Source organism: Chrysemys picta, chromosome 14 (assembly GCF_011386835.1).
Source record: "Chrysemys picta bellii isolate R12L10 chromosome 14, ASM1138683v2, whole genome shotgun sequence".
NCBI lineage: Eukaryota > Metazoa > Chordata > Testudines > Emydidae > Chrysemys > Chrysemys picta.
Window position 1 is genome coordinate 19,452,481 of NC_088804.1, and position 60,948 is coordinate 19,513,428.

General features: G+C 42.8%; 1 protein-coding gene across 1 annotated transcript; it reads left to right on the forward strand.

Annotated features, from left to right (window-relative positions):
* Positions 1-24,425: 24,425 nt before the first annotated feature.
* Positions 24,426-58,324, forward strand: N4BP1 (NEDD4 binding protein 1). The gene is made up of 7 exons (XM_005289826.5): positions 24,426-24,791; positions 34,321-36,116; positions 48,937-49,067; positions 50,187-50,283; positions 52,497-52,604; positions 54,329-54,436; positions 57,679-58,324. Exons 1-7 carry the CDS (start codon positions 24,546-24,548, stop codon positions 58,022-58,024), a joined length of 2,832 nt encoding a protein of 943 aa, XP_005289883.1. The 5' UTR covers positions 24,426-24,545; the 3' UTR covers positions 58,025-58,324.
* Positions 58,325-60,948: the final 2,624 nt, after the last annotated feature.

Sequence of the window (60,948 nt, forward strand, 5' to 3'; positions counted from 1 at the left end):
CATGAACCGGCAAGCCAATCTTACAGATGTAAACGTCCACCCACGTGGATCAATTTGGAAGATTTTGGCCTTAATGGGCTAAATTCTGCCCATTTGACTCCTTTGAGATTATCTGAGGATAAGCATTCAGCTAGATCCTCAGGTAGTGTAAATGAATGTGGCGCCACTGAAGTCAAAGGTGCGACGCTGATTTAAACAAGCTGACGGTCTAGCCCAGGGGTGTCAAACTCAATTGCACAGGGGGCCAAAACTCAAAACTCGCGGGCCGAACAGTATAACCATTTATTTAACAGACTAAATATTTATGTTTTTTAACCATTAATATGAACCAAAATACAGGATATCATTCCAAAATAAATACATTTCAACTTAAAATATTTTGCTCTTCATAAAAAAATATCCTGTCAATACAATACATTCAAAATCTGTACATGCTGGAATATTAAAAAATCTGAAAATATAAATAAAAAATTGAATTTAAAGCAAAAGTATAATCATAACAAATCATAACATTCCATTTTCTTGTCCTATTTAGTCAGAGCCTGATACTTGGAGTCTTTTCTTTGCAACAAGTTCGTTTATGTTTGGGGTTAGGTTCTGTGTTGTGAAGATTCTCAGGATCGATTGCAGGTGTTCATCAGTGAGGCGACTCCTGTGTGACGTTTTGTTAATTTTCATCACAGAGAACAGCTGCTCGCACAGATATGTGCTGCCAAACATGGACAGGATTCGAGCCGCATGTTGGCGGAGCTGCGGCATCGCTTCAGGAATGAAGCGAGTGAACTGTGCTGGCCCCGCAGTGTCGTACTTTGCCTTCAGTGTCCCGTTACATTGCAGTTCTATCAGCTCCATCTGCATTTCTACAGGTGCGGTTTCCACATCGACTGCAAATGGGTTGCGAAGCAGCTCGAAGTTACTTTTCTGTGCCTCAAAGTCACTGAAGCGCCGTGCGAACTCAGTGCGCAGCGCGCTGAGTTTTTCAGCAAAGGTGGCATTTGGGAAAACTGTGGCACTTTCTTGGTTCCGTATTACTTGGCAACAGGGAAAGTGAGACAAGTTGCATTGGTGCATTTGTGTCTCCCATAAGCGCAGCTTCACTTGAAATGCCTTCACTGCATCATGCATATCGGTTATTATGTGCTCCCGTCCCTGGAGTTGAAGGTTTAAAGCGCTAAGATGCGACGTTATGTCAGCCAGGAACGCCAACTCACATTTCCACTTTTCATCCCGCAGAACTGTGCAGTCTTTCCCCTTACTGTCCATGAACTGGCAGATTTCCTCTCGCAGCTCAAAGTGTCTTTTGAGAACTTTTCCCCGACTTAGCCACCGGACCTCCGTATGATATGGCATATCGCCAAACTCGCTATCTATTTCCCGCAGAAAAGACTGGAATTGGCGGTGATTTAAACCATGGGCTCTGATAAAGTTGACGGTTTGTGTTACAGTGTTCATCACATGATCCATTTTTAGGACTTTAGCACTCAGCGATTCCTGGTGTATGATGCAGTGATACACTGTCAACTCACCGGCACAGTTCTCCTCCCGCATCTTTGAGCGCATCCTTCCCACCAGTCCATTTTTTTCACCACACATAGCAGGTGCGCCATCTGTTGTAAGTCCAACGAGTTTTTCCCACGGCAGTTTCATGTCGGTTACACTTTGAAATACATTTCCAAAGATGTCTTCTCCTTTCGTTGTCCCGTGCATCGATTTAATGTCCAGTATTTCCTCTGTTACGCACAAATTGGAATCCACACCACGGATAAATATCGCCAGCTGTGCAGTGTCAGTCGCGTCAGTAGTTTCATCCACGGCAAGGGAGTATGCAACAAAATCTTTTGCTCTTTCAATCAACTGTGTTTTCAAATCAGTCGCCATCTCACAAACCCGATTAGCAACAGTGTTTCTGCTGAGGCTTACATTTGCAAACGCTCGCGTTTTATCTGGACAAAGGACGTCGCACACTTTCATCATACAATTCTTTACGAATTCCCCCTCGGTAAACGGCCGTCCTGATTTGGCGATCTCTTCGACCACAATGAAACTTGCTTTCACAGCAGCTTCACTTTGTGATTTTGCTTTGGTGAAAAACGTCTGCTGGGATGTCAAATTCTTCTTCAACTCCTCTACCTTTTGTAGCTTCTGTCCTGCGCTCAGGTTTTTGAATTTGTTCTCATGTTTCGTCTCGTAGTGCCGTCTTAGGTTATACTCCTTCATTACAGCGATATTACTCCCGCAAAGGAGACACACTGGTTTACCTGCAATTTCAGTAAACATATACTCATTCTCCCACCGGCTTTGAAAGCCTCGGTTTTCAGAATCAATTTTTATCTTGGCCATTGTTGGGGTCTAGCTTTGATTTGATATTAGCGTTGTATACATCAACAGACCGCGAACTTGAACCGCAGCTTGCCGTTGGCGGCAATTGCACTGCATCATGGGATTTGTAGTGTGTGTTATTGGGGCGTCATATCACAGGGCCATTAAAAACAGATATATAAAACGATTTCGCGGGCCGGATATAATTGTATGGCGGGCCGGATGTGGCCCGCGGGCCTTGAGTTTGACACATGTGGTCTAGCCTAATATCAGTAATACAAAAAGGTAAGCTCTATTTTTTTAAATCGCAGCATAAATTGATTTGTTAAAAACCATCATAACAGTAGGCACTGGATGAATAAATAATTCTGATTATTCACATGTTCATGTCATTCCTCAATAACATTTAACTGTGTTCAAATATTAACAGATAGATATAGTTGTAGAAATCATTTCTGATTTCCTGGCATTTGTACATTCATAATGATCCAACTGTGCTAATATTTTAGGATGCTCCGTTATTTTCTATTTAATAGATTGTAAATAACCACTAGGAAATTAATATTCATTAGTATGAGAGAGAGATTAAATAACAATTGGAAGTGGAAATGTCATCTCTTTAGAAAACCAGTATAAAATAAATTACCTCCAAGTTATCTCTTTCTTGAATCTGGTCAGGAGATTCTTCAGTGCCAACACACACTCCTCAATGTGGATTGTCTTTCTAGTATTCTTATTGGAAGAGACTGAAATGGGATCATAGCATCCTTGGGATTTTTTTCTTCTGTTTTTACTTTTGTGAAAACAAGCATACATAGCAAAGCACTCTAGTTCTATAAATATGCTTCTCTAAATGTTAAAGGGTTAGAGCAATTTTCAAAGGTCTCTGCCTAGAAAGAGCCCTCATCTGATATTTAATTGCATGGCTTTTGCTTCAAGGCATGCAGGAAAATATAGTATAGTCAGTGTAAATGCCTCTTTGGTTTCTATGTAAAAACACAGAGCTTAATTCACTTCTCATTTATACCAGTTTTACACCAGTGTAGCTTGGACCAGATCCTCAGCTGGTATAAATTAGCAAAACTCAACTGAAGTCAGTGGAAATATGCTGATTTACACCAGTTGAGGATCTAGCCTATTGACTTCAGTAGGGTCCTCTTGATCAAGACCTCTGTCTGCTACTTTGATTGAAAGCCTGTGAGCCTGATTCTCCACTGCCTTGGTCCTTGTGTTATCATGTATACCTATGCAAAGTGGGTGTAAACCACTACTAAATCAGAATGGAAGCATTTTGTACTTACTTTGTGCAGTTGTAAATGACTATACAAGGTGAAATGCAGGGGATTGTCTGTTGTTAAAATAAAGAAAGTACACGTAGCACGAAAGAACAAAGGGGATATTAGAACATAGCATACTCATCAGATAGAAACTGTCTTCATTAATTTAAAAAAATTCTACCTGTTTCTGAACTAAAGAATATAAATGGAATGGTATCACTCTCCTTTAGAAGCTAAAATAAAATGCAAATTTAGGGCCAAATCCCACAAAATCTTTCTCCTGAAAGTAATCAGTATTCATGCCTACAGTCCCACTGGCAGCAATGACATTGCTCACAAGAATACAATACTGCATGATTGCATAATTATTTCTTTTATACTTTTTATGTTAATAGATTATCTAAAAACTTGAAATGATTACAACAGAACTATTTATCTGGCCCTTTAGAGAGTGCTTACTGCTTGTTCACATCAATGTTCATACACGATCCCAAAACATGCAGTCAAATTCTGCAACCCTTTATTCATGCAGAATAATATTTATTTACTCATGTCAGCAGTCCGATTGAATCCAGTGAGACTACTCATACAAGTAAATAATACTCAATGAGACTAAATCTCCACTCCCTTGAACCTAGTGTAGTAATTTGCTCCTGGGCAAAGTGGAAGCAAACTGCTACAGTTCTGATTTGGCAGTGTTTACACCTATTTTGCGCTCATTTTGTACAAGTGTTAATAACAGCACAAGATGTAAAGTGGCAGAAAATCTGGGCCAATGTCAGAATTACAGAATCTTGCCCTTTATTCTGTCCTTGTCAATCATGCCTTTGATTAAGGTCTTGTCGATCTTTCATTGTGTAAAATCTGGTCAGAGACTTTTCTGAATCAGCAGTTGTTTTCTATAGAATTAGAATTTCCACCTTTTAATCTACCTTAAAGATGCCTGTTCTTTTCTCACAGCTAACTACCATCTTCTGTGGTCGAGTGCTTGGAATTTGAGAAAGGAAGGAGTGAGACCCCTCTTTAAACTTTATATCTGCATATTGATATATCATTTGCATAAATTTCCAGTTGCCTCCTTAAATAATTCTAGTTCCAGCATAATAAACATGGAAGACAGATAATCATTCCTTGCTATGGTCCAACCAATGAAATATCTGATGAAGACAGGGACAGAATTTTACAATCAGCTCAGATCTCTTCTTTCAACTATCTCGAATCCCATCATCACTCTCTTCAGCAACTTTAATGCTACTGTTGATCATTTGAGTGGAGCATGGAAAAACATCATTCATAGAATCATAGAATATGAGGGTTGGAAGGGACCTCAGGAGGTCATCTAGTCCAACCCCCTGCTCAAAGCAGGACCAATTCCCAACTAAATCATCCCAGCCAGGGCTTTGTCAAGCCTGACCTTAAAAACCTCTAAGGAAGGAGATTCCACCACCTCCCTAGGTAACCTATTCCAGTGCTTCACCACCCTCCTAGTGAAAAAGTTTTTCCTAATATCCTAAACCTCCCCCACTGCAACTTGAGACCACTACTCCTTGTTCTGTCATCTGGTACCACTGAACACAGTCTAGACCCATCCTCTTTGGAACACCCTTTCAGGTAGTTGAAAGCAGCTATCAAATCCTCCCTCATTCTTCTCTTCTGCAGACTAAACAATCCCAGTTCCCTCAGCCTCTCCTCATAAGTCATTGGGTCTGTTAACCCAGATATTTTAAATGTCAATGGCAAACACCTTTTACAGTCGGGTGTTTCGTGTAAGCTTGTCATTACAAACATGTGGTTTTATAGGAAGCAAATTCACTAATTTATTTGGTTGAGTAATGATGGCTGAACAAAGAAGATGATTGATTACATTATAATCTCTTGTCGTTGGAAATCATCCATCAGCAACTGCAGAACTTATTGGTCCACTGAGCTTGGTAACACTGAACACAAATTAGTCTCTGCAAATTTCCGTCTTTGCTTGTGATTTTTAATCTAAGTAATAATTGGGTTAACAAAATTTGAACTATCTATGCTACAAATCGATAGCATTTGAAACTGCTATGCCAGGGGTCGGCAACATTTGGCACGCGGCTCGCCAGGGTAAGCACCCTGGCGGGCTGGGCCAGTTTATTTACCTGCTGACGCGGCATGTTCGGCCGATCGCGGTCCCCACTGGCCGCGGTTCGCCGTCCCGGGCCAGTGGGGGCCGCGATCGGCCGAACCTGCAGCGTCAGCAGGTAAATAAACTGGCCCGGCCCGCTAGGGTGCTTACCCTGGCGAGCCACGTGCCAAACGTTGCCGACCCCTGTGCTATGCAGTTGAAATCTAGAACAGGTTTGAGACCTTGCCAGAATATACTGAATCCACCTGGACAAACTTCAGATCCCAAATAACCAATGATGCTATGACCATCATTGGTCCTAAACAAAGAACCAAGAAACCCTGGATCTCCATCAGGGCCGGCTCCAGCATTTCTGCCGCCCCAAGCAAAAAAAAAAAAAAAAAAAAAGCAATTCGGGGGGGGGGGAAGCCGCAATCGGCGGCGGCAGTTCGGCGGCAGGTCCTTCGCTCCTAGAGGGAGTGAGGGACCTGCCGCCCCCGAATTGCCACACATGCCGCCCCTCTCCCTTGGCCGCCCCAAGCACCTGCTTGTTAAGCTGGTGCCTGGAGCCAGCCCTGATCTCCGTTAATACCCTACCCATCATTGGACAGCATCACATGACTTGTTTGAGAGGTGATATGGTCAGGTATCATAAACTAAATGGCACTCATTATAAAGCGATACACATTGACCGCAAGGCTTTTATGGAAGCTAAAGCCATCACACTTGAGGAAACTTCTTCCAGAAACATCACCACCTCCCTGTATAAACACTTGAATGACCTCACTGATAAGAAATCATTCACTTGGTGTGTTCTACTCCAGTTCTGATCAGCTAACCAATACAGAAATGGAGTGAACATTTCAGCCAGTTGCTTATCACACCTCCAGTTTCTTTGGACCCTGGCATTAAGGCCACTGCCAAGTTCACCTATTCTGCACAAAATAATCCTGACACATTTACAGATAAAATTCACAGAGATGTAAAGAAGCTTAATGGAAATAAGGCAGCAGGAATCTGTGGAATTCCTGAGAACTGTTAAAAAGTGCTGGACCAGCCTGTACCAGGCTTTCCATGGCACCGGGCCCAGAGTCAGAAGCGGCCCCAGCCAGCCTGATCCCCCAGCCGGCTGAGCTGGCCAGGAAAGCTTCCCGCCCCCCTGCTCCACCCCCGCCCCGCCTCTTCCTCAAAGCCCCCACCTCTGCTCTGCTGTGCCCCACCTCTCCCCACCCTTGCTCCGCCTCTGCCCTGCCCCCACTCCACCCCTTCCCCTGAGCAATGTCCCGGGGGACTGCAGCAGGGGTCGGGCGCGCCCTGCACTCACCAGGTTGCGGGAAGTGGAGCGACCCAGTCCCAGCCCGCTCCGCTCCGCTGGCTCCCAGCTGCACCGCCAGTGAGTGCTGGGGGGCAGTTCCCCCTGCCCCGCATCCCAAGGCTGGGAGCCAGGGGAGCAGAGTGGAGCAGGCTGGGGCCGGGTCGCTCCACTTCCCACCACCCCGTGAATGCAGAGTTGGGCCTGCCCTGCAATCACCGGGCAGCAGGAAGTGGAGAGACCCGACCCCAGCCCGCTCCACCGGCTTGTGCTGGGGGGCGGTTTCCCCCCTGGTCCCCAAGCCTGGGGAGAAGATGGAGCAGTGGGGAAGGGGCATGGGATGGGGAAGAGAAGAGGATGGGGGAAGTAGGAGGCAGGGGGAAGAAAGGTGGTGGGATGGGGAAGAGAAGGGGATAGGGGAAGCAGGGGCAGGGGGAAGAGGCAGTGGGGAAGGAAGGGGGTGGGATAGGGAGGAGATGGAGCAGTGGGGAAGGGGCATGGGAAGGGGAAGAGAAGGGGATAGAGGATGCGGGGACCCACCATGCGGATCCCCTTGGCAGCAGCTGGGGCTCCCGTTAAGCAGGCCCATCAAACCCTCACCCTGACAAGCCCCACCTCCCCTGCATCTGTACCACCCTAATGAGCCCCCCCAGACACCCTCCCCACTGAGCCCCAACCACCTACATCTGGACCCCCACCCAAATGAGCCCCACCTCCCCTGCACCCAGACACGCCCCCTCCCCACTGAGCTCCAACCGCTTTCACTTGGTCCCCCCAGCAGACTCCCATTGCCCCTGCACCTGGCACCTCCCTGTGCATCCAGATCCCCCACTGAGCTGCCTGCACCCAGACTGCCCCACACAGAACCCTCTTACCCCCATCTGGATACCCCCACACCAAGTCCCTCTGCAATTGGATCCTGCTGCCAGGCTGAGCCTCCCTGCCCACATCTGGTGTGCCTGGCGCAAAAGGGGCAGGGCCCTAGGGTGTTTCTGTGGCAGGCATGGCCCTTGTGCTGTGTCAGGGTCAGGTTCAGCCTCACTGCCAAGTCCCTGTCCCAGGGGGCAGGGAAGGCTGCAGGGTATTCTCCCACCTCCATGCAGCAGTGGCCTGTGCTCCCTCCTGCCATGGTGGAGCTGCCACATTTATTTATTGTAACAAGAAAAAAAATGCAGAATTTTAAAATATTATGCACAGAATTTGATGCAGAATTCCCTTAGGAATGTGGGGCGCTGTACAGCTGTGATGGTGAGACTGTGAAGGGGATGCTGGACCGAAGAGGATCTGTGGGTGGGGAACCTGAGCAGGGGGTATGATGTGCAGGGTGCTGTGCAGTTGTGGTGGGAGGTCAGTGCGAGGGGTCTCTGGGCAGGGGGTGCTGGGCATAGTGGGTCCGGGGGCATAGGGATCTGTGGGGGAGGTCTCTAGGTGAGGGGGTGCTGGGCATAAGGGCAGAGCACTGGGCAGGGGGGCACTGTGGAAGGGGCACACTGGCAGCTCAGGGCTGGGTGTGCCAGTGTGCGTCTAGCAGTTGTGGGTTTGTATACGGTGCCCTTGTGCTGGGCTGAGTGGGCCACTTCCACTGCGCTGAGCCTCATTGCCCCCAACCGGCCCCTTGCTCTGCAGACTGCCCCCCATCACATGCCCTATTTCCCCAATGGGGGCCCACAAATATGTTTGGCGCAGGGCCCACAAAAAGTTAATCCAGCCCTGGAGCTATTGTTTTGTGACTGCAGATGCTGTTCTATATCATGTGGAAAACAGAGTTGGTTCTGTCTGACTGGAAAAAAGGCACTATTTTACTGCTTTGGAAACATAAGACAGCAAACAAGACTGTTGGAATTATTGCAGCATTGCTCTTCTAGCCATCCAGGGAAAGTTTTTGCTTTTTGTCTTGCTGACCTGAGCTGCTGCTATCTTAAGGAGCAAGAGAAGACCACAACAAATTGGCTTCATTCTCAGCCATTCCATGATAGAGCAAATCTTCACAGCATGCCAGCTTATTAAGAATGCACAAGAATTCAAGTGCCCTGCTCATATTGCATTTACGGATAACATGGCCACATTTGACTCTGTTGACAAGGAATCACTTTGGCTGATCATGAAACGCACAGGCCTCTCTTGAAAGCTCTGTAGAATTTTCCATCTCCCACATGATGCCTCCTCTAGGGTTACCATATTTTAATTTAAAAAAAAGGAGGACACTCCACGGGGCCCCGGCCCCACCCCAACTCCACCCCTTCCCCGCCCCCGCCCCCACCCCCACCCCTTCCCCAAAGTCCCCGCCCCAACTCTGCCCCCTCCCCTGAACACTCCTCCCCCCTGCTCCTCCCCCTCCCCTGCTTCCCGCGAATCAAATGTTCGCGGGAAGCCTGAAACAGGGAGGCAGCAGGTAAGCTGGGGCTGGGGCGCGGTGCGGCCCAGTCCAGCCGCCCCGGCCGAGCGGCTCCCTCTGGCGGCCGGCCGGCCCAGGCCAAGAGGCTCTGGCCCCGGCGTCTCCTGCTCGGCTTGGTTCGGGCCCTGGGGCGCCGGCCCTGGTTCCGGCCGAGCGGCTCTGGCCCACCCTGGCCCTGGCGGCCCCAACCCCCGCGGCTCCGGCCGGGACCCAAGCCCCATGACTCCTCCCTCCCTATTTTCCCGGACATATCCGGCTTTTGGGGATTTCCTCCCGGACGGGGATTTGAGGCCCAAAAAGCCAGACATGTCCAGGAAAATCTGGACATATGGTAACCCTAGCCTCCTCAAACTGAGTTCTTGTAAACAGGAAAAGAACCACCTTCTTCTAAAGTGAGAGGCATTTGACAAGGATATCTTGCTACCCCAGAATTTGTCAGTGCTGCCATAGACTATATACTTGACAGACACTAAGGCCTAGTCTACGCTTAAAGTTAGGCTGACATAGCTACAGCACTCAGAGTGTGAAAAATTCACATCCCTGAGCACCATAGTTAAGCTGACCTCATTCCTGGTGTAGCTGTGTCTAAATCAACAGAAGAATTCTTCTATTGACCTAGCTACTGCTGCTCAGGTGGTGGATTAACTACATTGATGAAAAAACCCTTCCAACACTGTAGCAAGCATCTACACTATGGCATAACAGAGGCATAGCTGCAGCACTGTAGCTCTGCTGTTGTCATGCCCATAGTGTAGACCTGGCCTAAGCCAGCAGTTCTCAAGCTTTAGCAACCCAATTTGCAGACCCCCAAACTCCCGCTCATCCCCAGGCCCTGCCCCCCTCTCCCCATTCCCTCAAGGCCCACCCCCACACCACCTCTGCCCCTCCTCTTTCTGCCACCTCCCTCGAGCGCGCACCGGCCCCGCTCCTCCTCCTCTTTCCAAGCGCCTCCTGCACGCCTCTGAACAGCTGTTCCCCGGGGTGAAGGAGGCACTGGGAGGGATGGGGAGGAGTTGATCAGCGGGGTCCGCGGACCCCCTGGAGCACCCGCCTGGACCCCCGGGGTTCTGCGGATCCCAGTTGGAGAAACGCTGGCCTAAGCAAATGAATTTTAGGCATATGCCTTGGTGATAAGAATCTCAACAATGTCGATTTTGCTGATAATATAGGACTAGTCGGTGAATCAATGGATGAGCTTGTTGCAGCACTTAAAGTCCTGGAAAGCGAAGTGGCAAATGGTGGCCTGAAAGTTAATTGGGGTAAAACCAAAATTCTTCTAGTCAGTGATTCTGAACACCCTGAGGGCTCTAGCATGTTAGTCGGCAAACACACAGGGTGGTTTCTCTTGCCTTAGCTCTGTCGTTGATAGCATAGGCAGCGTCAAGAATGAACTTGAAGCCTGCACTGCAAAAGGGTTGTCAGTCATGGAGCACCTCATTGAGAATATCTTTCACAAACCTAACACCATGATAAGTAGCGAGACAAAACCTAGGATATAAAATGTTTTGTCAATATTGTGATCTAGAGGACTGACACATGGCCCCTCACTGTTGAGTTTGAAAAGCAATTGGACACCATACAGATAAATCATCTCCAACCAATCAAAACCATCAAATGGTATGAATTCAAGTCAAATGAAGAGATCCATTTTCTAACTAAAAATATCCCACTCTCTCAATCAGATGCCCAATGCTCTCTAAGGTGGTATGGTCTTCTGCTCGGAATGCCTATCAACTTTGCTGCAAGAATGATCTTTGACTTTGACTCAATGAAAGCAGGATGCAAAAGACCTGCTGTGATAATGGGCCAACAAATTTACCCTAATTATGGGCTCAACTGTAAAAAGTGAGTGAAAGTTTATAAAAGGTCACAATAACCTTTAATAGCAAAAGTTGCTGGCAAAAGGTTACAAAAGGGAGGCAGAAAAACTGAACAAAAAGGTCTACTATAATTCAAGAATTGTATTACAATCAAGCTTAGTAAACAAGAACAGTGAGAGACTAAAAAAATCAATAAATTAAAATTGGTATGTCAGATATTACACCTAATCGGTGGATAGAATAATGAGGAGATGGGCTATTCTCTTGCCAGCCTGGATTTGAGCCAACAGGTTAGTGAAAGGGAGGGCCCAGAGCTAGAGGGAAGAGGGCATTCATCTGATCTGAGCTTGGCACTTTAGGGAACCAAGAAAGTAGATTTAAAAACAAAAATCCACTAGCCGGACCGCTTCCCCCCGCTTCCAGGCCAAGCCAGGGGAAGAAGTAAAGGGGAGCCAAAATCAAGCTAGCTCCATCTTTGATTCTGTAGTAATAGGGTTCCCAACCCTCCAGGAGTGGCCTGGAGTCTCCCGGAATTGGCATCCATCTCCCGGTGACTATTGAAAGCAATCCAGGAGATTTTAATAGGATATTTTAAGAAAATAACATTATGATGTCATGTTGGGAGGGGGGAAATCTCCTGGAATAGCTTCAGTCAGAGTTGGCAATCCTCTTTTGGGGCTTCTTCCCTGGAGGCGCAGTGCCCTCCACTCCATTGGGGCACTTGGCCCTTTCTCATCCCACCCCACTAGGGTGACCAGACGTCCCGATTTTATCGGGACCGTCCCGATATTTCCTTGTTTGTCCCGCGTCCCGACCGACGTGCGGTCGGGACAACCGGACAAACAAGGAAATGCCCCGAGCCTCGAGCCCGGAAGTGCTCGCGCCCCCCCCCCCTGCCCCGACTCCGCCCCCTCCTCCCCCGATTGGCTCCCTCCCCGAATCCCCGCCTCTTCCCCGGGCTCACCATTCCCCCTCCCTCCGCAAGCGCTGGAGGGAGGCCCGGGAGACGCAGGGGAAGCGCGGGGCCGGGGTGAGTAAGAGTCCGGCCTGGCCCCGAGCAGGCAGGACTCAGTTGGGTGGTTGGGAGAGGAGGGGGGCGACCCGCGGGGCCAGGCGACGGGGGAGGAAGCGGCCATGGCGCTCGGCGGCTCTGGCGCCCCCGAACCCCCCGAGCCGGGGCCTGCAGCAGCGCGTACGCTGGGCCCAGCCCCTGGCTAGGCACGTCTGGGCTGCCCAGCTGGTGCTATCGCGCGGCGGCCCCGGGGCGGAGGCATCGGCCGCCCAGCCCCGTTCGTTCCCCTGCGGGACGGGGGGGCTGGGGCCTGCTGCCCCCACTCCGGGGCCGCCGCGGGATAGCACCAGCTGGGCAGCAGCCCAGACGCGCCTGGCCAGGGGCTGGGCGCAGCGTGCGCGCTGCTGGGTCCCCGCAGCAGGCCCCGGCTCGGGGGGTTCGGGGGCGCCAGAGCCGCAGCCGCCAAGCGCCATGGCCGCTTCCTCCCCCGCGGCAGTGGGAGCTGCAGCAGCGGCTGCTCCCGAGTCCCGCTGCCCGGGGGGGAGAACAGCCGCCGCCTGGCCCCGCGGGCCGCCCCCCTCCTCTCCCTACCACCCAACTGAGTCCTGCCTGCTCGGGACCAGGCCGGACTCTTACTCACCCCGGCCCCGCGCTTCCCCTGAGTCTCCCGGGCCTCCCTCCAGCACTTGCGGAGGAAGGTGGTTTTTTTTTTTTTTTTTGGCCCCGCCCCCCACCACGCCCCCCCCCACGTCACACACACACACACACACACCCCGCGTCCCGATATTTGTCTTTGGTGATCTGGTCACCCTACACCCCACCTTCCATCCGTGCGGCTATCCTCGCTGACTAACCTGCCTCCTGCACCCTGTCCACTTCATTAGCCAGATTTCCCTGCATCACAGGGCGTGCTACCTACTACATAGCAGCGAGAAAGATCACATTTGGCTAAAAACAAGCCCTGGCTAATGTGCTGCTCTCTCCAAAATGTGCCTGGCTTTAGCAAAATATTTACCGTAATTAGCCCCCACAAATTTCTTTTCCTCACTAGCAGTTTATAGTGATCTCAGCTCAAGAAGCCCTGGAAGGAGATTCCTTCCAAAGACATGCTCAATTGAGACGTAATGATATTGACTTGGTGTCCAGCAGAACGTAGTAAGAAGAACATAGAATGGATTTTATTAACACTATTGAGCTGCTTGTGAATGATTTTGTGACTATACTCACATGGTCGTGTGTGTGTGTGTGTGTGTGTATATATATATATGTGAAAATAAAAAATATAAAATTCTCTGTTGAATTCTCTGGAAACTTTGTTTAGTGAATTTTTGACTCCGTTTGAGTGGTTAAACAGCTGCATCTAACGACTTTTCAAGGTTTGCCCAGTGCCTTTCTGCTATGTGGAGTTGGCAACATTTTGGTGTTCTTAAAGAAAGAGACTTTGGGAGAAAAAATTGCTACTGGAGCAAGCTTCACTAACATGGCTGCTACCTCCATTGTTTCCTAGGACTCTGGGTCTTTGTCATCCTGATCCTGAGAAATGTCTTGACCAGACTGGGCCAGAGGGAGGGATGCAGATGACACTGTCACCTCTGAGTCCTGAATACCACCTGACATGTGAAACTTTGTCCCTCTCTAGCCCTATGTATCCTTTTACTTCTCCAACTTATTTCTTCTCTTTCCTAGCCTTCTCCTTTTTCTTTCTAATACGTCTGGCTTAGCCAGACAAGACTGCATTTTTTGAAACACTGCTGTAAGCCTGTGACCAGAAAGAGGCAGCTAAAAGCAGTGTCCTTAACAGCCCGATGCTGAGAAAAAGGGCAGACTCACGCTGTTGCCAATCCTTTAGTATCTAATATCTAAAGGTTTATTTATAAGAGAAAAGAAAAAGGAGAGCATTACCATGGTCAAAGAAATCATATACATACAATCATTGCAAAGTTCTTGGATCAGGTTTGTAGCAGTGATGTTACAGACTGCTAGCAACTTCCAAAATATTGGAAGGTTCTCAGTCCATTGATTGGAATGCTCCGTTTAGTGTAAATCCATAGTCCAGAGATCAGAGCCAGTGCTGTAACAAGGGCGAGGCAAGTGCCTCACTTGCCTCGGGCACACAAAGCCGGGGGACGCAGAATGTGGTGGAAAGAAAAAAAAAGCTGCTGGCAGGCACAGAGATATATTTATAACCGGAGTGATCTCCCCCCGGGCCCCACCTGCTGCCCCCCCCCCCGTGCCTTCCCCCAAGTGTCCCGCGCCCCGACTTACTCCCCCCTTCCCAGCCCCGAGCAGAGTAGCTCCATGCTGCCTCCCTGCCGCAGGGTCCTAGTGCCCCCCATCTCGACTGCCAGGGCAGACTGACTCTGAGCCTGCCCTTCCCCCTCAGACCCTTTCATTTTCCAATGGGACCCTCCAGCAGCCCAGGGGGCCCCCTGCCCACAGTCACCGCTCCTGCCCCATGCTGGGCAAGGAGGCAGCCCCATCCCTCACTCCCACTGAACCGACAGTCAGGGGCAACAACAGGGGAGGAGGCGCACACAGCACCTCCCGGCACCCACCACAGGGGAGGTGAGGGTGATTCCTGGACCTGAGAGGGGCCCTAGGAGCACATGCAGTGACAGTGGTGGGGGTGAGTGTGCTGCTGGGGGGGCAGGAAAGGGCTGGGGGAGTCTTCTCTGGCCCCTGTCCTGGAGCAGCCTGCCTGCACCCCAAACTCATCCCCAGCCCTGCCCCACCCCAGAGCCCACACCCCCAGTCAGAGCTTTGACCCCCCCCCACTGCACCTTCAACCCTCTGCCCGAGCCCCTCCAGGACCCCAAACACCTTATCCCCAGTCCCAGTCAGAGCCCTCATCCCCCCACACCCTGACCCTCTGCCCGAGCTCCTCCAGCACCCCAAACACCTCATCCCCAGTCCCAGCCAGAGCCCTCACCCACCACACCCCAACCCTCTGCCCCAGCCCTGAGCCCCTCCCACACCCCAAACCTCCCATTCCCAGACAGAGCCCTTACCCCCCACACTCTTAGTCGCGCCCTGTGCCCCTCCCACATTCCAAACCCCTCATCTGCAGCCACAACCCACTGCCCTCACCCCTGCACCCCATCCCTCTGCACCCCTCCGATCCCCAAACTCCCTCCCAGAGCCTGCACCCCAATTCCCTGCCCCAACCTAGGGCCTGCACCCCAGACCTCCTCCCTCACCCAAACTCCCTCCCAGAGCCTTGGGCAGGTGGGGGGCGGAGTTTGGGCGGGGGCGGGTTCTGGGCACCACCAAAATTTCTACAAACCTGCCACCCCTGATCCTGCCCTGCAAACCTGAACTCCCAGCATTCTCAGGACACATGCTGATCCCTAGTGACCACTGCTGATATCCAGCACCTCCCTCCTCCCTTAACCTGAGAGTCCCTCTCTGGATTGGAACTGGACTGGAACCAAAGACCATCTTGGAAGCAACATTACCAGCCCAAGAAGTAAAAAATCATGAGTTGACCCCCCAAAATCTTCATTCATTCTTCGGCGGCAATTCAGCGGCAGGCCCTTCCCTCCGAGAGGGACTGAGGGACCCACCGCCGAAAAGCCGGCCCTGGGGGAGGGCACAATTTTAAATTCTTGCCTCGGGCGCAAAAATACCTAGTTACAGTTCTGATCAGAGCAGGAAGGAGGCAAAATGGAGATGCTTCCAGGGTCCTTTATACCTTCTCCCATGGAGGGAATGCTCTTAGTCTTAGTTTGTGGAAACTTTCAGGCACAAGATGGAGTCCAGGGTCACATGAGCAAATCATATGCCTTTACATGCTTTGATGATTCACAGGAGCAGCCATTACCCAGATTCTGGCAATGGTATCCACAGGAAGGCTCACTGAGCGGGATGAATTTCTTCTATAGCCCATTATGAGATTTAATTGCCTTCAATGGACCATCAAGCTTGAATAGTCCATTCACAATGGCTGGCTAGACTGGATATAAACTACTCTAAAGGTGTTGCCCAGGAATACCGCACAGAGGTAGGATACCAGTATATAGTCAATATTTATAACTTCAGATACAAAAATTATATATGCATATAAACAGGATAATCATACTCAGCCAATCATAATTTTTTCCATTGACACCTTACATGACATACTTTGTAAAAGATTTGTTGCAATTGTCTAACAGTGGCAATATTAATGATATAAATGGTCATGTTTCATTCCTACAGCAATCACAGCTAGTACAAGTTTCCAGATCTCGAGGTGGCTGATAAGACTGTGTGCTGGGCCAGTATTTTTCAGCAGTAAGGCTGCAAGTGAGAGTTAATACCAGAGACAGAAGCTGCATTTTCTTTCTTTGCTCTTCTTTGGTGTGTGTGTGTGTTTGCCTTGTTTTGCCTCTTGGAAGTGGGATCAGACTTTAACAACAGCTACGACAGTTTCAGCCCATCTCTACTAACTTCTTCTCTTTTCCCCAAAAGGACAATTATTACCATTTTTAATACCATCTAAGATACTGTCAAACAGCAGGGTTTTCCTTCCAAAAGGAAAATTAAGGAAGTAAAATGTTGTTAAAATGAAGGCCTTATTTACTACTTTACATTTCAAATGCTTTAAATGTTTTTCCTTCTTTTCATCATCTTTAATAAATGGTTAAAAATTAATACAGTGTTTGCTACAGTACAAAGCAGGCTAAAGTTTCTTTATATCAAACCACAGATCTTGTTGAACCCTGTTTAATGTTAAACCATGACTGGTTTATGTTAACACTTTTAACCCATATATTCCGTCTAAATTAATACAACACACCTGACCCCCTCCAAAGACCTAAAACATGATCGCTAGATGGTGTTAACATGCACTTATCCCTCAGAAGGATCCTACTCCATAACGCACCAGTTTTGGCTCAGGACAGAACATCATGGAGCTAGCTACATTACGTGTTTGGTGGCCTCTATGCTGTCCAAGTAACAGCGTGAGAACTAACCAACCAATCTTTTAACTGGTTAAAAACTGAGATGAATCAACATCCCAGCACCTCCTATTCAACCACATTTTTTATTTGGAGCTATGTCTTTCTCCCTAGCTACTGTCATGAAGGTAGGGGTCAGTCAGCCCTCCTTCCCCTCCTGGACACTATATATAATTCTTATGAATTAAATAAGTTGTATCAACACAATACTTCCCCATAATGATGATGTGGTCCAGCTGAATTGCATACAATTCTGATCAAAGGTAAGTAGATGAAAAAGCAGTGTCAAGCTCATCTTTGGATTCCTCTGATCCTGGAGTTGCTGCATGTTGGGCCGGTCCATAGACCCTAACTGCTTCTCATGGCCCCAAAGTGCCAAAATCACAGCCAGAGATCAGTGTAGCATATAGGCTTCCAGAACAAAGTCCCCTGTCTTCCAAGCATGCCCCCTACACCAGCTTGCCTATACTGGAATGATCCTCCTAGGGCAGGATACTGCAGACCTAAGGTCAGATTCCATCAACAATACACCACTAAGTAACTAACTACAGCCCAGTTATTGGGCCAGATACTTGGATACTTTCCGAACAGGAATTAATTCCTGACCTCAGCCTATTTGAGAAAAAAATCCCATTTGAGCTGTAAAAGTGGAAAAACAAGCGTTTACTATTCTAAGTCTAGATTTGAATAAGCTATAAGCACAATAATATTTCAAAGTTTTGAACTTCCCACATTACAACTTCAGCAAGAATATTTCCTTCGCTGACAGTTTCTGAAACTGCAACAAAGTGTATTCCTTTTAAACTCATGTATAGTGTAGTAATTAAGTTCATAACATTTGTGTGTAACATTTCAGCTAAATTTGGGGCAGCTACTCCTAAAAGACAAGAGATTTGTATTACAGTGACAACCCAAGAACATCACTTGTCATTCTTGCAAGTAATTTAATAGTGTTTAATTCTCTCGTAATGAAGATTATATTCCTCCATTATCATTTATTTGTCAACCATTCAAATGAAGCCAGAATATTTTAAAACACCACAGTGCATAGACCAAATAGTGTTGAAAACTTTAAATGACTCATAATCATACAGCTAAATATTTACATTAAAAAACTCTCTTCTGGAATACTTCCCAGTCTCACTAATAGTCTTTGCCAGCACACCTGCAGCTTTTTGTAACTAATTAAGGAACTCCAGCAAACACATTCAAAAATGCCTCAAAAACAGATGCAGACTCCATTAATTAAAAAAGCTAACACCAGCTTCAGCAATCGCTGAGTCTGTAATTGGAAAATGTGCTTCTTTTACTCCCTTTCTGAAAATTCAGTGATTTAAAAAAAAAAAAAAAAAAAAAAAAATCTGCTTGGGGGGGGCGGAGAGAGGTAATAAATCAACTGCTTTTGAAACGGAAGGGACAAACTCAGCTTAGTCAAAAGAACTGTCCTAATTACCGGTACTAAACCTACACTTCATGTTGAATTATTTATATAAACTTGTGCTCTTGGAATCAAAGAAGTAACATCACTGTTTAGAGCAGAGCATATTATACACTAGGGTCACTACAGTCTAGCTCTAGCAATAAGCTCCATGCAGGCAACATCTCCTTGCCTACGAACCAACCATCCCCACATGAGCATACAGGTCAGCAGTGAGCTCAGTGTGGACATGATTGGAAACTTGAACAATGCAGGCTTCTTCACGCAGCTCTGTGAATCCACCTCAGTCTTTTTTTAAATCTATTTTTGCTTTTAGCTTTTTTTATTTCTATAATCAATTAATACAAGTCCTCAGAACCTCCCAAGGAGGACTTGACAGAGCCATTGGAAGTGTGTGTGTCTCTGTCATGGTAGGGGTCTACTACAGACCACCTAACCAGGAAGAAGAGGTGGATGAGGCTTTTTTGAAACAACTAACAAAATCATCCAAAGCACAGGACTTGGTAGTGATGGAGGACTTCAACTACCCAGACATCTGCTGGGAAAATAATACAGCAGGGCATAGGTTATCCAACAAATTCTTGGAATGTATTGGAGACAATTTTTTATTTCAGAAGGTGGAGAAAGCTACTATGGGAGTGGCTGTTCTAGATTTGATTTTGACAAATAGGGAGGAACTGGCTGAGAATTTGAAAGTGGAAGGTAGCTTGGGTGAAAGTGATTAGGAAATGATAGAGTACATGATTCTAAAGAATGGTAGGAGGAAGAACAGCAAAATAAAGACAATGGATTTCAAGAAGGCAGACTTTAGCAAGCTTAAGGAGTTGGTAGGTAAGATGCCATGGGAAGCAAGTCTAAGGGGAAAAACAATTGAAGACATTTGGCAGTTTTTCAGAGAGACATAACTAAGGGCACAAGAGCAAACTTTCCCACTGCGTAGGAAAGATAGGAAGTATGGCAAGAGACCACCTTGGCTTAACCAGGAGATCTTCAATGATCTAAAAATCAAAAGAGTCCTACAAAAAGTGGAAACTAGGTCAAATTACAAAGGATGAATATAAACAAATAACAAACGTATGTAGGGACAAAATTAGAAAGGCCAAGGCACAAAACGAGATCAGACTAGCTAGAGACAAAGGGTAGCAAGAAAACATTCTACAAATACATCAGAAGCAAGAGGAAGACCAAGGACAGGGAAGGCCTGTTACTCAATGGGGGGGGAAGGAGCTGGGGGGCGTGGCAGAGAATAACAACAGAAAATCCAGAAATGGCAGAGTTTCTTAATGACTTCTTTGTTTCGGTTTTCACCAAGAAGGTTGGTGGCGATTGGACATCTAATATAGTGAATGTCAGTGAAAATGAGGTAAGATCAGAGGCTAAAATAGTGAAAGAACAAGTCAAAAATTACTTAGACAAGTTAGATGTCTTCAAGTCACCAGGGCCTAATGAAATGCATCCTAGAATACTCAAGGAGCTGACTGAGGAGATAGCTGAGCCATTAGCGATTATCTTTGAAAAGTCATGGAAGACGGGAGTAATTCCAGAAGACTGGAAAAGAGCACATATAGTGCCAATCTATAAAAAGGGAAATAAGGACAACCTGGGGAATTACAGATCAATCAGCTTAACTTCTGTACCCAGAAAGATAATGGAGCAAATAATTAAGCAATCAATTTGCAAACATCTAGAAGATAATAAGTAACAGTCAGCATGGATTTGTCAAGAACAAATTGTGTCAAACCAACCTGGTAGCTTTTTTTGACAGGGTAACAAGCCTTGTGGATGGGGGGAAGCGGTAGACATGGAATATCTTGACTTTAGTAAAGCTTTTGATACTGACTCACATGACCTCATAAACAAACTAGGGAAATACAACCTAGATGGAGCTATTACAAGGTGGGTGCAAAACTGGTTGGAAAACCATTCCCAGAAAGTAATCATTAGTGGTTACAGTCATGCTGGAAGGACATAGAAAGTGGGGTTCCACAGGGATCAGTTCAGGGTCCGGTTCTGTTCAATATCTTTATCAATGATTTAGATAATGGCATAGAGAGTACACTTATAAAGTCTGTGGACGATCCCAAGCTGGGAGAGATTACAAGTGCTTTGGAGGATAGGATTAAAATTCAAAATGATCTGGACAAACTGGAGAAATGGTCTGAAGTAAATAGGATGAAATTCAAGAAGGACAAATGCAAAATACTCCATTTAGGCAGGAACAATCAGTTGCACACATACAAAATGGGAAATGACTGCCTAGGAAGAACAATGAGGAGTCTTTGTGGCACCTTAGAGACTAACAAATTTATTTGGGCATAAACTTTTGTGGGTTAAAACCCACTTCATCAGATGCATGGAGTGAAAAATACAGTAAGCAGTATATATACAGCACATGAAAAGATGGGAGTTGCCTTACCAAGTGGGAGGGTCAGTGCTAACGAGGCCAATTCAATTAAGGTGAACGTCAGCCTATTCTCAACAGTTGACAAAAAGGGGTGAGTATCAGCAGAGGGACAATTACTTTTTGTAGTGAGTACTGCGAAAGGGATCTGCAGATCATAGTGGACCATAAGCTAAATATGAATCAACAGTGTAACGCTGTTGCAAAAAAAAAGCGAACATCATTCTGGGATGTATTAGCAGGAGTGTTGTAAGCAAGAAATGAGAAGTAATTCTTCGGCTCTACTCCACGCTGATTAGGCCTCAACTGGAGTATTGTGTCCAGTTCTGGGTGTCACATTTCAGGAAAGATGTGGACAAATTGGAAAATCCAGAGAAGAGCAACAAAAACGATTAAAAGTCTAGAAAGCATGACCTATGAGGGAAGACTGAAAAAAACAGATTTGTTTAGTCTGGAAAAGAGAAGGCTGAGAGGGGACATGATAACAGTTATCAAATACATAAAAGGTTGTTACAAGGAGGAGGAAGAAAAATTGTTCTTCTTAACCTCTGTGGATAGGAGAAGAAACAATGGGCTTAAATTGCAGCAAGGGTGGTTTAGGTTGAACATTAGGAAAAACTTCCTAACTGTCTGGGTGGTTAAGCACTGGAATAAATTGCCTACGGAGGTTGTGCAATCTCCATCATTGCAGATTTTTAAGAGCAGGTTAGACAAACACCTGTCCAGAATGGTGAAGATAATACTTAGTCCTGCCACAAGTGCAGGGGGCTGGACTAGATGACCTCTCGAAGTCCCTTCCAGTCCTATGATTCTGTCATTCTCCAAATTACAAGGGAGATTAGTTGTGAGCTATAATTTCAAGTGAATGCAAAATAAAGCTCTGCTGTAACCTACAGGTTTTGTCTAGCTTTGAGTCACAGCCATGTGAAAAAAAGTTCCTCTAGGTTCCATCTAAAGTCATAAATCAACCCAGATTTGCCTCACACTTGACGCATGTTTGCAAACCTCAGCAGACCTTTTGACAAATCTAGCTTTCATTTCAATTTGTGATGGCCCCTAAAACTAAATCTCTGCTCCTTCAGACACTTACGGTATGTCTACATTGCAAAGACAAAACCTGTGACACCAAGTCTCAGAGACCAGGTCAGCTGACTTGGGCTCAGGCTGTGGAGCTAAAAATAGCAATGTAGATGTTCAGGCTTGGGCAGGAGCCTGATCTGACAGACCCTCCACGCTTGCTGGGTTTCAGAGCCCAAGCCCAAAGGTCTACACTGCTATCTTTAGCCCTACAGTCCAAGCCCTGCAAGCCCAAGTCTATTTGACCCTCGCTCTGATACTCAGCGCCATGGGTTTTTCTTTACGGTGTAACCATACCCTTACGCGTCTGTGTAAAATTAAGCATATGCATAACTGTTCGCAGGATCACAGCCTAAGCCTCTAATTTCATATGCTATTTTAGACTAGAAATTAAAAACAAAAAAAAACCAAATGAAACTTCTGCTTGTCCTGAGCATTATAATCTCACGTGCTACTTAATTTTAATGAGCAGGGCCATGTTCTCTGAAAACTTTATTACAAGCTTGCATTGGCTTCAGTAAGAAGGCTTAGATCATTGTATGCTACAAACCACATTTAATATAATAATATTTACTATTTTAATGTATTGTCCATTCAACCCTTGGATCAAGACTTACAAATGAAAAGCATTGAGAAACACAATATGACAAAACATACCACAAAGAAATAAATTAATAAAGTCTCAAGAAGGGGCCACTTTGTTTATGAAACACTTACGCCTTTCAGAGTAGCAGCCGTGTTAGTCTGTATCCGCAAAAAGAACAGGAGTACATGTGGCACCTTAGAGACTAACTAATTTATTAGAGCATAAGCTTTCGTGGACTACAGCCCACTTCTTCGGATGCATATAGAGTGAAACATATATTGAGGAGTATATATATATACACACATCTCCTCAATATATGTTTCACTCTATATGCATCCGAAGAAGTGGGCTGTAGTCCACGAAAGCTTATGCTCTAATAAATTTGTTAGTCTCTAAGGTGCCACAAGTACTCCTGTTCTACTTACGCTTTTGGTTGTGCTGAATCATCTACAAAATGTACAGCAGACTGCACAGCTAGATCTCAAAACATTTGCTTTTGGATTTGTAATGATGTTCTTTATCTCATCTGCTTGTAAATTTGTATCCATAATATAAAACTTCCTACTTTCCATTCGGGATTACCAGAGCTTGCACTAGCTGCATTTCAACAACAGATGGCACCAATCATCACAAGAAATCAGCCAGAGATGTACTAGGTATAGTCTAGGTTTGTTTGTTACAAAAAGTAGCATCATGATGGAAAAACAAAATGCAACTATGCAAGCTAAAGGAAAGGAGAATCCCCTTGGAAATAGTCTGTGTTCAGGAGACTAGAATTTCATATTTAGCACGGTCTGTTTGTGGTAGGAATTACCTCATTTATCTGCTCAAAGTCTGACAAAAAAGGCGCTCTGGTTTCACACTCTTTTTTATTTTTTTGCCAAGCCATAGGCTGTTGGCTCAAGCTTTGGAGCTTACAGAGAGCTCTTCCGAAGAAGCAGCTTCTCTCTCTCACCAACAGAACTTGGTCCAATAAAAAAATATTACCTCACCCATCATGTCTCAAAAAATCATGAGAATTGGTTTACAAATCACAAGCAGTTCTCTGAAACAAGGGGCAGGAACTTACTTTTCTCTTAAATGAAAGCTGAGATTCTGAGGTAATAACATGATTCCAGGAACTGAGACTTTGAGAGAAGGGGGAGGAAGAAACCCACCGAATATGGTGAGTCTCAGAATATACGAGGGGAATTGAAGCCACTGGTTACTTTTCCAGAAAAGGCTCCCCTGCGCTCACAAACAAACAATGCTGCTTAATCGCTCTCCTTCATAAGGCAATTTCCATGCCCCTCTCACCGGCCCGAGCCAGCGTCGAACTATTTGCAGCGCAAGTGCAAGGCAAGGCGGCTGTAGACGGGTTTGTCATCTGCTCCAGGAAGGATTTCCCCCCAAGTCACTCTGAGCAGATGCTGAAGGGAAGGGAAGTGCAGGACAGGGTTGAGCTCCTATTGAAATGAGCAAGGGAATTTTTGAGGCCGTTCCTGGTGACGTTTCTGTCTCGCGTTTCGCGTTCCTCTGAAGGGCCGGGGAAGGGCGTTACCCCCAGTATACATGGCTCATATCGATACAGCGTAGGGCAGGGCGCTTGTTTTGCCCTCAGTAAAGATGGCAGCTAGACGTCTTGCCCATAACAAAGATGGTCGCCACGCGTCTTTTTCTCGGAGGGGCAGCGGGTGGCCCGTCCTAATAACATGGATGGCGGTTGTTTGATGGGGCGGAGTCAGGGCACCCTGCGCCGAACTTGTGTCGCAGACGGATGACGTACCTGTCCCGCCGTGATGAGGGCAGCAGGGGTTTCCCCGCTGGTGTTGTTGTCCCTGGGGTCCGGAACTATGGGAGGCGATAGCGCAGGGCTCCCTGGCCGGCTCTGATGGCGGCGGCCGGAGCGGCCGACGGCCCCGTGCCGGTGCTGGACGAGTTCACGGCTCCGGCGGAGAAGAGCCGCTTCCTGGAGAAGAGTCGAGGCCGCATTCAGAGCCTGTTCGGGGTGCGACTCGCCGTGCTGGAGGCGCCGGGAGACTGGTGCCCCTCGGGACGGACCCCTGGCTCGGGCCCGGCCACTGACCGGATCTGGCTGCGGCTCTCCGGGGACAAGGAGACTGTGCGCAGCGCCAAGGTAACAAGGGGCGGGTCGGGTCGGTTCTTCAGGTACATCGGCCCCTTGGATGCTCCCAGCCGGGGTCCCGCCCCCCGGGAACTCTCCTCACCTGTCCTGTCCCGTCCCGCCCACAGCTTCCTCCTTCTTAATCCCCCCCCCCCCCCGGCTCCTGACAGGGCCCCGTGCCGTGCTGGACCCAGGGTAAGAACAAGTCTGGCTCACAGCCACGCTCTGGCTGGCGGGAGAGGGGCCCTGTACAGCGCTGAGCACGTTATCAGCGCCTAACAAATAACGATGATGCTTATGCGGAGTCCCTGCTGGCCACACGGGGCGGGGGGGGCACACTTGGCACTTCTCACAGACCAGGGCCGGTTTTGTTTTACACGTGGTTGCTGAGCTTGGTTATTTTTGAAGTGGGCCTGGAAGGAAGGTGGTGTCTGATTGTAATGTGGGCTGTATGCAGGGAGTGGGAACATGCGGTTCAGATATTGGGGTCTATTCCAATAGTTGAGAACCTCTGTCAGTCTTATGGAGGATAAAACTGATTCTTGATCTATGGCCTGATCTACATTTGAAATGTGGGTCAATATAGCTATGTCTCTCAGGGGTGTGAAAAAATCCATGCCCTGAACTCTGTAGTTATGCTGACCTAACCCCCAGTGTAGATGCAGCTAGGTTGAATGCTTCTGTCCACCTGGTTACCATTGCTCAGGCAGGTAGTGATCCTAAAGCCACAAAAAATCCCTTCATCACTGTAAGCTGGATCTAAACTATGGGTAAGGCCCTCCATTTTCAGTTTTTATTAAGTTTCCTGGGAATTTAAAAAATGGGTGTAATTCAGTACAAAAAATTAAGTTTTCTGGGTGAAATATTCAGGGATAGGAAGATAGAAAAAAGCAACCGAGTAAGAGTATTAAAAGTAAAAGGAGTTTAATGCTGTCACTTAATTAACTTTATGTTAATAGTACATACACATATGTGCAGGCATGTGTTGCCTTACTTTAACAGACAGCCTCATGTTGCATCTAGACTAATTTATTAACATAAACACATCTACCCAATGCAATGAATTGGATTTTCTTAACATAATCAGTATTTTCATGTACTTCTGTTCGTCCAAAATTCAGATGAAAATCAGTTAATAATTTAGTAAAATAGCTTTTGTAAAACCTGGGAATTTTTCAGTAGAAACTAAAAATGAGGTTAACTATGGAGTTATGCTGGCATATAGCTATGGTGCCATAGCTATGCTACTATAGTCCCAATAGTATAGACGTGGCCTTAGTGTATGTTTGGATTGGTGTAACATAAACAGCTATGGATCAGCCCTACCCTACCTCAGATAGCTTTAGATTGAGTATTTGTGTGTGAAGGGAGGAGGCGGAAGAGAGAGAAATAAAATACATCCGTATAAAAAGAACTCCAAGTCAGGCACTGACTTGTCCTAACAAGTTGGTGTTCAGATTGCCAGTGTATTGTTTTTTGTGCCATTGTTTATAAACATGAGAAATAAGGAACCAAACATTATAAGGTTCTGTCAACACTAAAGTGTAGCCCTGCTGTCACACAATTGTGAAAAATGGCTGTGTCCTAAGCATTTTATATCAGTTTCTTCTAGACTGTGCAGGCAGGAAAAACAAAACAAGAACCATATTCTAATCATGTTAAGAAATGTTTTAGTCAGCATGGTTTTTACCATGCACGCAACTTGATTTCTCCTTGAGAGCTATCTTACAGTCAGGCTGCAACCATAATAATTTGGTTTCTTTTTGAGGGCTGTATGGATGGTAAAAAGTATGTTAACTAAAACATATTTTCTTAATGTGATTAGAATATAGTTCTTGTTTTGTTTTTCCTGCCTGCACAGTCTAGAAAAAACTGTTAAGAAGTGGTTGTGCCCCAGCCATGTTATACAATTTTTAAACATGTCTATTTTCATCACATTTTTGTAGCCTAAGGCTCTGTTTATCATTGCATTGAATGGTTTTAACACGGTTCTTCCTCGAAGAATGCTAACAGTTTGACATTGCTAATACCTCTTCAGCATCAGAGCAGACAGAGCCTACATGATTTCATCAGCTTAGTTCTTGGAATAGGTGCCAATTTATCCAATTAAAAAGCAAAAAAAATGAGTTATACTAAGCCAGGAAAAGGCTAGCTAGTCTTTCCTGTTCTTACATTGTCTGATATTTTGGAGTGTTGGGTGTGACAGTAACTGATGTGAAACAATGTCCTAAGAGTGGTTTTGTAATCAAATTTCTTTGGCTAACTTTTTGGAGGTCCAACTACAATGTTGCAATTGGCATTACTCCAATAGTTAATGACATGTGGCAACTGTAGCCCATTTGAGGCATGTGGGGAGAATGGCAGATTGAGCATCATAATTTGTTTAGGAACCAGTCTGCAAAAAGTAATTCCTGTTGTGTCTCTCCTCCTTGTATTAGTAGAGATTCTTAGCACCTATTCCTAGGCCTAATTCAATAATAATTTTATCTTTACATTTTAGTTGTTAAGGTTTGATTCTTTAGCTGTGGAACTGCAGAATAATTTATTTCAATTAAATCTATGAATGATTTCTAGATTGAAAAAGCCACCAACTCTCAGAAGCTTAAAGTTTTTACTATTATTTATATAACAGAAACCCTAACAGGGTCAGCATCTCATTGTCCCATGTGCTGTACAAACACACACAAAGAAGTTTCCCCTCTCCAAAGAGCTTCCATTACAACTGAATAAGTATTTCTTTTCCTAACAGCAAGGTTTGTGGAAAGTAGCAGAAAACTTTAAAATGTGTTTTTAGAAAAATTGAGTTTTCTTTGAACATTGTGGATGAGCTAGTCATTCTGTAAACACTGCTTTCAAGAAAAAGATAATTTGTTGTGCTTGTAAATGTGCTAGTCATAGCACTAGAAATTGAACTGCTCTAGTTATTTACAGAATAAGTAAAACACATGCAGGGGAAAAGCCAATGGTCCTACTAATGTGCCTTCACTTGAGCATGATAATTATCCCCTACTTCATACCTCTAAAGCAGTGAAACTCAAATCTCTGTGGTTCAGGAACCAAATTAGCCATCAACATTACCCAAAAGAGTTGCAGTAGTGTGAATTCTTCCTTTAATTTACTATAGTACTATATATTCATATTTAAACAGTATGAAGGGGAAATATTTAGTTTATATTATTCTCACAGCAAAATGATTGACCATGTATTATGATTTTATCAACTACAATTGGTTAATAACATGGTAAAAGCATCCTGATTAGTTAATAACTTAGGTTAATAATTAAATCACACAGTGTTTTAATATGTGCTGCAAAGAGCCATTTGTGACTCTCAAACCTCAGTCTGAGTATCACTGCTGCAAATAAATCCTTGGCTTCTCTATGGAGACTACCAAAAAAAGTGCCAGTTGTGGCTGTAGATGTTATTTGGGGGTCCCCTTTTAATTCTTACTTTAATGGAGGCAACAAATTGTCAACATTTTAACCACAAAGTTGCCTAGGCCCCTTCTAGGCAGGGTTAGATGACACAATGGTTAAAACTCTGTCATTTGGTGGACACTGGTAGTACTGTAGTATTTTCTTGGAAAAACTTGAGACGTTGAGATACAGCCACAGAGCTGATGGTATTGATTTTCAATTATTATTAGCTGTAACCATTGAAAATTAATTTGTACCTCCTAGTTCATGGAGTCCATGAAAAGAATCTGCCATTTATATTTAAAAGAGAGAGCGTTCTAGTTTGTTTTGGAAGAATTTGACCAGCTCTTTATAGGTGGAAGTGTCCAGTGTTAAGAACTGTATTCATGACTAATTGATATGTTGCTGAGATTTATAGGTATAGCAACAGAAATACTTTTGTTAAGGGAAGCTGAGCTGCAATGGAAACCCATTAAGCGTTTTGCTCAATTCTGAGTAACCGATATTACAAAACATGATAGAGGAAGGATTCTTTTCAACCCAAATGTTGAATTTACCCATTGATCATGAACCTTATGAGTAGACTATACATAGATACAGTGCATACAAAGTGAGTATGCATAGAGTAATGCTGGGTTTTAGCTCTGATACACTGCCTGACTACTAGGTAATGTATGTGTGAATTTGTCTGCTCATTTTAGGTTCATGGTAAAACTAATCAGGGAATAAAATGTTAAGAGTTCCACTATGATAGCCTTCTGCAACAACTTGAAAAGTTACTTCTGCATTGGATAGAGCAAAAATGTAGAATAAAACAGTGGGTTTACAATTTCAAGTGTTTAATAATCACAGATGGCTAGTATAATCAGAAATGACTGACATTTTGCATATTTACAGTATCCGTTAAATAACTAACCTGAAAATTGTTATTTATTTGATCAGATGACTTAAAAAATTGAAATGGATAATAGAACCTAGCCCAGGTAGGTGACAACAAAAATACTATTTGATGGCCCGTGGGGAATCAATTAGTGTTTATAATCGACACAGATGTTGGCAGTCTCAGTGAGAAGCTAAGCATCTGAATGAGCCTTGTAGATCCCTCCAGGTCAAGATTTGAAAGGATATTGGCTGGGCTGTGTGTGTAACTGTACATTGCCATTGCCTTATAAAAACAAAACTTCAGACTCCAGGTCTGTCAATCACAAGCAGTAAAGTCACTTCAGAAAGCATTTTCACTACTATATATGACTTTTAAGAAACTTTCCAGATACTGAATGTCTCTCTTTCACTACCATTTTATTGCTATTTTTATGGGGGAGGGGACTTTTTGTGTGTGTGTGTGTGTGTGTGTGTGTGTGTGTGTGTCAGAAAAACTACTTGCCTCCTTCAGCTTATGTTACAGCAGCAGTTTGTACTACTGTGTAGTCTTGCAACATCCAATCCTTAAGACTGTTGATGAGAATCAAAGATGGCACAAAGCAGTGTCCATCACATAATATTTATTTTCAGTTCCATTCAAAAGACAGTTTTTTCCGAAGTGGAGATAGAGAACAAAATTGGTTGGATGTTTGCTCTTTTTATTTGTTTTTTGTTTTGTTGTAAGAGTGTTGCAAACCAATAAATCACAAGTGGCCTTTAAAATCACCAATGCTGCTGCAGACAGCATTGCCAATATATTTTGTTCCAGTTACATGATCTAGCTTTGAAGCTGGAGGTCGTTGATTTGAATCTTGGTGGAATACCATTAATCATGTTAATGTGTAGAGTTAATACATGATGTTTTGGAGCCTGTAGATATGCTGACTTCAGTAGTTTAGAAACTGGCTTCTTGGCATGATAGAAAGTTAACTGTAGAAACAGGAGTTTCCTTGGTGGCTTTTACGTGTTTAGAACAAGGTTGTCTAAATTCTTGTCTGTGATATTGTCTGCGATCCAAATACATGCTCGACTTTCCAAGTTACGCAAGAATTTTCAAATAGATGCAGCAGTTAAGGAGGAGGAGATGCCAAAAATCATTTATCTCCAGCTATAGATGCAACTGTGGTGTTTACTATGACTATCTGGATACTAAACTAATTTTGTATATGAGCACTTCCACTTTTATTTTGAAAGCTGCAATCAGCTGAAAATGAAAATTAGACCTGCTTTTCTGAAGATGCCAATGGACATTTCACCTCCTATGGCTCTCTACTAAGCACTATTTTACAGGTTATAATCCATAACCGCAGCTCTAATGATGGATGTTTAAGAAAATGGCTTGAACACCAAGTCTCTAAAAACTGATTCCCACACTATGAGCTATGAAACGTTTCTTAGTGGTCTTCAATATTAGATATTTTGAAAAATCAGGCAATTGTACTTTGGGAGGTTAAAAGAGGTGGTCTGTGAAAAATGGAAGGGTAAGACTTTTCTTATTAAATGGTCTCGAACCACTGCTGTGAAATAAGATAAATGTCTATCTTTAGTACTAATTATTAGCATAAAATATAGTTCAAGACTAGGTAGGGAGCCACAAAGGCCAAGATCAGTATAGTAGAGGCCTGGGTTGTGTACTGGCTGAAAAAAGGAAAGATAATTATGTACTAGAAAGAAATGCATGTCTGCTACATAGAAATTATATTTAAACACCTCCGTGGAAGATAGAGAATTAATAAGACATGTCACCACTTTGATTCATACCCTATTGTCTGACGAGAAAAGAAAAGAGAAACCCCAAAATTTACTGTATTGCTTCATTCTTTTAAACCGACATTGCAAAACACCCAGCTACATTGGCAAGGTTAATGCAAGGTACTCTTTATAGCTAAATAAATAAATAAAAGATAGTTTTGTCAGTCCATTGTGAGACTTGCTTTATTGCCATTGTAAGATTTAAAACTAACTTTAATGGATGTCATTTGCAGTGGTGTTGTAGCCATGTTGGTCCCAGGATATTAAAGACAGAAGGTGGGTGAGGTAATATCTTTTATTGGACCAACTTCTGTTGGTGAAAGAGACAAGCTTTTGAGAGCTCTGCGTAGCTCTTCTCTCCCCCATTGCCTCTTTAATGGATGCCATTCATTTTTCTGAAACAGAATTATATAAAAAAAAACTGTGAAAAGACCATTAAAGTTTTGTGTTCAGCACTCTGTGCTTCGATCCCTCTGCCTTGTCCCCTCTTACCCATTCTACCATCCTATGCCTGACTTTTGCCCTGCCTTTCCCTGTCCCCATCTCCCTCCCTCAGCTTCTGCCTGTGTCCCCTTATCTTAACTGTTTCCCTTTTCCTCTCCCATGGTCTTCATCCTGATACCTGCTCCTGTCTCTTTTTCCTCCATCGCTCCATCCCACCCCCATTCTTTGTATTCAAGTCAAGCTGCTCTCCTCCTTCACCTTGCTGTCTGAGTGAGAGCATTGAGAGACAGCGTTGTTGCTCTTGGTTCCATTGCCTGCCACAGCAATGGCCCCTGGCAGAGGGGAGGAGTATTTACAGGGAAAATCCTGCTCTGCCCCTGCAGCCCTGGAATGGAGCATTCAGTTGCTGTGTAGGACTAGCACAAATCTTTTCAGGTCTTTATATTGGAACTGAGGATGAAGCCTGCTCAGTGCACATGGACTTCAGAGAACTTAGCTGTCAGTTCTAACAAGTTTCTACTGAGCATGTACAAACCGGGTTTTGGTTTGTTTGTTTTTTTGTGTTTATAGCTTGGCCAGATTTGGGTGAATTTTCATGAAAATTCCATCCCTGATATCAGAACAATCATCTCTCCAAATTTCAAGTCCTTACTCCAAAACATGGAGGCACTAGATCATCTCAGTGAAATAATTACAGGATTTTTTTTTTAAATAGCCAAAACATAATTTTCCCTAACCTCATTCTCAGAGATGGCTGAACCATGTTAGCTGAAACTTTCCCCCCCAAAAAAATGCATCTAGACACAGACAGCCGGCATGAAAAACTTCAGCCCAAACGATTAGTTTAGCAAAGTTATAAGCAACTGAAAACAAAGCTTTGGAAAGTGTTTGCCTGTCTATAGGTGCTACTAGCTGTGCCACCTGTATTGTGATGACAACAGAAATGTGTCTATAAAGGAACAAACATACTTGGAATAACTTTTCTTGTTTTCCTTGTTTAGATATAGAAATGATTAGATTGTGGAGTTCTGTCATTCAGTCACTCTTCCATTTCCTACCAGAATCTGTCCTTTTAGAATCTTATTCTTTAAAACTGAATTATAAAAAGTATGGATGATTTTTTGTGTATGTGTGGCTTTCTTTAAGTATAACTACCTGTTCTAAATACGTGACTTACTAATGGAGTTGCAGTTTAAAATAATGTAATGGATATTTTATTCAGGTAATGGAAGAATCTATAATTGTTGGCATCTGGATACCATGGGGTGGGGGGTGTTTGGTTGGTTTCTTAACGGAAATAACTACCTATATTAGGATTGGTACTGAAACTAGCTTTATGTTAAAAATGTTTTTGTAGCTTGATGTATGCATTCTGAAGTTTAAATACTGATCTTGAGTGAATAATTAAACAGTGCTAGCATAAAATATAACTGTAAAGAATTGATATTACTAATTATACCTATTGCAATATTTTTAAATCATTTGTTAATTTTCTTTATTTTTGGTGTTGGAATACTGTAATCTTTTTTAAACAGAGATAAATTTGTGGGCTAAACCTCACCCCTCCGGTAAAAACATGCATCATTTCAGCATCAATTTTCTGCAGAATATCTTTGTAGTTGACACTGGGACATTCATTATATCAGACCACCTTGCAGGACTGCATGTCACAGATGAACTTGATTTATTATTCATAACTATAGGGAAATTGCCATAAGAATATCCCTTGAAAATAGTCTTGTGCAAGCCGTTTTTTTGTTCCAGCATGTTATTTATGAACCAGAATTACCTTATGACATTGTTGAGTCAACTTCAGAAGAGCATGTCTCTTCTCTGACTAATATTGGTAAAATGCATCCTTATACTGTCTTTTTTTTTTTTTTTAAGAGAATCAATCAACAACCATGTCAACTTCAGCTATAAAAAACATAAGAAATAAATGTTTGTTTCAAATGAGTTAGCTGATAGCATAGCCAAGCATAATAAATCAAAACTGTTTCTATTCTTACAAATCTGATTTTTTTTTTAAATCAGACTGTGTATGCATTCAGCAATCTGTATCCCAAAAGAAAATAAGACCTAATTACATATTGTATGAATATTGGGAATAACTATTTTAACTTGGCATAGATTTCAGGGTTTTGAGGCAGGTCTAGAAACCTTGATAGCTGCACTTTCTATGCATGTAAATGCTTCTATGCAAAGCTTATCACTTTGACAAACCTTAGACCAGTGATCCCCAAACTTTTAAGGGTTGTGCACCTCCTTACCCCTGTCCATGCCCCTTTCCCCCCCTCCCCCACCGTCGGGGCTGGGAGCCGGCTAGAGCTCCAGGGGGTCAGACAGGGTAAGGGGGCCAAGGCCGCAGCTGGGGGTGGGTCTGGGTCCAGGAGTGGGGCTGAGGATGGAGCCGCGGCCAGGGGCCAAGGCTGGGGGTGGGAGCAGAGCTGTAGCCAGGCTGTGATGGGAGTCTGCAGCTGGGCCCGCAGCCAGGTGTAGCTCCGCTCCCACCCCCAGCCTCAGCCCTGAGCCGAGAATGGAGCCAAGGTTGAGGATAGGGCCAGGAGCTGGGGCCACAGCTGCGTATGGGGCCGGAGCAGAGCTGGGGGCTTTGTGGCGCTCCCTCCCCGCCCCCCCCCCATCGTGACCCACCCCATCGGGGCTGGCCTGGGCCCCTCCGTGTCTTCCCCTCCCTCCCTCCCCCCCGAAACGTTCCACTTGGGGGCACACGCCACAGTTTGAGAACCTCTGCCTTAGACTGTAGTCTCCTGGGAAACCCATAACAGACATTTGAAATGCAATGTTTACACTTACCTTGGATATCTTCCTCTAGTTAATAACGTCATACATCATAATAAACTGGCTTTACTGTCTATTATAGTGGCTTATCATTGGCCTAAACAAAAAATATTGAAATTGTATAGACACTTTTGATTTGTAAAAAGTTGTTCACTATGTTCTCTCTCTCTCTCTCTCTCTCCCTCCCTCCCCCCCGTCCCCCTTTATAGGAGTATATTAAGGGACTCTGTGAACCTGAACTAGAAGAAAAGGAATGTTATCCAAAGGATATGCACTGCATTTTTGTTGGAGCACAGAGCCTGTTTCTTAACTGTCTTATTCAGGATACCTGTGCTGATATAACAGTGCAGGAAATAGGATTACTTAGTATTAAGGGTGGTGCGGAGGCTGTTGTGATGGCTAGAAGTCATATTCAGCAGTTTGTGATGCTCTTTGAAAACAATGAAGGCTTATTAAGTGACAAGGAATCGAACATAAAAAAGCAATTTAAACAATTTGTGGAAGCACATGCAGATAAATATACAATGGACTTGTTGATCTTGCCTAGCTCTCTTAAAAGAGAACTTCTGAATCTTACACAAAGTGATTGCTGTGAAGCAGATGGCAATATTATAGATCTTACTACAGATTCTGAAAGTACACCAGAGTTTTCACAAAACAAAACCCCCAAATTAACTGTAATGAGTGGAGATGGAAGAACAATTGGAGAGGAAGCAAGAAAAAAAGCTGGAACCCCTGTAACAGAGCTTACAAAACAAATGGACACTGTGTTTTCCAATGCACCAGGAAAGTGTTTTGTTCCTATTAATGGTGTGACTCCACTTGAGGCATCTGTTTCCAAAGAGAGACAGTCATGTAAAAGGAGGTGTTCTGATGCTGAGGAAAGGCTTCCTAAGAAACAGTTTTCATTAGAAAGTGATCAGGAGGGCAGGCCTACACCATGCAGTAAAGATCCAGATAGGGATGCAGTTATTGATCTGGTTTCTGATAGCTGCAATGAGTCGGATGATCCACGCTTCTCTATTACAGACTGTGATGACATTAGTGAGGAAATGGAATACAAGATTCTTGTAAACTTTTTCAGGACCATGGGATATTCCCAAAAAATTGTAGAGAAAGTTATTAGTGAACTGGGACAATCAATGGAACCATTAATGCTCCTGGAAGCAATAGAAAAGGAAAGTACAAAGTTTCAGAAGGAAAAGGAACAGTCACCGCAGATATCTAGAACTGTAAGTGTGCATTCAGGTGGTAATGCAGATCTTTCACAGACTCTGAAAGATAGAGGTTCTATCAGTAAAAATCAACTTAAACCCAGTCATACTTTAAAGGAGACAAAAAATGTAAAACAAAAAAGAGCGAATTCACCACGTGCACAGCTCCGGGCAGAAGACAAAATGCATGTGACAGACTATAAAAATAAATCTGCTCTTCCTTCCACTAAAAATTCAACAGAGCATTGTAAACAAGTACATTTGAATTCTTCTGATCAGAGTCCCAATTCCAGGACAAATGATATAGAAACTGATGGTCTCATACCGTCTTTTAACACTGCACAAGAATTAAAGAAATATGGAGCACTAAAAGATGTTGACTTTGTAGCAAGAGGGAGCTCAGACCGAGAGCATGCATCAGTTCAGACTGAAACTGTAGTTCAGCAAAAATCTGCAGGGCCCTCGAATACGCAGAATAATCAACCTGTTCATGTGCAGAGACCAGGACATTGCAATCCTTCCCAGTTTAGACTCCTCCACCAACCCTCTTTTGATATCCCAAAACCCATTGAACGTCCTCTTCCAACTTCTGTGTTTCCATCCCAACTGCATGCTCCAAATCTAGAGAGGAAGACAGTGGGACCGTACAGTCATCATACAGATGCCTCAGTTACTGGGGTTCAAAGGTTTATGGATTCTCTTAAAAAGCCGTATAATCTGGAGTTGAAAAATGAACCTGGGAGAGCATATTTAAAACACATCATTATAGATGGAAGCAACGTTGCAATTTCGTAAGTATTGCTAGTTTGTGCTACTTCTCTTTATTAAGTGTCAATGAATTTCAAAGTGAAACTGGGAGGAGCGAGCACACCTGGGTATAAAAGCCTGTCTTGTCAAAAATTCTTGTTAACTGGCCTCCATGTGACCAGCTATTTATTTACTACTCCAACAGAGTTCCCCAGCAATCTTGTAGTAATGGGCTAATTTGGTAAGGTGTATAGTGCTGAATTCTGTCCATTGCAAGCTAGATGAGCAACATGAACCTCATTTAATTGCCTAGTTAAACTGTAGAAAAAAATCACAGTTTAATACCTGTATTCTCCAGTTTCTATTATAAACATGTATGGTGTTACTGTTTAATGGTTGCCATGTTCCACTTAAGTGCTTTAGAAATTCTTCTAGATACATACCTCAGAGATGATGCTCAAATACTGTGCTGATGTGCGTGGTATAAGAATAGCAGTCCCATTTCTGTCATATGTGAAGCAATTCCCAGAGAAGAGTGTGTATGTTTGGGTGGGGGAGGACTTTGACCTCATGCTAAATAGAGCTACTGTCTATTTATTAAAGCTTAAAGTTTTTAGTATTTGATAAAATAGGTGTGAGTTTAACTATAATTTTTAATATTTGTAAGTCAATTGAAAAATTTAGTACATACTAATAGTTGTCCTAATTCTAAGTTTATATATTTTAAATGTTATTCTGTGGTACCCTTAAAGATTTGACTTCCACTAAGGGGGATTGTGTATTTTGTTTGACGCCTACTGGATGCTGTGTGAAAGACTAACAAACAGAGGAAACAGTGCAAAGGACAGTATACAAAGTAAACTTACCGAAAATAGACTTCTACCTTTCAGTTATACTAATTTTAGGTGCTCGCAGTTTTTACCTATACTTGTTAAGAGTGAGACTGGGGGCTGGTCTACACTAAAGCTGTAAGTCAACCTAAGTTGCGCTACTTCAGTTATGTAAGTTACATAACTTAGGTCGACTTACAGTAGTGCCTGTGCCACAATGTGTTGACGGGAGATGCTCTCCCACTAACTTACCTTCTGCCTCTCAGGGAGGTGGAGTACAGACATTGACAGGAGAGCGCTGTTCCATTGACTTAGCTTGTCTTCACCAGACTCACTAAATTGACACTACTGCATCGATTGCAGCAGTGCTGTAAGTATAGACGAGTCCTGAGATGGGACTTCTAAATTGCCCTCTCCTTTAGTTGATCTCATGCACCTCAAACTATGGAGTTTGCAAGCAAATGAGTAGTAGAGTGATTACTTGCTTGAGAATTCTTCACAAAAATGGAATGTGAAAGTGTGATAATCTAGGAACATTTCATTTCTTTTTTGGGGAAGTGCTGTTTTCCAGGAATAGACTAATTGAGCTTCCTGTTGCTCCACTGACTAATGCTAAGATAAGAAGTAACCCTGTCGTACTTTGAGTTCCTCTGCAATGAGAACAAAGAAACTGTCTAATATGAAAATAAGTGTCTCATCTGAAAACTCACCAGCAAAAAGTAAAAATTGATTACTTACAGCAAAAATAAAATCGAACCAAAACAAACAAACAAAAACCCTCTATGGATTAATTTACTCCTGATTGGCTAGGAAGGGAATAAGCTAGACTTCATGTCCTCCTTTAAAACAGACCCTTTATTTTAAATATATTGCTTTAAAAGCAGGAAATACTAACTGAAGTGATATGAAGGACCTAATTATAGACATAAAACTTCCAAGTGGTGATTGAGGTCAGTGTTTGAATGGGTCACTTCAGAGAGTAGGCCAGAGTGCTGCCTGTAAGGGTAATTCAAGAAAGTATCCTATGCTGCAGGAAATGCTCTCAACTGGATGAGATATACAGCAGGTCTTATTCACTTGTAGCCATTAGATCCAAGATGCTGTTAAATAGAATTATTTTAAATCTGTGTCCTAAACAAACAAACTTTAGTTTAATATTTCTCAGAATATGTAAATTTTCCCTGCAATATCAATTTACAGCATTCTTTATTTCCTGCCCTAAACATTTAGTGTTTCTTTGTGCTGTTAAAAAGCTGGAATGTAGTTTCCCATCGGTATCTGTAAATATGTATGTATTTGTATATACATACATGCATATGTGAATTATTTATTTTTTTTAAAAAGTCTGCAAACTTTTGGCTAGATGAGGATAGAAAAATGGACTCTTAACTACTACACCTTGTACATCTAGAAGCAGCCATGGATTTAGCCACCCAACCCACAACTTACAGTTCACTAAATTGTGAATCTTGTTAACAAACAGTGGACAAATTTCCTTAGTTGTTAGGGAGAACATAACTTCCACAAATTCCTCCAGCTCCTTACCCAACCTGACATCCCCACTCTCCAAGCCCCAGTTTCATTTTGACACTAGAAGAGCCTGATAGATATTAACATCTGGATCCAGTGAAAAGGATGAAGGACTTGAAAAGAGGCTTGCTCAGTCATAGAAAATGTGAGAGTGCAGAGGATGTCATGAATGCTTGTATACAACAGAATAATATTTAGCACAAAACTATCTTTGTTTTACCAAAGTACTTATGACTTAATATATATTCTATGGAACTCTTAACTGTGGATTATTTTGTAGTGCATCGTGCTTCTGGTTTTGAAATCTCCTCTCATTTTACTTTTATAATGGCTTATAAAAAGTCAAAATTTTCTGCTATTCAGATGCAGATCATGGTTGTTTGTGAAGTCTCTTCTACTGTTAAGCTGCACAATTAGTCCTAGGTATCCCCACTTCCAGTCATATCTTCAGAGTGTACTTACCTACTGTAAAGGTAGCTTTTCCCTTATTTTGCTGGGAATAGGAGATTTGAACTTTATTTCATTCCTTCAAGACTTTAAGAAAGATACCTTTCTTGCATTGGATATTTTAGTGACAGCTTGGCCTGGATCCTTCACATCCCTTTTGAGCTGGACGTTTTTGTTTTGTTGCATGCGAATAAACATTCAGGTGCTAAAGTTCCATTACTCAGGAAGAAATTTATGTCATAGCTGTTAGAGCCACGAAAGAAATTCAAAATTGAAGAAAAAAAATTCTGCATCTCTAGATGTTGAGTTGAAATTTCATGATGTTAAATCAGTTAGGGCTTTCAGCAGAAATTTGATCTCAACAGGTGCTGGTCTCATCAGATGTTCCCTGGACTCCTACAGATCATCCTTAAAGCCTGAAAGCTTCTCAGAAGAGAGATTAAAAGAAAGCAATTTGTCTTAAAACAGCAGCACCTGTTAGTACGGTAGTTAAGGGTATGTGTCAGATTCCTAATGAAGTATGTTACTTTAGGAGTTCATATTGTAGCTCTTAACTGTATTTCAATTTAGACTGAAATCTAGAATACAAAACATTAATAGTGACTAATTCTTTAGCCCTCAGTAGAATTAAAATAGGTTACTAACATAAATGTCATGGACTGATTTGTTTGGTGTCTGAGAGATGTTACTTTGTGGGGTGCAATGTTTTCTAGTTAGAACATCCTATTAATCTATTGTCAGTATTTTAAAAATAGTTTAAAAATGGTCTAGTGATCAGTGGTTTGAGAATTGACCTGCTAAACCCAGGGTTGTGAGTTCAATCCTTGAGGGGGGCCTTTTAGGGAACTGGGGTAAAAATCTGTCTGGGGATTGGTCCTGCTTTGAGCAAGGGGCTGGACTAGATGACCTCCTGAGGTCCCTTCCAACCCTGATATTCTATGATTCTATGATAAAGAACAGTAAAATATAGCTACATTCCCAAAAGTGTAGATTCTTTCAAGGTTGCTCAGATATCACAGTACTAAGTGCATTACAAAAACTCTCTGATCTTTTCCTTCACCCTTGTATTCCATCTACTTTGTGACCGGTTTCTGTTTTTCTTTTTCCCCTAGTGTTAGCCTGATGACTTCTGTTTCAGGCCACTTATATTGGCTGATAGTTGAGTAGACCTGGGAGTGTTTCCAGAACTGGCTGCTGTCCTCATATCTCATCTCTTGGAACCTTACCCATGGCCAGAGGTTCAGTGCTTTCTGGCATATCTCTACGGGTATTCTTAAGGTTTCTTATTGTACCTTATCTCAAAAGGTGTTTGTAGCCTCCAGCACCATAATGTCTGAGCACCTACTTCACTGACGGGCTTTAAATTCACAGGTGCCAAATATTAATGCTGAAAGTAGTTGCACACTCTTGCAGTTAGAGAACAAATCTTACTTTCACTGGCCAAATACAACTAATCCATTTTAAAGAGCAAAGATCTAATAATGCTCTCGTGGACCTCTTTGTAATCGGTCCAGAAAGATTTTTTTTTAAAAGGGGGGGAAGGAGTCAGAAAAGCAAGTTTTGAGTAAATGAATCAATCTGAGGAAATTGGCCTCTTTTTGCTTGTGGCATATCATGAATGGTCAATGAAGTGAGTTAACCATTTGTTCCAAGATAAATAATTTACCCAGTCTATTGTTAGATAATGTAGGAAGCTTTCAAATACAGTGTGTTACCTTCCTTAAAGTATGATGGTTATTAACTAAAGGAGATAATTTGGTAGCTATTATTCTAACTTCAGTTTAAGGACCCATAGGTATATCCTCTGAAGAATTTATTTGGATACCAGTCTTGAAAATGCCAGCATTATAAGGGTTAACTGAAGTACTTGATTAATACTTCCTGTCACTTGACTGTTGCAGTCCTGGTAGCTCTTACGGGGAAATTCTTTATGACCCACAACTGTATGACATTACTTGAATAAAAGTACAGTGTTTTCATTACTGTAAATAGTTCATTTGTGAAGCTATTTCCTCATTGTTCAGATTTTGTTCTTTAGAAAATAGTCATGCAAACTGCAAGTCACAATTATGAGTCATAATTTATCTTAACCTTTTTAGACCGATTTCCCAAACTTATATTAATGGAAAATAAATGCAAATTGCTGGGGTTATGTACAAAGTAACAAATCCACCACATCCTCTTTAATATTTACTTTTTACAAAAGGAGCATTTTTCTGGAGAAAGAGAATGGGGTTTTATGTAATGGAATAGTATGAGCTCAAAATTCTGTCAGAAGATATAATGTGCATTGTTCTTCCTAGCACTTATGAAGGTATTGGATGCTTCAAAAAATAAATGTCTGGATGTATCATGCTCGGTGTAAAAACTCTGAAATGACCACTCAATTAACAGATAGTGAATTAAAAAGAAAATACCTTAAAGCATTCTTAAGCCATTGCCTAAAGTTTCACTTCCATACAGGCTTGTTTTTGTTACATTGTTAGCTCAAGCTATAACGTGAGTTTTGCCTCTAACCCAACTCCCATCCACACAAACAGCTCTCTAGCTTGAGCTGAGTGGTCCTTTAAGCTCAAGCTGGCTGGTCGAGGGAGTGGTACAGGTTGAAGCCTGTGTGCTTTCTGATACTCAAGTTTAGGCTATGTCTACACTAGAGAGCTTACAATGGCGCAGCTGCACCGTTGTAAGATCTCTCATCTAGCCGCTGTATGCCGATGGGAGAGAGCTCTCCCGTCGACATAGCTATTGCCGCTCGTTGGGGGTGGTTTAATTATGTCGGCAGGAGAAGCTCTTCCACTGACATAGTGCTGTGCACACTACCACTTATGCCAGCAAAACTGTCACTCGGGTGTATTTTTTTCACCCCCTTGAGTGACCGAAGTTTTGCCGATATAAGTAGTAGTGTAGACATGGCCTTAGTAATGTTGTGGGGATGCAGCAGCTGGAGTTACAACTTATCAGCTATTAATCAGATCACTCTATGCTGCTTATCTGATCGCTCTGGGCAGCTTTTGTTTTTGTTTTGAGTGTTTCGTAGTATGGTTGCCCTCACTAGAGCTAGACTAGCTCAAGTAGAGTAACAAGATAACTTGCAGTGAAGACAAAACCCTACAGAAGATCTACACTGTATCTGGGAGCAAGCCTCCTAACCACGGTGGACAGACTTGTGGTGGGGCTTGTGCTAAAAATAGCTATGTAGACATTCTGGCTCAGGCTCTCAAGCCTAAATCAAAGCAACACAGCTCTTTTTAGCACCCACTAGTCTGAGCCTCACCACTACAAGTCTGTGGATCCAGGGTGGGAGGCTTGCTCCCAGATGCAGTGTAGACTAGCAGTTCTCCAACTTTGGATTGGGATCGCATTGTAATGGGGTTGCCAGGGCTGGCATTAGACTTGCTGGCACCGAGGGCCAAAGCTCATGCCCCACTGCCAGGGGCCAAAGCTCAAGGGCTTCAGCCCTGGGTGACAGGGCTTGGGTTTTGGCTTTGGCCCCCCTGCCCAGGGTGATGGGGCTCGGGCGGGCTTAGGCTTCGCTCTCCCCTGCTGGGGTCATGTAGTCATTTTTGTTGTCAGAAGTGCAGTGCAGTGAAGTTTGAGAACCCCTGTAAACATACCCTGAAGTGCTTTCCCTAAACCTATTCATAATGACACCTGCCTCCTTGTTCAGTCAGCTGAAAACTTTGATTACAAAACATGAGGGTGACGAAAGTTAGCTTGAAGTAACAGAACCATCAAGAAGTTTAAATGCTTTACTGAATAATCACCTGATCTTTTGTCAAGGTTGTGCCCTTGATTTGTTTATTGCAGCCTTGTTGTGTATAGGAAAGGCCTGAGGTTTTTTGGTTTTGTTTAAATCCACAGCTTTCTATGTACTTCAAAGTGGGGGTTTTGAAACTGTCATCTGCACCTCCACCAAATCACGCCTCCTCTGTGTCATTTTGGCTTCTACCCTGAGCTGCACCCACACCCCTCCCACACATGCAACACACCTCTTTGGGAGGGAAAATCTCTGTCCATGCCTGTTAAACTGAAACTGAGTGGGCATCAGGCTCTAACACACCTTTTGCCTTTTGTACCCCTCCTGGGAGAGTGAAGAACTTTATTCTTTTAGGTTCTGTCTATATAGGGAACAAGAGGTGTGTGTCTGTCATCTTAATGTGTAAAATCCTGCTTTAGGCAAGTTGTAGTTTTAACACTTAGTTCAGGTGAACCCTAGGGGAGTGTTACTTCAGTCAGCTTAGAGTTTACCTTAACCAGCTAATTTGTGTTTAAAAATATACCTTTTTTTCCTTAATGAAGAGAAGGCCTTTCAGGTGGACTGTGGGAAACATCCATGCAACATTAAAACAATATTTATTAAAATAAGAGAGAGAAATAAGAGCGGCATAAAAAATAACATCTCATCTGGATTCTTTGGAAAAGCCCAGCCAAGCTTGCTTCTCTTTTAGTTATAGGGAAAAAAAACCCTTACATGTTCTAGAAAGCAAATGCTGTCTCTGACATTATCCTGCTGCTGCTATGTTATGCTGCTTATTCTCTTCTCCTTGCTATGGACCCACACCAGTTGTAAATACACAAGTTGGGGAACGCTGCATTCCAGAGGACGTGAGCAACTGAGAATAAGATGAGTCTTTAACAACAATTACTTGCTGTCTTTTAAAGGCCTACCTAGCTCAAGTACCACATTTCACAGTTCAGCTTGTTTAGCAGTGCCCCGTTAACCCAGGCTTTGTTATTTCATTATTATTAATGTTTATTACTAAGAGTGGGGGGGGAGGAGAGAGCATTGTGCTAGGCATTATACAAATCCACTACTCAACTGTACCTGCCTCGAAGAACATAGTCTCAACAGCCAAGACAGATGCAAGTGGGGAAGGGGGTAGAACACAAGCAGTTTACATTCTTTATCAGTTTTCTCTTGCCATGAATTATAAATTGATAACCTTAGACTCCCTGACCCAATCCTACCTTCTTTATACATAATAAAGCAGCAAAAATGCCCCTCCCCTCTTTTTGCCCATGCAGATCACCTTTAAGGAAGACGCACTCTCTTTATCACTGCACATTTTGCCTGCCTGCCAGCTCCATGAGTCTTGAGGGTCAAGAGCTGCTGCTCTAAGGCTTCTGCCTGGACAGTTTGATTGCATGAGAGAGATTGTAAGTCTGTTGTTCAAATGCAGGTGGCAAAATCATTCATTCATTTGTGTCACTTTTTTTTAAAGCCTTGCAACAAGAGAGACGGCAGGAGAGGCATAACTTACAGTTTTAGGAGCCACTGCCAGTTCTGCTGCTTTCTGTGCCCTTGAAATTCTACACTCTTCTAAATAAAAATTACCCTTTTACAAAAATACAGTCATAATGTGAACTCATGTGTTCTTTGATAGCAAAGTTTTCTGCAAAACAAGAATCAGTAGCAAAGATCTGAATGTCAAAAGCCAACCAAGACTTTTCAGGTGCTAAATTATCAAGCATAGGTATTTGTTTCTTAAAAAAAAAAAAAAAGGTTGCAGGGTAGAGTGTAGAAGGTAAGGGTTTTCTGTGAGAGCTAACTCTTTATGACAACTGCATTACTTTATTTAAATGTTGATGTTTGTTGTGTGAAGCACACACAGTACTATTTCTATCAGGAAAAAGTGCTGCACAATCATGTGTTACATAAATAGGGACATTTCAGTTCAAATATAATTAGTGGTCTGTCTATCCTTCCCCTTCCCCTCTAGCCCCACTCAGAGAATCTGATCTCAGATTGAAGTAGGTGGCATCAAAAATATAAAGCAAGGAAGAAATTTAGAAAAAGAGGATTTAAAAAAAGGGATTACTGGGGATTAAAGTGTGGTACAGACATTTAAATTAGGACGTCTGCTAGCAGATCGTATTTTAGAAATTGGTTATTTAGTTGATCTAAAGTCTCTAAACTAGCTGTTCAAGGAATAAGTGTAGACTTCAAAACATTTAGGGTATGTCCATGCTGCAGCCCGGAGGTGTGATTACAGTACACACAGGCATACCCAAGGTAACTTTGATCTAGCTAGCTTGCTAAAAATAGCAATGAAGCCATGGAGGTGCGCAATGTTGCCATCTCCACATAGCAGGAAGTCCCCAGACAAACCCTGAAAAGTCACTAGATATAGTTGTTTAAGCTCAAAAGGAGTAAAAAATAAATAAATAAATATACACACACACACACACAGGCGAGTATAGTCACAAAATAATTCACAAGCAGCTCAATAGTGTTGTTAAAATCCATTCCATGCTGTTCTTACTACATTCTGTTGCACACCAGAAGCAACTAAAACAGTACACTATCATCAGAAGGGTACCCTCTGCTCATTGAGAAGCGCGTTCTGTACGCTGCAGTCCAGGTTAGCTGGGGTTGGTTAAATTCAGCTGAGCCTCCCTTTCTTGCCAGCTTGGATTTGAGCCTACAGGTTAATGAAAGGGAGATCCCAGAACCAGGGGGAAGAGGGCATTCCTCTGACCTGAGCTCAGCACTGCAGGGAGCCAAGAAAGTAGACTTAAAAGCAAAAATCCGCTAGCCGGAGCCCTTCTCTCCCTCTCCTCTCCCCCCCCCCCCCCCCCCAGGGTTTCGTTTCTGAAAACAGTTAGGCAGCTAACCCCAGGCCAGGCCAAGGAGAGGAGTAAAGGGAAACCTAAATCAAGCTAACTGCACCTTTGATCCTGTAGTAAGGGTTTCATCCCTGGAGGCACAGTGCCCCTCTTCCCCGTGCCCCAATGGGGCACATGGCCCTGTCTCATCCCACCCCATCTTCCATCCTTGCAGCTCTCCTCACTGGCTAACCTGTCTCCTCCACCCAGTATGCTGATTCATTAGCCGTATTTTCCTGCATCACAGGCTGTGCTACCTATTACGGAGCAGTGAGAAAGAACACATTTGGGTAAAAATAAGCCCTGGCAAATGTGCTGCTTTCTCCAAAGTGTGCCTGGCTTTAGCAACCTTTTTAATTAGCCTCCACAAACTTCTTTTCCTCACCTGCAGATTATAGTGATCTCAGCCCACAAAGCCCTGGAATGTGATTCCTTCCAGGGACATGCTGAATTGAGACATAATGTCATTGACTTGGTGTGCAACAGAATGTAGTAAGAACAGCATGGAATGGATTTTATTAACGCTATTGAGCTGCTTGTGAATGATTTTGTGACTATACATATTGGTGACTTCTTTCTCTGAATGTCACTGTAATTGGCAGTGAAACTCGCTAGATTTGTCACTGGTCACTTTGACACTTATTTTCTTGCTAGATCTAGTGACATAGTAGCTAAGTTGGCACTAGCCACTTGAGTGAAGTTCCTCTGGGACTTTCAGTATATATTCAGGCAGCTAGTCCATTTTGTTGCCCATGCTTCCCTGGTATTTTTAGTGAGATAACTAGATCAAAGCTAGCTCAGGTGTGCCTACCTGTGCTGCATTACACCTCCCAATTGCAGTGTAGACATATCCTAAAGTACTGAATAATGCAGGCCTACTGCCTTATTTCTGAGCTCCCTGATCTGAAATGCATATGCTCCACAATGTGTTTAGTTCTTGCACTATGCAGATAACTTTACATTCTCTTGGTATCTACCTGATTAGAAAACATGAAATGTGTGCTGAAACCTGCTACCCTCCTTTCTATTCACAGCAATGTTTCAGTAAGTTGCTTTCCTGTCGATTTAAATTCTGTTGAACCTGTTATAATCTAACCTGCTGTCTCCACTCTGTGTGTGACTCTCCTCCTATAAGTCTGGCTTCTGATCTGTACAAGGATATGAAACATAGTGATTTTTAAAATTTAAACTGGTGTTAGTCTTGTTTAATCTGTTTCATAAACTTTCAGTGAGGTTTTGTTTTGTTATATAAGGAGATCTCGCTCTACCTGCTGCTATTTAAGTCTTCCCTTTGCCCAATTCTCTTACTTAGTTCAGTTCTTGAAATTGGGTGGACTGCTAATTGGCCTATGCAGCTTTTTCATTTGGGAAGTTGGATGCTGGAAATTATGGTTTCTGGAATAAAAACTTAAATTCTATTCAATATTTGCCAATTTTACTTGTACTGAATACCGTTCCATTCATTTTTGCTGAACTGCATTGGTTTCTTTTGCATATAAAAGCATGATCATTCCTATCTATTTACATCCCGTTCCTAGTTGGAATTTTTTGAACAGCTGAGTCTAATCATTTTCAAAAGTAACTTTAGTAGGAGATAAAAATTGAAGTATTGGACTATTACGCTCAGGGCTCAATATTTATTTTAATTGTAGCCACTTTTATAATCCACAATGTAATTGCTGTGTATTATCACTAACCCTTGTTAAAGTCTGTAATAAGTAATATTCCTCAGGACTATAATCAACAAGGACATGTGCAGAGCCCTGCACTTAGGACGGAAGAAACCCATTCACTGTTACAGACTAGGGACCGAATGGCTAGGAAGCAGTTCTGCAGAAAAGGACCTAGGGGTTACAGTGGACGAGAAGCTGGATATGAGTCAACAGTGTGCCCGTGTTGCCAAGAAGGCTAACAGCATTTTGGGCTGTATAAGTAGGGGCATTGCCAGCAGATCGAGGGACGTGATCATTCCCCTCTATTCGACATTGGTGAGGCCACATCTGGAGTACTGTGTCCAGTTTAGGGCCCCACACTAGAAGAAGGATGTAGACAAATTGGAAAGAGTCCAGTGGAAGGCAATAAAAATGATTAGGGGCTGGAGCACATGACTTATGAGGAGAGGCTGAGGGAACTGGGATTGTTTAGTTTGCAGAAGAGTAGAATGAGGGGGGATTTGATAGCTGCTTTCAACTACCTGAAAGGGGGTTCCAAAGAGGATGGATCTAGATTGTTCTCAGTGATACCTGATGATGGAACAAGGAGTAATGATCTCACGTTGCAGTGGGGGAGGTTTAGGTTGGATATTAGGAAAAACTTTTTCACTAGGAGGGTGGTGAAGTACTGGAATGGGTTACCTAGGGAGGTGGTGGAATCTCCTTCCTTAGAGGTTTTTAAGGTCAGGCTTGACAAAGCCCAGGCTGGAATGATTTAGTTGGAGATTGGTCCTGCTTTGAGCAGGGCTAGATGACCTCCTGAGGTCCCTTCCAACCCTGATATTCTATGATTCTATGATTCATACAGTTATTAAATACTTTAAATGTTTGTAGTTGAAGGATTTACCCACTGATTTGGGAATCAAATTCTTACCTGCCTATTTTCATTTCTTAACTTCCATCAAATCTTGCTGTGTAACAAGACATCTTAACTTCTGGTAAATTGACCTGTATCTTCCATATTAGGCTAGTTCCATGCTTTCTTGGTTTGCTTTCCTTTATTAGAGCCACTTGCTAGGTCACAAAAATAGGAAGGTGTTACCACTTTATTCCTGTTGTAGTTTATCTGAAGTGCAAAAAATTCAGGAAGCTTAGCCTCAGAGGTATTACATCATCCATTGATCTTAATAAAAATTTCTGGCCCAAAATAATGGATAGGAAAGCAGTGAAGGGCCTTCTGTTTCCCAAACTCAATATCTGCTATTCAAGGAATCTAACAAGGCAGGTCCTAACATCTGGCCCTCCCAGTGAAATATGTTTCGGTGCCAACTGGAGAGAAGGTGGGTTTGGTGCTTTGCAGCACAAAACTTATTTTCATTATAATTGGATATGGATCATTTTAATGTGTAATTGATAGCTAATCCTAAAATTAGAATATGCTTCAACTTCGGAAGTTCTCAGCTGGTGGGCTCTTCACAAGGGCCTGGTCCCTGCCATGACTGATGGCTGTAGTTCTGTCTACAAAACCTGAAGCGAGCTAATCTGTGTATCTGCCTTGCTTTGAGAGGGAGGAGTCTGGTAATATGGCAGAAGAGACACTTCTCCCTTTTTTTGTGCTAAACTCTCTTCCTTGTATGGAGCACCTTGTATGTAACTAGAGCAATAAGCATTCCCCTACCTTTATTTTTTTATGGTATTGTATTTATAGTGTAAGATATAATGTCACCAAACACTTTGAATTTCTTCAGTGTTCATAGTTGCACAACTCAGCATGAACCAATCTCACTTGTTTTTTATAGTCATGGTCTACAGAAGTTCTTCTCCTGTCGAGGAATTGCAATAGCTGTTGATTACTTTTGGAAACGTGGCCACAGAAGTATTACTGTGTTTGTTCCACAGTGGAGAACAAAACGTCATCCTAACATCAAAGGTGAGGCAAATAATGTCCTGCTTTATTTTCTTTTGCATTCAATCTAATTAACTCTTTCCAAGTTCAGCTCTTGATATTTGGGACCTTTCACAAAAATGTAATTGATAAATAACCTAATTTTGAATTGCTAAGTAATTGACATTTCTATTAAGTTTTTTTACATTTCTCTGAATTTTATTGAATCACTTGACAATATCCAGTTAGGTGTTATATACTTTACTTTAACATTTGGGTATTTAGAGAAACCTTTCCAGGTTTGCTCAACAGTGTTGAAGACCATTCTTTGAAGAGCTGATATTTATTTAACTATCATGAAGACACTGAGGGTGCATCTTTATCATAAAAAATGTATTCTTACCTCGAGTTAGCTAACATAGGGTAAAACCCTAGGCAGTTTGTAGGTTCATATGAGTTAGCAGGTTGAGTTAAACCTTAGGTGCTCCCATAGTCTTTAACTTGACCTAACTTGTGTGAAAACTACAAACTGCCTTGTCTTCACTAGGTTTTTAACTCGTGGTAGCTAATGTAAGTTAACACATCTTTTTCCTAGTGAAGGTAAGGCCTTAATGCTTACAAGTCCTTAAACTCACAGCTTTACCTTTCCTCTGCTATTTTTAATTTCTTTTAAAATCATTCTCACCTCTTGGATAACTTTACATTTTTAAAGTTATTTATAAGACTGAGTTAGTTCATCCTTGTGACAGTTCTGTGAAGTAAAGAAGCAGTAGCTTCACTTTAATTAGAAAAATAAAACACGCAGTTAATGGGACTTTTGGGTGCTCACCATCACTGAAAATCAAGCTACCTGTTTAGGTGCCTAACTTTAAGCATTCTAGTTTGAAATATTTTTAGTCTAACTGACCTACCACAGGTGGAGATGGGTTTTAGAGGCAGGTTAGAATTTAGGAACTTATGGGCCATTGGCTCCATCCACGTCTTACCCGCGGTAGTCCATTTCTAAGATGCAGTGTGCCACCTGTGCAGATCAGTATGTACTGTTCTCAGAGAAGATAAGCTGTTTTGTATGTTATGTGGACTAGATGTAAATTCTGTAAGTAAACACTTTAAAGAAGAAAGCCTTGCCTTTAAAACTGAATGTTTGTTTTACCCTTTTAACAGAGCAGCATTTTTTAACACAGCTCCAGGATGTTGGAATATTGTCTCTAACTCCTGCAAGGATGGTATTGGGAGCAACAATTGCTGCTCATGATGACAGGTATGAAAGATGGGAGTTAAACCTTTTAAAAGATACACAATGACTGTGTCACACCTCATGACTGATATTGTGAGGTAGCCATTAACCTGGGGAGCCAAGCACCAATGTCATGTCTAAGAGGTGTTCCATATCTTTGTGTGCAACTGCAGTGTATCTGTCCTATCAGGGATCATTATTTAAATGACCTTCACTCCCTTGTACACATTCTGCTTTCAGAATGTCAGTAAGGCCAGCGTTTTTAATGGCATTATATGTAGCCAAAATCTTAGTAACTTTAAACTATCATCATTCATCCTTGCATGACATGGATAGTCTGTATAATTTGGTAGCTTCTCTCATTAAAACTTATCATGGATTTTAGTCCTCACTGAGGACAAGTGTCTTTGACAAGTTTTGTATAAATCACTTGCTGAGGTTTACTAACTTATAACCCACTGAGTTGTGGAGATTAAATACACCCATGTGTCTGGATCTGTGCTCATTGAAATAACATGTAAACTACTTAAGAGGAACTAAAGAGGGAGTTTTTGCCTGACCCTTTTTCTACCTTCCAGCCTCTAAGATGGTGTGGAAGAGACAAGAGATTGTTACCTTGTGCTTAAGTTCCATAGGTTGCATATGTTCAAATATTGACTCTCTAAGACTTGCTGCACTCAAGGTGATCGTAGCCCTAGTGTGCCATATGGTGGTAAACTATACACGAAGGCAGTTAATGTCAGACTTGCATCCCAGTTTTATTTAGAAACACGTCAACAAAATACCATAGTTATTTTAAACACCACCCCCAACCTTGAAGTTCTGGGGAAGTCTTTCAACAGATCTGTCTCACTCATCGCAAGTGGGGAGTTTCTTTCCACAGTCAGCTTTCTTAATCATTGAATGATTACTACTAAAGTCTCCCAATGCAAGGCCACTAGTTAGAAGAGCATGCTAGAAAAGTTTCTTTTATCAGCTAACCCTTTAAAAGTTGGCAAAGACAAGCAGCTGAAGCTCTGAGCTAGCCATCTGGAAGCTAGCTTTTTTTGCTGCATCTTCCTCCCTCCCAGCTGGTAAGCAATCCACCTTCTTGTTTTCCTACTGACTAAGGAGATGGCATGTTCTTGCACATAGTGCATGTCTGATGTTGTTGAATATGCAGTCTAACCATCATGTTCTCATTAAACATGAAAATAGAAGTAAATGCACTAGCACATTTTAGTAGTTCTTAAAAATAAATACCCCAAAACCCCTTCATTAATGCAATGTTGTGTCAGAAAATTAAAAGGTACAAAATGTAGGCAATCCATAGTTGTTCCCACTGTAGTTTTTATGTTCTACCATCTCACATACTTCTAAACTTATGCCTTAAAATAGAACAGCATTTATTATAATACAAAATGCTGTATACTTTCAGTGGAAAGACTTCTGATTGCTGTGGAAATCAGAGTATCACATTGTGTTTACATTGAATCTGTGTTCACGGTTCATGTAAGCAAAACTCTTTGAGAATAATTTATTCTTTTTAAACTGTGTACATCCAAAATAGTTCACAATTGGTATTTTTAAATAGCAAAAAGTGGGATTGTTTATTCCTCTGGAAATAAACACTTTGTACTTTCAAGGTGGTCCCTGTATTTCTTGTATTACTAGATCAATAATAAAAACTTGCATTAATTTTAATCCTATGATTATGAAAAGGATATATTACTCATTGATAAAACAGCTGTTGAAACAGGCAAACATAGTGGTAGTAATGCAATGGGGCTGAAGTATTATCCTGCTGCACAAGGGGACACAGCAGATTAACCAGTAGAGAATGTCTGGCAATGGACTTAGGTTGAATTGTGTAATGTACTTTCAACTTTACTGGTTTATTTTGGACATGCAGCTTTATTTACTTCTACATACGCTTTTTGTAAACCTGTAATTCAGTGTTCTTAGTTAGCATTTCTATGATCAGCACCAAAGACTTAACTTAAAAACGTGTCTGAGTAAGCGGTACAGCTTGCAGTCAGCTGAGGCTTGGATTCATTTTTTGGTTGGTTGAGGTCAACCAGTCCCTCTTTATAAAAACTTTTAAAATAGGTGTTTTCATTAGCAGAACTATGCTGTCTAATTAGGGAAGGCTCCTCTTATAGGACTATGATGCTTGTTTTCTAGCTGATGTGAATGGCTTTGGCCAGAACTAAACTGAAAAAATATTTTAACTGTCTTTGAAATAAATGTTGTTGTAGATTTTTGCTGCATCTTGCTGATAAAACTGGAGGCATTATTGTTACCAATGATAATTTCAGAGAATTTGTGACGGAATCATATTCTTGGAGAGAGATTATTGAAAAAAGGTAATTATGTGGATTTATACACACCCTAAAAGAGAGTCCTATCCTTGTGCTCTAGATGCCCTTAATATAATTTTTAAAATACTGCTGTGATATAAACTTTAGCAATACCATACAACAAAACTCCTCACCTGACATCCTGCTCCAACAATGTATCCCCATTTTCAAATGTCTGAGGAGCAAAAAGGCACATCTGAAAGTAATCCTTATTTGGGCTGTTTTAGACTGAGGTGGGAACAAAATTTAAAGCTGTGCCTCCCCTCCCCTTCCCCCCCCCCCAACATCCTGCCAGTAGCCCCTCCCATTGAAGATGCATAATTACATAAGCTTGAGAACCTTTGCTAACCTCAGCTATGGCATAGAGAGCAAGGCAGTTTGTCAGATAAGTAAGTAGGTCCTAAGAATTTAAGGCTTTGCTGGTCAAAACCATTAGCTTGGTTTCTGGATGGAATTTCACAGAGCACTGACCTCAGATTCTTACACTGAGATACTCCATTTATCTGCTGGGTCATTGCATGCTGCAGAATCTTTAGTTTATGGGTGGTTTTAAGGAGTAGCCTTTTGTAGGGTCCACTGCAGTAGTTTAATCATGAAGTGACAAAGGCATATTGTAAATACCCATTTTGGTGCTTCTATATTGTATTCTCATTTTAATGAAAAAAATATAATGGCCAATGCCATATGGGTATTTATTAATTCCAACACTTCATTGATAATTTTTCCCATAGACTTTTTTTCAGTGGCTTTCTATTCTGAACATGTTGTTGATTTTTGTCAAACTGTCCCAACCAATGACATGGAGAAAAGCCATATTGCAGGTACAATACACCTGCATGTTTACCTGTAAACAACCTCCTTCAACAATTAACTTTTAGTTTTTTAAAGTTATGTAAACAAAGTCTAAAATCTAAATGTAAAATCTTAAAAATTGGGTGTGTCATATTAAATTTAAATGACACACCAGTTATTCTATATTATTTAGGGTCTAATCCCAAGTCAATGGAAAGAATCCAGCTGGCTTCAGTAGACTTTGAAACAGGCCCTATAGTCTATTCAGAAGACAAAATACTAATAAGTAGTTTTTATTAAAGGATTTAAATAGGAAGAAGATGCTTAAATGGTACAGAAATAATCTCTTCCACTATTGTATTTCAAGTTTGTATTTAGTATATATAAACACGGGAACTTCTGATTACTTTAATGCTAAGGATTTGCAGCCAACTAACGTTAAATAAAAATATCTTCACACAAGACTAGTCAGCATTTAGTGCCTGTCCCCTGGAGAGACACTATTGTGTTTTAGTCACAGATCCCAATCAGTTGTGCAGCTTGCGATGATGTAGGAGTCTTGAGGTAATCATTTGAATATACGGACAAGGAAGGAGAGTTTAAACATATAAAAGTATAATATAATAAAATCTTCTGTAGTCCTTTCTCTCTCTCTCACTTGTTTTGCAGTGGCCCAGACCTTCCAGTTTAAGAACCCACTGTAGTCAGGAATAGTGGCGGGATTTTCATTTCCATATAATCATCCATTAATTCATGATTTTGAAAGGGAATGTCATTTTTAGCTATAGCAGAATAGAAGTCCATTGATCAGACTGCACTGATTCTGGCTATGAAATTAGATGGCTATCCTGAGGTAGTTAATTCTACATATTGGGAGTGGGAGGTTGAAAAAACTAATTGTATTGGTAGAGCTATTTCATTATTATTTACTGTTGCAGGTTGCTCCAATACACATTTGTTGGGGACATATTCATGATTCCTGATGATCCTTTGGGAAGAAATGGACCTAGATTAGAGGACTTCCTTCGGAGTGAATGCTGTTCTAGGTATAGCAGTCTCTTCATTCTGCTTTGAGAGCCAAGGCTTAAAAGGGGCAATAAATGCTTTAACTGAAACCTGAAGCAATTTACTTAAACATGCCACTGTGACGGGTTGGATCACAGAAACCCCCTTGGGAGCTGCCACCAGATGTGCAAAGACTACCCCTGCTTCTGTTTTCCCTGCCAGCTCAGGACCCCAGCACCCTGTCTTGCTGAGCCAGACACTCCAGTCTGCTCCAACACAGACCCAGGGTCTGAATCACTTGGCCCAAAGCTGCAAGTTTACCTGAAAACAGCTCACAGAAGTGCGCTTGTCTTTAGCACTCAGATGCCCAACTCCCAATGGGGTCTAAACCCAGATAAATCCGTTTTACCCTGTATAAAACTTATGCAGGGCAAACTCATAAATTGTTCGCCCTCTATAACACTGATAGAGAGATATGCACAGTTGTTTGCTCCCCCAGGTATTAATACATACTCTGAGTAAATTACTAAATAGAAAGTGATTTTATTAAATACAGACAGTAGGATTTAAGTGGTTCAAAGTAGTAACAGACAGAACAAAGTAAGTCACAAGCAAAATAAAATAAAATGCGCAAATCTATGCCTAATCAAACTGAATACAGATAATCTCACCCTCAGAGATGCTTCAGTAAGTTTTTCTCAGACTGGACACCTTCCAGGCCTGGGCACAATTCTTTCCTCTGGTACAGCTCTTGTTGCAGCTCAGGTGGTAGCTAGGGGATTCTCCATGATGGCTTAAGTAAATTTAAGTAAATTGTTATGCATCCGAAGAATTGGGCTGTAGTCCACGAAAGCTTATGCTCTGATAAATTTGTTAGTCTCTAAGGTGCCACAAGTACTCCTGTTCTTCTTTTTACTTAAACAAAGTCAGTGTACAGTATGAAAAATATATTAAGAGCACGAGCTCTAAAGATGTAATAGCTTTACAGGAAAAAATGTTCTTTTTTGTTACCTTAGTCTGTTCAAAAAGTGGTGGTGATGTTACATGGATCTAACCAGGGTCTCACAATAAGTAAGGCAAGTGCCTCAGTAACTTCCTCTGAGGTTTGATTGTGGTGGCGTTGACATAAATGTGGTGGTCCACATAGCATGTTGGTATTACACAAACCTATGATGCGTAACTAGAGACTCTGTTTCATAAGAAATAGAATCAGTTCATCTAAATATATCCTTGATTACCCCTTACTGATGATCAGCATTTGGATGATAGGAGCACTGTAGAAAAACCTAAGATAAATAGACAAATTAACGGTATCTTCTGCACATGGGAGACACACAACTTTTTTCCTATTTCTATTTTCATTTTCCAAGCTGCCCTCAGGTTACTACATCATACTATTAACAATGCCTGCCAAGACTTCTGGAACTAAATGACTTTTTAATCTATTTCATTTTTAATCTTAATTTGTTTTAAAATGTGTAGATTTAAATTTACTACCATAATTTAGAAATATATTTAAAAATCAGATCTTCCTTTATATTCCTACAAAGACATGAGTTCAAACATTTGTTTTTTTCCATTGCACCACATAATGACTTTCCTAGTCTCTAAATCAATGAAATGAATGCAGCAGGGCCAGATTAATCTTTTGTGGGCCCGGCGCCAAACTTATTTGTGGGCCCCATGGAGGCAATGGAGCATGGCGCGTGGAGGTCAGTCCCCAGAGCGAGGGGCCAGCCAGGGGCAAATGGGCATGGCATGGCAGGGGCAATCCTGCTCCGCCCAGCCCAGTGCGAGGAACTATTTACAAACCAGCAGTTGCCAGACACACAGTGGTCCGCCCGGCCCTGTGCTGCCAGCATGCCCCTTCCCCTCGGGGGGTGGGCCCATACCACGCCACACAGCCCCCCCCCCAACATCCTCCTGACTCCCTATCCCAGCACCACCCAACCCCCTCCACTCAAATCCATAGCACCCTGCACAACACCATGCCTGCCCAGCACCCCACAGTCCCATCACAACTGCCTAGCACCCCCACACACACAGAACCCCCATTCCCTAGTGCTCCAACATACACATTTTCCCTGTCCCATCACAGCCCAGCACCCCACAAGAAACCCACTCCCCCATGCCCTGCCTCCCGGCCGCAGTCACTGGCCCTGCTGGGAGGCAACTGTGTCTGCCAGGCTGAGCTGGCAGTGCAGCCAGAGATGGTCCTTTGGGAGTGGTGTGATCAGACACACTTCCTCTGGAGGGGCCCACCCAATCTCCCCGCACTGTCCCCTTCCCCCACCCCACCCCTGACCCTGGCTGAGACTGTCCAGGCTTCTGCACCAGTCCTAGGCGGCTCAGCTCCGGGAAGACAGGTGGGGTCCCACAGGTGGTGGGAAGCAGAGACCGCCCAGAGCTGGAGGTGCACTGGGGTCCGGCCAGGGGGAAGAGAGGAGCAGGGGGGTGGGGATAAGGAGGCAGCAGGCGGGTAGGCCAAGAGGAGCAAGTGGTGGGTGGGGGGAGCCAGCGGGGTCTCGGGGTGCAGTGCAAGTGGAGCAGCCGGAGTCCCTTCTGAGCATAGGCCCGGCTCCATAGAGCCACTGGAGCCATTGTAAACCTGGGACTGAGCTTCTTGAACAGATAAGTAGTGGCAGTATTTACAGCATTTGGAATAGAGAGAGCCCTGATCTGGGGGTTCTTGACACTTAACCTTAAAGCTTGAAATGAAAATACTACAGTATTTATATTAATGATGACGATCATAATAAACACGTAACTCTTTAAAAACATGACTATTTCATTAGAGAGATCAAGATAAAAATAGTTGTTGGCTGATTTTCAGCCATCATGTATGATAGTTTATGTAATGAACTGGCTGATTTAATAGTGGTTTTTTTGTTTGTTGTTTTTTTTAATCCATCTCTACTATAACTAAGTAATACTGAAGTTAGTACATGGCATTTTGCAAAAATATTAAACTGATTACTTGAATGTTTTGCTGTATGTTGAGCACTCTTTACCTGTCTAAAACGTGCATCATAGTCAGTCATATCTAATGCTAATCCATGTTACCATCTCTTAGGTTTCAGATTTGAAGTCCCTTAGCTAGATTGTTGTACTTACTGTTTTGTATCACTTTGATGGAATCAAGTGAATTGCATCTTTAATCCAAAACAATCTGAAGAATACTAGAATGTAGGGGTTCAGAGGCTTTATTTTGCCTACACTTTTTATACTCAGAACAATATCACCTCTTCCTTAATTTACCAGAGATTTCACTTTTGTTCTATAGAGATTTTCCACCAGCACAAATAACTCTACCGACTGGGGGACTGCATTCTTCTGGGACCTCACACTTCATGCCAATACCCAAGTCATGCAGTAATAATAGACAACCTATGAACCAAGTACATGGTGGTCCTCCATCTGCCAGGCTTCCATTTGAACCAAACTTGCCAAACATACAGACTGGTCTAACAATTCCACCACAAAGATCTACTACAGAAACAATACAACTAAGGGAAGCATTGATAAAAATATTTCCTGATTCTGAGCAAAGACAGAAGATTGATCGAATACTAGCTGAACATCCATTCATGAGAGACCTTAATGCACTATCTGCCATGGTGCTTGACTGAATATGATATGGGGGTCTTACATTGCAACTGATCCATCTAAACTTTGAATGTCAATGTGAAGAAACATGTTGCTCTGTGTCATGTCACTTTATGCATATTCAGAAAATACCTTTATTTGTATAAAAAGATATGAACTATTTTTTTGTGTGCATATTCCTAGGGCTTTCAAACATCAACCTTTTTTGGTAAATTAAGTTATGCTGCTATTACAGATTTGTATTAATATTTTCTGTGAAAGAAAACAAAACTTTGCTTCTGCCTCCTTGGAATTGTTTATTAAAGAAATAGCAGTTCACTTTAGAATAGTGTATTTGTACTCGTTTCTTAATTATACTTAAGGGGGAAAAGGTCATGTTTGACACATACTCAGATTAGAATTATTTTTTTTTAAATATAAGCAGAAAATGGCACCTTTAAAACAGTTTACCATTGGGGGATGTATTTGCCAGATGTATGCACATACTCTCATTAGCATTAAGTACACACCTTCAGGTAATTGTTGGGGTTTTTTTGCCATGGGGTTGGAATTGCTTGTACTATTATAGAATATTACATTTTCTCTGTATTGTAGAAGTAATGCCACTGGGTGGCATCTTGTATCCATTAGTTTGTAATGACCAAGAAAAAGGTTTCTAACTGAAATTCCAAAATGCCAATTCATATAATCAAAAGAACATACAAGCAAAGAGAACTAAATTGATGACTGAGACAGTGCTACTGTGGCACCATTTAGAGAATAAATAGTGAGAGGGCTGTTGAACATAATTTAAACAATATAATTGTGTTACATAATTCACTTACAAACCTTACAGGAAAGAATTCTGCTATTGCAGGAGGCCAGGAAATAAACATTAGTCTGTACACATGGGTGGGATTTTGGTTCTCAGGTAATTCTAAAATAACTTCATTCTTAATCTGAAATCACTCACCCTACTAATCCAGATTGGGGGTAATACCTTAGGGTATTTCCACAAAGGACTGTTAAAACAGAAATGTACAAGCATAAGCCAGTATAACAGAAAAATTCCTAATGCTTTTAAAACACCACCACAGTTTGAAGATGCCAGGTAACTGATATATATATATATATATATTTTTAATGGTCAGAAAGGGTCTCTTGACCCCTCTCCCCCCCCCAAAATAAAAAATCTTTACACTATTTTGTCCAATGCTTTTCATATAAAACTTGCTGTTTATAAGTTACCTGTTCAGTTTTAGTTGCTAGTCCTGTGATCTCAACTTAGTTACTGAAAATGAAGCTGTATTCGTCTGTCCTATACATAATTACCCATAGCTAAGAGAGTGTTCATAAAATCTTGGCCCTCAAGTACCTGAGGGCTGATTTGGATTGGTGTGCTGGTCCTAGAGGAGCTGCACAAGATGCATTAAACTGGAGGCCCCCCAGGTGGTGTCAGAGGGGACACTGAGCCTCAAAGCATTGTTGGAACCAGTAGCTCTACTTACTCATCACAGCAGCAGTTTGGTTTAAGCTGAAGAAAAGGAGTTTGCTTACATAACTTTTTTCTAGGCTTTTTAAAATTTACATGAATCAACTGAAGGAAAATTGTGCAATGATTTATTAAAAATTATACATTTGGCAGTCTAGAAGGGGGCAGTGCTGCCAAATCTTGAGATTTTTATTTATTTATTATGAGTGATGTGAGAAACTCCAGCCCTCTGACTGGTTGCCTGCCCCACTTGCCCATCTCCTGGGCCAGAATAACCAATCAGAGCTGCTGCTGGCAGAGCGCTCTTCTCCCCATAGCAACCCAAAGCCATTCTTGAGAGAGGTGGGGCTGTAATGGAGAGTTAAAGAGCCCAGCAACTCAGGCTGAGTCTGCTCCCTCCTGTGAGCAGCAAGGACAGGGTAACTCCTCCCCTCTCCCTCACTACAGCTCTTGGCCTGCGAGGGGTGAAGAATTGTTGGAGCTGCACCCCCAGCCTGGAACGGGGAGAGGAGAATGAAGAATCCTAGGAGGAGCCAAACCGTTTCTAGTCTATTGATGGTATTTTTACTGAAATGGAAAGATTCAGAAAGCATCCCACCTGACCCTAACCAGGGTTTTCTTGTTGACCTTGATAAATCCCAGGCATAAAATGCATATACCACCTGCTTACAGCTACAGGATTAGCTGAGGTGCTCACATGCTCCAAGAATACAGATCTCAGAATTATAAATATGTAGAGAAAGTCACAGTCCTTAGCAGCTCCAAGCAAAGTCTACTGAGCAAGTCAGGATAAAATATTCCTAAAACTGAGTAAATTCAAAAGCATAAGAAGAGAAACAAACATTTTTATGTACACATTCTCAAAAAATCTCACTATGGCTGCCATGTGAACTGTAACTCATTCTACTTGAACGTATATAGTAGTCTTGGTCTGTGTGGTAACTAGTGCTTAATGAGTGTGCAATTTGGGCATGTTATGGTTCCCATAGCAACCAGAGTGAAATTCTTGCCTGTATTGCATGTAAAATCTCATCCCTAACAGGTCAGGGTAGACCACATTTCATTTCTTCATAATGAGGCCCACAGATCCTTGATAGTAGGGCTCTCCTCTGCACAGCCTTGGAGGCAGACCACAGCTGTCAGTCAGAGGCAGAGGGGGTGTGACTTCACCTCAGAAACCTCCTGCTTGTGTCTGGCTCTCCAGCTGCAAATAGGGAGACCAGCTACTCTCTGCTGTAGAGCAAAATTTAAGAAGAAAAAGCTTAAAATTTCTAGGCAGTGAGGATCTGCTGTTTGTGTCAGGGAGGATTACCTAGTCACAGGGACCCTCTATGCTCCCCCACAAGGAGTGCAGAATGGCAGAGAAAGTGAAGAAGAGAGGGAAAGCCAGACACCATAGCTCCTACACCTCCCACTCTGCTTGAGGGCTGCATGGAGATCTGTCTATGCTGTTCTGTGGAGACTCAGGCCCCTCTC

Coding starts and splice junctions, on each gene's coding strand:
- N4BP1 (XM_005289826.5), top strand. CDS start 24,546: ATGGCGGCGGCCGGAGCGGCCGACGGCCCCGTGCCGGTGCTGGACGAG. Junction 49,068..50,186: donor ACGTCATCCTAACATCAAAG/GTGAGGCAAATA, acceptor CCCTTTTAACAG/AGCAGCATTTTTTAACACAG. Junction 50,284..52,496: donor ATTGCTGCTCATGATGACAG/GTATGAAAGATG, acceptor ATGTTGTTGTAG/ATTTTTGCTGCATCTTGCTG.